The 72,089-nt window shown below is 37.9% G+C and overlaps 3 protein-coding genes across 3 annotated transcripts; 1 reads left to right on the forward strand and 2 right to left on the reverse strand.

Moving 5' to 3' along the window:
• The first annotated feature begins 2,335 nt into the window (after positions 1-2,335).
• On the forward strand, positions 2,336-2,977 carry LOC104100374 (ankyrin repeat-containing protein At5g02620-like). Its single transcript, XM_009607588.1, has one exon. The coding sequence runs from the start codon at positions 2,336-2,338 to the stop codon at positions 2,975-2,977; it is 642 nt and encodes a 213-aa protein (XP_009605883.1).
• Positions 2,978-20,015: 17,038 nt separating this feature from the next.
• LOC104100376 (uncharacterized) lies at positions 20,016-22,330 on the reverse strand. Its single transcript, XM_070190072.1, has 4 exons — positions 21,456-22,330; positions 20,940-21,278; positions 20,459-20,593; positions 20,016-20,403 (listed from the first exon to the last, which is right to left on the reverse strand). Exons 1-4 carry the CDS (start codon positions 22,328-22,330, stop codon positions 20,016-20,018), a joined length of 1,737 nt encoding a protein of 578 aa, XP_070046173.1.
• An 8,094-nt stretch (positions 22,331-30,424) lies between these two features.
• Positions 30,425-31,006, reverse strand: LOC104100377 (uncharacterized). The gene has a single exon (XM_009607590.4). The coding sequence runs from the start codon at positions 31,004-31,006 to the stop codon at positions 30,425-30,427; it is 582 nt and encodes a 193-aa protein (XP_009605885.1).
• Between the last annotated feature and the right edge of the window lie 41,083 nt (positions 31,007-72,089).

Below are 72,089 nucleotides of genomic sequence, written 5' to 3' on the forward strand. Positions count from 1 at the left end.
TCTCAAGCACTCAAATATATAATTTCTATCCAATTCCATAACCATTTTCGTTGTTAAAATCTCATTTTTATAAGAATCTAGATTTTTCATCTAAACCTTTGATTTCTAAGATTTACTAGTTATAATCTACCCATAATCTATGTATTTAACTCAAGGTGTGTAGAATTAACTTACCTCCAAGTTGCTAGTTGAAATCCTCTCTCAAAAGCTCTGAAATCGCCCAACAATGGAAGAAAAACGGACTAAAAATGGACTGTGCTTTGTCCATTTTTAAGGTTCTGTCCAATATTGCTTTTTGCATCCGCGGCTCCATATCTGCGGAAATATCCTTGCAGATGCGGCTTTTCCCTTAGCCGGCATAACTCCCACCTGCAGTCAGCGGCTCGCTTCTGCGAAACCACTTCTGCGGTCTATACGCCGCACCTGCGCCTTATTCCGCACCTACACTTCTTCCTTTCGCACCTGCGCCTTCGCAGGTGCGGCCCTCTTTCCGCTTCTGCGGTTCTGACAGAACTGGTGAGCTTCAACTTTGGCTCTAAATTTCCAACTTAGCCCGAGCCTCGTCCGATTAACGCTCGGGGCCCCCAGGGCCCCTCCCGAACATACCAATAAGTTTGAAATCATAAAACGGACTCGCTCGAACCCTCGGAACGTATAAAACAACATCAGAACTAAGAATCACACCTCAGATCAAATTGAATCAAACTTAAGAACTTCAAGTTCTTCACTTTACTTCCAATGCGCCGAAACATACTTAAACTACTCGGAATGACACGAAATTTTGCGTGCAAGTCTTAAATCACCATACGAAACTATTCCCAAGCTCGAAATTTCAAACGGGCCTCGATTACTCCAAACTAAATTTAAAGAACTTTAAACCTTCAAATAATTGATTTTCACTATTAAGCGCCAAAACGCTCCCGGGTTATCAAAATTCGATTCGAACATACGTCCAAGTCCGAATTCATCATACGAACCTATTGGAACCGTCAAATCCCGATTCCGGGGTTGTTTTCTAAAAATGTTGACCGAAATCAAACTTGGCATTTTAAGGCCAACTTAAGGAACCAAGTGTTCTGATTTCAACCCGAACACTTCCAAATCCCGAACCAACCATCCCCGCAAGTCATAAATTAATAAAAGTACATACGGGAAATTTTATTTAGGGGAACGGGGTTCTAAAAGTCAAAATGACCGGTTGGGTTATTACAGAAGTTGAGTTGCACTGAGGTACCTATTGACGTGTTTGGTGCTGGCACATTAGGCTATGACATACGCTCTGTCTAACTTCCCGTACATTTGATTTGAATTGTGATGCCTGAGTAAAATAAATAGCATACTCTATGACGTCGTTTCTCGGTTGTTTGACTTGTATGCTTCATAGTGCAATATTGCTTAAATTTTCTCAACTATATGTGCTTGCTTGACTTTAGAGTTGAACAGAACCATCTTGATTAATTCATGTGCAATGTGTGTGTGAGTTTTTGTGATCTTCTGTGCTATCCTATGTAGTCCACAACTTGCCCTCTGTGTTAATCAAAGCGAAATTATTAAGTTGTGCTAGTCTAGGAGATGACGTAGGCGTTTCTTGCTTGATCATAGATGTGCTTGTCACTTAAAAATAAAATTTTCCGTTGCTAGCCCCTTTGAGCCTATAGACCTTTTTTTTTTTTGCACTCACATTACAAGCCGTACCCCTATTTTGTTCTTAATTGGAGATTGTTGAACCTTTACCTCCTAAGGCACTTAGTCGCTAAAAGAAATAAGGTGAGAGATTGGGGAGTAGCTTTCAAGTAGAACCATGGAAGGGCACTTAAGGTGCACTAAAGTTGTGAAAATAAATGTCACTAATCGATGAACCTTAATGTATGGAGTACGTGTAGGGAAAAAAATGAGAAAAGGAAAAAAAATTGCAAGAAAGAAAAAAGATTAGTTCAAATAATGTAGAAAAACACACACCTCCTAATCTTACTAATGAGTGCTAGGGAAATATAGAAGTGATTAATTGAAAAAAAAAGAGGAGTATGTTGTATATTGGTTGTGGGGAGTGAATTGATGGAGAAGTCTCGATTTTAATATTCTACCGCAACTAGATAATTAAATAATGTAGTAAACGCTAAAGTTTTATGTCTTTCTTTCCCGACCAGATAAACGTGGGTTTAATTAAGTAACAATTTTAATATTCTCACGTGGGTTTGTTTTTGCTTTTCCTCTCGTACGCAAGCCTCAAAGTTATTCTGCTTATATATATATATATATGTACTCTCTGAGTTGTATGAGAAACAGACTCATCCATATATATCCCTCTTCAAGTAGATTAATTCTGATAAATGAAATGCCGATGGATCGGCGGTTGTACGCAGCTGCTAAAGAAGGTGACATGAAAGTTCTGGAAGAATTCAAGTGCCAGTTCACCACCCAATTAACTCCTTACAACAATACTGTCCTCCATATTGCAGCTCAAAATAAAGGTTTCTATCGGAAAAATAACCCAAGAGATTTTCTTGCTATGGCCGGTCCAGAGTTATTTTCCAGCTTGAATTCTAATGGAGATACTTTTATTCATATGGCTGCTTGGAATGGCAACGCAAATCTCGTCGAGGCCTTTATCAACTACATGAAAAATTGTGGATGGCTCGACGGTGTTATTGATATAGAAGCTGGCATTCGGACAACCATAGAGTTTTTGAGGATTACTAACAACTATGGAAATACGGCCTTGCACGAAGCTGTAATGCAGAGACATGATTGCAGTGTGGTAGAATTGTTAGTCAAAGAAGATCCCGACTTCTCATATCCGCCTAACAATGCTCGGAAAACTCCACTGTATCTAGCTGTGGAGACTGAAAATGAAAAGCTAGTGGAACACATCTTGAACAACTCCACTTCACTATCTTATGGTGGCCCCTATGGCACAACAGCGCTACATGCAGCTGCAATGTATAAAACTACAGGATATATATCCCTTTACTCATGATTTTACATTATTTTTACCAACATTAGTAACTAAATATAGGCAAAAAGACCTTCGGGAATGGCCAGTTGGTTTGGAGGGCGGTCATCCGTACAGATGATCTGGGATCGATTTTCCTCAATGCCTTCTTGGTCGAGTCTGTCGCACAGGGCTTGCCTAGTGCGGTTTACATCCCTGTGTGATTTGTAGGCTAGTACACAACGGGAGGTTTACCTAGTGCGCACAAAGTGCTCACCCGAAGGTCAGAGCAACCGTGGATTTCCCTAGGGTTCCAAAAACAAAGGCTAAAAGACCTCTTTATAACTTTTTTCTAACCTCTCTAGCTCAGATCTACCCGAGTTCACACTAAATCCCCTTATGGATTCCTCCCCCCACTTTCCACTTAAAATCAAGTCTGGATGTCATCACAGAGGATATTGTCTTTGTAGATCTGGAAAATCAAGGAGTATATAAATTATGTGATCCTTATTTGTATGGAATTCATAATTGTTGTTAGCCTTGGCAAAGAGGATGGATGACATTTTTCTTGAGAATTGAAATATATACTTGACTTTCTCTTTTCTGATATTTTATTCTCCCTCTTACTCAAGCTAGTGGAACACATCTTGAACAACTCCACTTCACCATCTTATGCTGGTCCCTATGGCACAACTGTGCTACATGCAGCTGCAATGTATAATACTACAGGTATCTCCCTTTACACATGATTTTACATTATTTTTACCAACATTAGTAACTAACAATAGGCAAAAAGACCTTCGGGATGGCCCATTTTGTTTGGAGAGCGGCCATCCATACCTAGAATCGATCCCCTCAATCAAAGGCGGATTCAGGATTTCAAGAGGATGAGTGCACTATTGTGAAGATGCGGATTTAGAATTTATATTTGACGAGTTTAATTTTAGTATCTACCATGTACCCACTATAATTTTGAAATTATAGGTTCAAAATTACGTACCGGATTAAATGAGAACCTCTATAAATTGGTCATCTCCCCACCCATTAGGGTTACCGTATTTATTTTCTCTCTTCCATCACTAAAGTCGGCGGTAACGAAAGTTAGGACAAGGGGCGAGAAACCAATTTGAATTAACGTTTTCGCTTCGTGATAATGGCTTATGATTCAGGTATATTTTCTATAATGATTATATATAAGATTGTTATGTTCAAGATCTTGGTATGAATTAAAAGATTTATGCCTACATGTGGTATCCGAGCCTGGATTGCTTGAACTTATAATCTTCACTAAAGAAAACGAATGAAATATTCTTTAGTGGTCTACTCTAAGAAGGAATAGTAATGTTGGTATGAAAATTGTCTGTCGCCATGGGCTTAACGATATGATCAGTTAATATTAATTATTCACTGTGTTCTTTTTATTTATTTAATGTGTGCTCAATTTTAAAGTTTATATTTCAACTTAGAAATCTGAAAGCTTTCTTAAGTTCTGGGTAATTACGGTTTTAGCATGACAAATTGGATGTGGGTTTCTAGTGCTTGCAAAACTGTTTTGATCCTTTTGAGTTAAACTGTAATTATCGTTGCTTTCTTGGGCCCTAAGTATGTATTAATTTGATATTAAACACTGAAAGTTAATTATGATGTCTCTTCCATTATTATGTTTTGGAACCTTCTGGACCATTAAAGCAATTAAATTACTTCCTGATACATATAAATTCCCATAGTTGCACGTAAATCACACATAATACATTGATTGTGATATGATTCTTATATTATATTGTGCAATGCGTAATGTTATATGCTTAAAGTTACATATAGTTTGTTAGTCACCAAAGTGATCAAACTATAGTGTTTAAAGTATTCACATGCATATAATCTTTTGATAATTATTTTATGTGTGCACTTATGTTTATATAGTTTGTTCGTCACTAAAGTGGCCAAGCTAGTATGTTTATGAAAAACATGCATACATAAAAGTATAATTTATCCATAAAATTAATGAAATGCCTATAATTGAAAATTAGTGAATAAATTAATTTTCACTATTGATAGAGCTTAAGGATTTACCCAAAGGTGGATCAATTATTCTATGAATAGTGAATATGATGAGGTAAATTAATATTCTTAGTCAAATATGCATTGTATGTCCAAAGATGGCATATATGTTTGGTTAAAAATATTTCATTACCTATTAAAGACTAAATGGCATTTAAATTATGATAGTGTGTCGTAGTATTTACCCAAAGGAGAATTACGATATGCTTTAATTGTTTGTTGAATCCATATTGATTTGTGAGCATGTATTATCTATTTTGCAGTTATTCCTCTTCATTTGCATGCTTCGTCTGTTACTGTGTTCAATGGATTGAACTTTTCTGAATGGCATGAACAAGTCCAGTTCCACTTAGGTGCAATGGATCTTGACTTGGCTCTGCTGAATGATAAGCCCACTGCCATTATTGATACGAGCAGTGCGGATGAGAAGTCTTTCCATAAAGCACGGGAACGCTCTAACATGTTGAGTCTTATGTTTATACGAATGAGTATTGCCAACAACATTAAGAATACTATTCCACAAACAGAAAGTGCCTGGTAATACCTGAAGTTTGTGGAAGAATATTTTCGTTCTGCAAATAAGTCTCTCGCTGGTACACTAATGGCTGAACTCATGACCATGAAGTTTGATGGGTCGCGTAGGATGCAAAATCATATCATCGAGATGACTAACATTGCAACAAGACTTCAGACCTTGGGGATGAAAGTTGATGACTCCTTCTTGATTCAGTTTATTCTGAACTCGTTGCCTCCTGAGTATGGACCTTTTCAAATTAAATATAACATTATTAAGGATAAGTGAAATGTTAGTGAATTGTCCAGTATGCTTACTCAGGAGGAGTCAAGACTTAAGAAACAAGAGAATTATTCAATTAACCTCATGGGTCAAGGAGCTGGTAAAGGACTTAAAGTGAAGCCCAACAAGTTCAAGAAGAAGAAAGCACCTGTTAAAACTCCACAGGATGCTAAGAAGGAACATAAGGTAGATACGTGTCGTTTCTGTAACAAGGAAGGACACTATCAGAAAGATTGCCTGAAACGTAAAGCTTGATTCGAAAAGAAAGGTACAATTAGTGCTTTTGTACGTTTCGAATCAAATTTAATAGAATTTTCTAATAATACTTGGTGGCTTGATTCTGGTGCAACTGCTCATGTATCTACTACGTTGCAGGGATTCCTTACAATCCAAACTACAAATTCAAATAAGGATTTTTTGTTCATGGAAAATTGTATGAAGGATCCAATTGAAGGCATAGGGACTTATCGTTTGATCATGGAGACTGGACGTCACCTTGATCTATTACAGACTCTTTATGTACCTTCAGTTTCTAGGAATTTGATTTCTCTTTCAAGACTTGATGTTTCTGGATTTGATTTAAAGTTTGGAAATAGATGTTTTAATTTATATAAGAATGCTATTTTTTATGGTTCTGGTTTTCTTAGTGATGGTTTATATAAATTGAAACTCGATATTGGTTTTTCTAAATCGCTTCTTAATGTTCAACATAATGTTGGAATTAAACGTAGTTCACTAGATGAAAGTTCTGCTTACTTGTGGCATAGACGTTTGGGTCATATATCCAAAGAAAGGTTAGAAAGATTAGTAAAGAATGAGATTCTTCCGAATCTGAATTTTACTGATCTTACTATATGTTTGGATTGCATTAAGGGAAAGCAAACTAAGCATAGTAAGAAAGGTGCCACAAGAAGCACCCAGCTTCTAGAAATTATATACACCGATATTTGTGGACCCTTTGATGTTCCATCTTTTGGTGGAGAGAAATATTTTATCACTTTTATCGATGATTTTTTACGTTATGGAAACATCTATTTGCTGAAAGAAAAATCTCAAGCAACAGATGCTCTCAAGGTGTTTGTTAATGAGGTTGAAAGGCAATTAGATAAAAAGGTGAAAATTATTAGGTCAGATAGAGGTGGTGAATATTATGGAAAATATAATGAATTGGGACAATGTCCGAGTCCATTTGCAAAGTTCCTCGAGGAACATGGCATATGTACACAGTATACTATACCAGGAACACCTCAACAAAATAGTGTTGCAGAAAGGCGTAATCGAACACTTATGGATATGGTTAGGAGTATGCTGAGTAATTCATCAATACCCAAATTATTGTGGATGTATTCTCTTAAAACCGTTGTATATTTATTAAACAGGGTTCCTAGTAAGGCAATTTCAAAGACCCCTTTTGAACTGTGGACATGAAGGAAACTTAGTTTAAGGCACCTACATGTTTGGGGTTGCCCAGCGGAAGGTAGAGTTTATAATCCACAAGAAAAGAAATTAGATTCTCGAATAGTAAGTGGTTACTTTATTGGTTACCCAGAGAAATCTAAAGGGTATGTGTTTTACTGTCTAAATCATAGTTCGAGAATTATTGAAACCAGTAATACAAGATTTATTGAGAATGGTGAAGTTAGTGGGAGTATTGAAAAGCAAAGTGTGAAAATAAAAGAGGTGAGGGTCAATATTCTATTACCCACGAATGTGCCTACTTTCACACAAATACCAAATATTATTCCAGTTGTTGAAGAACACTTTGACAACACCGAGCAACATTTGGATGAAACACTTCATAAAGAAACTGACTCACAAATATCTGACACAAATGAACCAGAAGAAATGCCATTAAGAAAATCTCAAAGAGTTAGAAAATCGGCTATGTCGGATGATTACGTGGTTTATTTGCAAGAGTCAGATTTTGGCATTGGTCTTAATAAGGATCCGGTTTTATTTTCACAAGCCATAGAAAGTAATGAGTCTAAAAAATGGATTGATTCCATGAAGGAAGAGCTAAAATTCATGGAATACAATAAAGTCTGAGATCTCGTTGAATTACCAAAAAGTTCTAAAAGAATCGGGTGTAGATGGGTCTTTAAGACCAAACGCGATTCAAATGGCAATATTGAACGATACAAAGCCAGACTTGTTGCCAAGGGTTATACTCAGAAAGGAGGCATTGATTATAAAGAGACCTTTTCACCGATCTAAAAAAAACTCGTTAAAAATTATTATGGCTTTGGTGGCTCATTATGATTTAGAGTTATACCAAATGGATGTGAAAACTGCCTTTCTTAATGGAGACCTCGAGAAGGAAGTTTATATGGAACAAACAGAGGGTTTCGAAACTAAAGAAAAAGGTCAAATGGTGTGTAAACCGAAGAAGTCAATATATAGACTTAAACAAGCCTCATAACAATGGTATATAAAGTTTAATGATTCCATAACATCTTTTGGATTTGTGGAAAATACCGTTGATCGGTATATATACCAAAAGATCAGTGGGAGCAAGTTTATATTTTTAGTCCTATATGTTGATGATATTCTACTTGCTGCTAATGATTTAGGCATATTGTGTGAGACTAAAGATTTTCTCTCTAAGAATTTTGAAATGAAAGATATGGGTGAGGCATCCTATGTGATAGGAATAGAAATATTCTGTGATAGATCACAAGGATTATTGGGATTGTCTCAGAAAGGCTATATCGAAAGAATTCTAGAGAGATTTAATATGAACAATTGTTCAGCAGGAATTGTTCCAATTCAAAAAGGGGACAAATTTAGTCTCATTCAATGCCCTAAGAATGATGTAAAACGAAAGAAAATGAAATCAATTCCTTACTCTTCAATTGTTGGTAGTCTGATGTATGCTCAGACTTGCATAAGATCGGATATTAGTTTTGCGATCGGAATGCTAGGAAGATATCAGAGTAACCCAGGAATTGATCACTGAAAAGCTGCAAAGAAAGTTTTGAGGCACCTGAAAGGAACGAAGGATTACATGCTCATGTATAGGAGATCCAAGCATTTGGAAGTTGTTGGATACTCGGATTCAGATTCGCTGGATGTATTGACACTAGAAAATCCACGTTTGGTTATTTGTTCCAATTAGCTGAAGGAGCAATATCGTGGAAGAGTGTCAAATAGTCTGTCATTGCTATATCCACGATGGAAGCAGAATTTGTGGCATGTTTTGAAGCCATAATTCATGCATTATGGCTGCGAAACTTTATTTCAGGACTTGGGGTTGTCGACACCATTACCAAGCCGCTAGAAATTTACTGTGATAATTCTGCAGCAGTATTCTTCTCCAATAATTATAAGTACTCCAAAGGTGCCAAGCATATGGAATTAAAGTACTTTACCGTCAAGGAGGAAGTTCAGAAACAAAGAGTGTCACTTGAGCATATTAGAACTGATCTCATGATTGCAGATCCGTTAACGAAAGGTTTACAACTAAAGACATTTAAGGAATATGTACATAGAATGGGTCTTGGCTATATTTATGATTGATGTATTTATGATTTTTGACATTCTGAGCTCATTTATGTGTTTCTGATATACATTAATGATTTCCTGTTTCTCATAATAGTGTGCATATTATTGTTTTGAGATGTTGCAGGAAAAGTCTCAATGAGACATTATTGTAGACCATAATATTTTACAACTTATGAACCTGATACGATAAATTACTAATGTTGCAGTATATGGAAGGGAGTATGTAGAAAAATTATATATAACCGCCATAACTCACATTTACTAGTTTATCGTATTGTGATTTTTATGGTGGACATTATAGAAGAGATTTGTTTATGCGCAACTAATGTTCCTATATTAAATATTAATATTATGTGATTATTGGACCAAATGGGAGAATGTAAGATTTTCTTACGTTTTGGTTGCCCAATAAATTTAAGGCCCATAATTAATATTTAATTAATGAGTAAATTACATCCATCCGATCGATTATTTGATGGACGTACCGGATTAAATGAGAACCTCTATAAATTGGTCATCTCCCCACCCATTAGGGTTACCGTATTTACGTTCTCTCTTCCATCACTAAAGTCGGCGGTAACGAAAGTTAGGGCAAGGGGCGAGAAACCAATTTGAATTAACGCTTCCGCTTCGTGATAATGGCTTATGATTCATGTATGTTTTCTATAATGATTATATGTAAGATTGTTATGTTCAAGATCCTGGTATGAATTAAAATATCTATGCGTACACGAGCATGTCGCACAGGGCTTGCTTGATATAGTTTGCAGGCTATTACACAGTGGGAGATTTATCCAGTGTGCATAGAGTGCTCACCCGAATGGCAGAGGCTGTAGCGACTGCGAATTTTCCTGAGTTCCAAAAAAAATAGATAGGCAAAAAGATCTCTTTATAACTTTTTTCTGACCACTCTAGCTCAAATCTACCCCAGATCAACTTAAAATCAAGCTCTGGATGTCCTCTCTGTAGATATGGAAGATCAATACATGTTCTCCAACAAGGAGTATATAATTTATGTGATCCTTATTTGTATGGAATTCATAAATTGTTGTTAGCCTTGGCAAAGAGGAGGTATGACATTTTTCTTGAGAATTAAAATATATACTTGGACTTTCTCTTTTCTGATATTTTATACTCCCTCTGTCTCAATTTATTTTGCTGATGTCAAGTCGATATTAAAAACATTGGTGATATCTAAAATAAAAAGGATAAAGAAAGCATAGTAAAAAAATTTCTCTTCTAAATATTCTATAACTATATTTTTTACCCCATTTATTCACATTTGTTAGAGTGATGCCCTTACTAACTAAGATATTTTTCTTGGGTAAAATGCATGGAAATGATACTAAGAAAAAAAATCAAGTCTGACAAAGCAAGTAGATGGTTTTGGGTGGAATCCTCTCCATTTTGCGGCTTATGTAGGGTTTAAACTATCAGTGAGGACATTATTAATGGTGGATAAACATGTGGCTTATGGAACTATTAAAAAAGAAAATAAAACACCTCTGCATTTAGCAGTCATCAATAATAAAATGCAGGCCGTTGAAGAGATTATAGAGCCTTGGACGCGGTCACTAGTCAAGGCCAAAATGTTTTTCACATTGCATGCGCTAAGGAGCATTGGAAAATGATAAGATTCTTCCAAGAACAACGGCTGCACAATAACATCTTTGTGCAAAGAGACGCAGACGGGAACGTGCCCTACAAGGTTACGGGGAAAAGCGTGTCGTTTCAGTCTCACCCTTGCGGGAAGAATTAGATCGCAACAATATCAGATGGGTAAGTATTTGTTTATACGATGCAAGTTTCTTTTTAGTCTTTTCCTTTTAAAAACACTTATCAGTTAGTTTTACAAGACAAAAATTGCATACTCATTCCGTTTCAAATTAGATGAGGTACTTTTTTTTTACTCTGTTCCAAAATAAATAATATATTTCTAAATTTAAAAATAATTCAACTATAAACTTTTTATTTTACGCATTTTACTCTTAATGAGAAACTTTTATAACCACACAAATGTCATGGACCCACAAAGTTTTTACCCCTTAAACTCTTAAGACCACAAGTTTTAAAAGTTTTTTTTTTCTTCTTAAACTCTAATCTATGCCGAGTCAAACTACCTCATCTAAATTGAAAACGGATAGGCAGTTTTTTTCTACACCACAATTGAGATATACACTAACTCATAAAATAATTAGAGATTTTTAACTCTATTTTCAGACAGAAATACTTGAGAAGCGGTTCAAAGGATGCATGGAAGTATGGAAACGTTGGATATTGAGTTTGGATATTGGATCGCTCTATGTGGGCTGACCCGACTCATCTAAAAGAGATAAGGTAAAAGGAAGTTACTCAAAAAAAAATCACCGTACACAATTAAAGAGTGATGGGGTTAATCAGTTTTTGAATATGGATTAACTTCTCTTTTATATATATCACGTAAGTTTCCTTCTTCTAAACAAGATAGAGGAAAACAGAAACTTTCTTCTGCTTCCAAAAAAAATCACACAAGGATAAAAGACACTTAGTTCGTAAAAATTCTAACTTTGTTTCCAAGAGATTCAAAGTTCGACTTGGGCAATTCTTTTGGTGGTGAGTTCAACAATCTCCATTGCGATAAAAAGATACACAACTTGTTGTTCTAACCCCTCATTTTTCCTACAATGGTATCAGGAGCCATTATTGTGTATTCTATGTACATAAATATGGATACACAATGAAATTTTTTTTCTGGGGAAATAGAAAACCTTTTTTGTTTTTCCATTAACAGAGTATGGGAGAAATATTAATAGAGTTGAAATTTCTGTATTGATGTCGCATAAATTTCTTTCATTGAAACTTGTGAATTTCTTTGTGTGTTGATGCCGCATGAATCTCGGGCAATTGCTTTCTGATTTTGGCATCAATCTGATGTCTTCAAGTGATATGATGTATCACTGGATTGATCAAAAAAAAATCAGAAAGGATTTTAGGCATTGATTCAAAAGCATTAGGTACAGGTTTAAATTACTACTAATTTGGCATGCCTATGGACCATGGTAATGTTAAATATTAGTCTAAGTGTTAAAACTTATTTCATATGTGAATGAATGGCAGAGAACAATGGCAAATGGAAATATAACTTAAGTTTCATATTGATCAAAAGATGTCTGCATCCTGCTAGAGAAAGAGATTTCAACGTGTTGTTCTGTTTTTTTTTCTTTCCATTTCTTTCTCTTTTGTCCTTTCTCAATTGGTGAAACAGTGGAAAGACGGTAAAGATAAGAACGGCAAAAGATATTTAGAAAATTCAAATCTTGAAAGTATGGATTGTATACAACAACAGAAACTTGCCTGAAAAGAATTTTCTCTCTGTGTGGACCATGAACTGATATAAACTGGCCCTAATATTTCTTAATATAGAAAATTAGTTTAGCATTAATCCCTTACATTGATGTACTTCTACGAGTTATTGTGACACATGTTATCACATTGGATGGTTATAGCCATTCTTATTGTTTCCTTGGTCCTATTTTAAATATGGCTGAAGAGGGACAAGTTCGAATTACTTCAAGTGGGAGTTCTCGAAGTCAATGAAGGGAACAACGTAGAAGGGTACGTCGTCGCAGGACTTATTTCTATAATGATTCAGACTCGGAACCTGAAGTCATCAGGAATGTCCCAAGGGCGAGACAAAATGAGTTAAAGGATCGAAGGGCTGAACGAAGGGAAAGAGAAAAGAAATTTAGGGAGTTTAAAAAATTTAAAATGGGCCCTGATGTTTCCATTCCTAAATATGTACACCTTTTTCAGTTAAAAAGATCTGAATTGGCTAATTACGTAGAAATTACTGATTGGGAAGCATTAGCTATTTTAGCGGACTCTCTTCGAGAGCCTTGGGGTAAAATTTTAACTGAGATTTATTATGATATTTGGTCCAATGCACCTTTTAGCGTGTATATGCAAGAGTTAGTGTTCGATTGATACATGTATGTCCTAGCAAACATGTAAATTATTATTATGTGTTTTATCTTAATGAAATTTAAATTAGGTTACTTGTCTCACCAGTTACATACATTGTTTATCATATTTTTTTGTAATGGATTGAGACTTAAAATAAAGTACACACTAAGAAGTGATTTTTTAATATTAATTAAAATATTTAGATATAGATGATGAATGAAAACGTAGTGACCGTTCGATTCTATACTAAATGTAGAATTAATATTATAATTAATTTACTTGAGTGTGTAATCACATGCATAAATTGACTGAAGTATATATTGATGAGTTAAACTTGTAATATTGTCTCTAATAACAGACATGGCATCGAAAAGTATCATTGCTGACTTGAACAAGGGTGACAAACTGAATGGTAAAAATTACGACATCTGGAGTCGTAAGATGTGGTATGTACTCAAAGAGCAAGATGCTCTTGAAAGTATTAACCATGCTATGAATCACCCAGAGGAGGGTAACACTGCCCAACACATGAGGGATCTGGAAACTTATAATATTTGGAAGAAGAAAGATTCCACTGCACGTGGAATTATTGTAAGTTCAGTTGCCGATGATCTCATCCACGAATGTGAACAATATCCTACTGCTCAAGCCATGTGGACACATTTAAGAGAGGCATATGGGGGTACAACTGTGACTCACCTTCGACAGCTGACAATCAAGTTTGACACGTACAAAAAGCGTCATGATCACAGTGTCAAACAATATCTAAGGGTGATGTCAAATATGATTGCTCAACTCAAAAGTGTTGCCCATGTTCTCTCTGATGAGCAGTAAGTTCAGGCAGTGATTCGATCTCTTCCCAATAATTGGGAACATCTGAAGGTTAAGCATCAAAACTTTTGCTGATGTTGCCCGTCATGTGGAGCTTGAAGACGAGCGGCTTGGTGCTGCTAAAGCTGTACCTAATGCCTTTATGGCAGAATCAAGTGGTACAAAGAGATTAAGTTTCAAGCGCAAGAGAAACTGAAAAAATGACGGAAAGGGTAAGGAGACCGGAGAAGGATCCTCCAAGAAAAGAAACAAGCCAAATTTCAAGAAAGGAAAACGGTTCTATAAGAAGAAAGACAAGAGTAAGTTGAAGTGCTATAATTGCCAAGTCCCAGGGCATTTTGCTCGTGAGTGCACTGAGCTGAAAAAGATAGCATTTCAAAATGCATCTCTTAGTGCTATATATGTTTCTAGTACTGTTTTACTAACTGAATCTTATCTTCTGTGGATTGTAGACTCAGGGGCCACAGAACATGTGAGCCGTGATAGATAAGCGTTCATAGAGTTTCGTCGAGTTTCACCTGGATCAAAGCATGTATATGTGGGAAATAATGCAAAGCTTGAAGTCAAAGGGATAGGAACTTGCAGAATGTACATGTGTGGTGGCCGATCTTTGATGTTGCATGACATCCTATATGTTCCAGAGATTCGAGGAAACTTAGTCTCTGTGTCTGTTCTTCTAGATTTAGATTTCAATTTGAACTTTAGTCGTAGTGGTCTTAGAATTACTCAAGACAATGTTTTTTATGGTTTTGGACATCGTTATGATGGTTTTACTGTGTTAGATTATAATCCTTCTACGTATAACTATTATGTTGACTGTTGTTTTATGGCATGTTATTCTAGTAACAATGATATTGATGTTATTACATGGCATGCAAGACTAGGTCACATAGGGCAGGATCGAATGAATAGATTGGCTAAGGAATGACATCTAGGTTCTTTCTCTAAAATTGAAATGCCAACTTGTGAAAATTGTCTTGCCAGAAAGATTATACGTAAACCATTTGGAAAGGCTAAGGAGCTGATTTTCCATTGCAATTAATCCATTCTGATATCTGTGGTCCAATGAATGTGAGGGTTAGGTCTGGTGCTTTATATTTTATTATATTCATTGATGATTTCATACGTTTTGGTTATGTCTATTTGATTTCTCATAAATCTGAAGCACTTGATTGCTTCAAGAAATATTTGAATGAAGTTGAGAATCAATTAGACAAAAGGATTAAGACCTTAAGAACCGATAGAGGGCGTGAATATCTATCAAAAGAATTTGAAGAATTATGTAATGAAAAGGGCATCACCAGACAGTTAACTATTCTGTACACACCTCAACAAAATGGTGTAGCAGAAAGGAGGAATAGAACACTACTGGACATGATAAGGTCCATGATGGCGCAGGCAAATTTACCTATCTCCTTTTGGGGAGACGCGTTATTAACTGCAACCTACATATTGAACAAAGTGCCTTCTAAATCAGTTTCTTCCACTCCTTATGAGCTATGGACTGGTCATAAACCAAACTTAAAGGATTTACGACCTTGGGGTTGTGCTGCATATGTAAAAGATTCTTATAGTAAATTTGGTAAATTAGGTCCAAAAGGCAAGAAATGTATCTTTATAAGATATTCAGAACACTCCAAAGGGTATGTGTTCATTGGTGAATTAGAGGATGGAAGAGTTACTGAGATTGAATCGCGAGATGTCACATTTTTGGAAAATGATTTTCCAAAAAAGGACGAGGTAAAGAATGGAGAGCCTCTTTATGAAATGTTGAATTCGGATAGTCAGCAAGTGTCTTCTGACACAGTTAATAATCAAATTGATCAAGATCTTATTCTTGATCCGAGTGAGAGTGGGAACTCTCAATCCCAAAATCCTTCTGATGAACCTAAATTTCAACTACGAAAGAGTGCCAGGAAAAATATACCCAAACATACTTATGACATTGAAGATTATGTTTTCTTGGTATCTCCCACAGAAATGGATGAGCCAAAGTCTATAACTGAGGCTTTATCGAGTCCTGAAAAAGATTAGTGGATGAAAGCAATGAAAGAAGAATTAGAGTCCATGAAAATCAACAAAGTCTGGGATCTAGTTGACCTTCCGCCTGGGCGTAGAGCCATTGGGGAACAAATGGGTTCTCAAAGTTAAATGCAAAGCGAATGGGTCAATAGAAAGATACAAGGCACGATTGGTGGCAAAAGGCTTTACTCAAGAAGCTGGAATAGATTATGAGGAAACATTTTCACCAGTTGTGAAGTTTACCTCAATTCACTTACTTTTGGCTATTGTTGCACGTTTGAATTTGGAATTACATCAAATGGACATAAAGACAGCTTTTCTCAATGGAGAACTAAACGAAGAAATCTACATGGAACAACCTGTAGGCTTCATCGTTAAAGGCCAAGAAAAGGTCTGTAAATTGAAAAGATCAATTTATGGCCTAAAGCAATCTTCAAGGCAATGGTATTTGAGATTTCACAAGGAGGTGATCTCATATGATTTCACCATGATCAATAAAGACCATTGCATTTATGTGAAGAAGTCCAATGGGATGTTTGTAATTCTTTCTCTTTATGTGGATGATATTTTATTGGCCGGAAATAATTTAGAGTATTTGAAAACTATCAAGTCATGGCTTTCAAAGTCATTTGACATGAAAGATATGGGTGAGGCAGACTACATCCTTGGAGTTAAGATCCAAAGAGACCATTCCAAAAAGTTATTGAGTTTATCTCAAGAAACTTATATAAAGAAAATTTTGGAGCATTTTCTCATGAATGGTTGCAAATCCATGGATACTCCTATAGCGAGAGGTGAAACTTTAAGCCTTGAAATGTGTCCCAAGACTGAAAATAAAAAGGAAGACATGACTCAGAGTTCCATATTCAAGTGTTGTCGGGAGCTTGATGTACGCTATGATGTGTACTTGCCCAGACATTTATTATGATGTAGGTCTGGTTAGCAGGTATCAATCCAATCCTGGAAGAGATCATTGGAAAGCTGTGAAGAGAATTTTCAGATACCTGAAGGGAACTGCAGATTATTCACTATGTTATAGTGGAAATGATTTATACTTGAGAGGATATACAGATGTTGATTGGGCTGGTGATCGGAATGATAGAAAATCAACATCCGGTTTTGCCTTCTTACTTAATAGTGGTGCTATATCATAAAAAAGTAAGAAACAAACCTGTACAGCCCTTTCAACAATGGAAGTTGAGTTTGTGGCTTATGCGTCTGCAGTACAAGAAGTTGTTTGGTTGAAGAGATTCTTTGAGCATTTGGATATTACAAAGAACTCTCAGGGTCCCATGACTCTATATTGTGATAGTAAAGCGGCTATTATATATACAAAAGATCCTAAGTATCATAGCAAGACTAAACACATTGACATCAAGTATAACTTTGTAAGAGACATGGTAGCAAGTGGAGAGATAAATTTACAGTATATTCCTACGCGAAGCATGATAGCTGATCCTTTTGAAAAGACGATATCTAGAGACCTGTTTGAGAAACATGTTATGGCTCTAGGTTTGCGAAGGATATATATTGTAAAATGACTTTAGTATTATAATATGTTCATCATTATTTGACTCTTGAATTATGCTTATATCTCATATGTATGTGATGAATGTTTTTGTTGATAAAGTGTATCGAACAAGTTGCGAGATTGGCTCTATCACACGAGCAATCGCCTCTTACGTTAAGAATCGTGAAGAGATGAGACTTTATAGAACATTCGATTATGACTTGTTTTGTAAGCCAGATGCGAGTTTCTCTAAGAAGATGGTTTGAGGATTATTGAAATGAGAAACTCGAGTTAGACACTTGAAGGTGTCTAGACCAAGATCTGTACGATGTTGAATGATTAAAAGAAATAAGAAACACACACCAATATAAGGTGAGAACATCGTAACATGTGTTTCATACCACGTGTGCTAGCGACCAATGGAATAATAGAAGAATGGATCCCTGCTTCTTCATTGTGTGAGATCCCGAAAAGTTATATTAACTTTTATTGAAATACTCTTTGACCTTTTACTGTATCTTGAAGTGCCAATCGATGTTGCTACTTTAGCATAGCACTAATAGCCATGAGCGATTCGGCAATGCAGTGCATGTCTAGGAAAGCATTTGATCTGGAATGAATAGATTCGAGTGAAAAGGGAAGACAACTAAAATTAGCAATAGCTTGTATTTACAAGTCGACCACTACACTTACCATGAGGGTATTGAGTGTAATTGTGGGTACAATGTTATATTTAAACTCTAGTTCACCTCTTCTGAGGATGAGGGATCAAATAACTACTACTGGAGTAGCGAATAACGTCTGGGGTATTGCGAGTAATAAGATCCTCATATTGGTAATGCATCCTTTCCATATGTGATTGGATTTCTACATGGAGCTTTAGTACAACTTTAGTAGTTTGAAATATTATAGCTCTTAATGCTCGCAGGTCGCACGAGCTATTTGTCTGTATAAATTACGTGTGTTATTGACATAAAATTAGTTCGGGTATAGCCCACCATGAGCTACGTGGGAGATGTTGGATATTGAGTTTGGATATTGGGTCGCTCCATGTGGTCTGACCCGACCCATCTAAAAGAGATAAGGTAAAAGGAAGTTACTCAAAAAAAAACCACCATACACAGTTAAATAGTGATGGGGTTAATTAGTTTTTGAATATGGGTTAACTTCTCTTTTATATATATATCACGTAAGTTTCCTTCTTCTAAACAAGATAGAGGAAAACAGAAACTTTCTTCTGCTTCCAAAAAAATTCACACAAGGATAAAAGATACTTAGTTCGTGAAAATTCTAACTTTGTTTCAAAGAGATTCAAAGATCTACTTGGGGCAATTCTTTTGGTGGTGAGTTCAACGATCTCTACTGCGACAAAAAGGTACACAACTTGTTGTTCTCACCCCTCATTTTTCCTACAGGAAAGAAAGAACAAACACACATTTGATAGTTGTTACACTTATATTAACGGTTTCTTTCGAGGCTGGCTTCACCATTCCTGGTGGTTACAGTGGTGATGATGGTCCAAATAAAGGCATGGAAATCATATCCAAGAAAACAGCGTTCAAAGCATTCGCAGTAACAGATACCATTGCCATGATATCTTCCACAGCTGCTGTTTTTCTGAATTACCTTGCAACTTACGATGAAGAGGGCAGAAGGTTGAGTCGTTATGCAATTGCGAGCGTCATTGCCATGGTTTCCATGCTAGCAATGATGATAGCGTTTATGACTGGCTTGTACGTTGTGCTACCTTCTAGAAACCTAGCTATATTTATCTGTGTCATTTGCTCTTTATCGCTTGCCGTCTTTATATTTATTTTGGGTAGGAATTTTTATGACTCAGTTCAAGAGAAAATGAAGAAATATTAATTACTCGAACCTAATGAGTTCTTGTCAAGAAAGTCTGTCTCTTTAGTTTTAAGTTTTTTAGCTGTTTGATTTTTTTGTGAAAGCATTATGTATATCTTCCTTGGTTTATCTAGATTGATTCCCTAAATCCAAACGAAAATTGCTTCTGCCATTTTTTCCTTTCTGGCTTAACTAGTTTGCTAATTGCTTAACATAAGTTTTATTTGACATTATCGGACCACTTCACTACCTATCAAGCTGCTAAGTTTAGTATATTTCATAACACATATATAAGGTCTGTATTATAGTTGTTGGGTTCAACGGAACTTTTTTTATTTTTTTAATTCCAAGTCACAATCTTATTACCACTTGTAAGGCAACAGTTACAATTTGAAGAAGGGGGGAATAGCTTTGCCTTCTTAGAAAGATGTGAATTTGACACAACAAATTCATACAAAAGTTACAATGATTTGAGGCAATCTGACAAAACAAAAAGTAGTTATAAGTTCTAGAATTCATGGTGGCTCATATACTAGATTGCTCGGTCTTATCCTCTTGACTCGGAAAGTTGAAATTTGCTATCTATCTACATTAAGTAACCCTCTAACCTGCCTTGGCAATGTGTCAAAGTAGGTATACATGAATATCTCCTCTAACTGGTGACTTAGAGAGGCCATCTTGTCCGCAACTTGATTTGCTTCTCTAAAGCAATGTTTAATGACAAGATTCTTATCTTGAACCAACTGTTTTATCTCCTTTACAGTATTTTTGATCCTCCATGGTGTGGACCAAGTACCTTGAATGCAGTTAAGCAGCAGCAAGGAATCAGTCTCACCTACAATCAACCCATAACCTTGTTGGATGCACCATTTTAAACCAAAAAGGAGTGCTTCCGCTTCTGCAAAATTACTGGATCCTTGCCCCAAAGGCATCGCGTATGCCATAATCATCCTACCAACACTATCCCTGACCACCCCACCACCCCACAGTTCCCATTAATACAACTCCCATCACTATTTACCTTAACAAACAATAGTGGTGGTCTAAGCCATTTAACCACAGTGAAGGAATTTTCAAGGAGGGAAATGTCAAATAGTTTACAAATGTCCTCCCATTTACAACCAATAACAACTTTTCTGAAATGAGAGTTAACAATCTGGACAATATTAAAGGTAATGAAACAAATAGATCTATTGATTGATGGCCTCTCCATTTCATACCTGTTGCAGCACCTTGATCTCCACAACTCCCACACAACAATATGAGGAAGAACTTTACAAACAAAGGAAGCTACAGAGTTACCGGCTCTATGGTTCCAGAAATTAGAGAAAAGGTTCCTCAAGGAGGTATTTCTATGTTCAATTCCTACCCTTCCAGCAATGTTTCCCCACAATTGTTGCGCAAACTACACGTGACAAAACAAGTGCTCACAATTTTTCACGCCTGGGCTCATATTTTGTGGTGGACAACAGTTACATTTAGAAGGTAAATTATAGTCAAACCTGGTGAGTCTATCATTCGTTGACAGTATTCCATGTACAGCTCTCCAAGCTAAGAAAGACATCTTGAAGGGAATGGCTTTATGCCATAATTTGGAGTCAAAAGGAGCAAAATCCTTTCTCTGCCTCAAAGAATTCCAAGCTGAAGCCACAGAAAAATTTCCAGAAGTAGATATTGTCCATACTGGATCAACCTCTTCTTGATTGATTGTAATCTTCACAGATGTTACAAGGTTCTTCACAACTTCTGGAGGATGAATTTGTAATCGAGACCAGTCCCATTGCCCATTATTATACACTTCATTGACTCTTGTATTATTATAGCCCACACCTTCCGCTAGACTTGTGCATAGAGGACCAAAATTAGTTCAATTATCATACCAGAAGCTGCAATTTACTCTCCCAATTCTCCATAAAATATTTTGCTCCACTTCATACTTCAGTTTGCACATAGCCTGCCAATTATGGGACTGGCCGACTGACCACTGTCTAAACAGTGGATGGTATGTACTGTATTACTTGGCTCTAACAAACAGAGACCACAATGAATTTGTGGTCCTCATTATCCACCATTGTTTAGCAGTAAAAGCTTTGCATATGGCTTCTAACTTCCTGAAGTTAGCTCCTCCCTCATTATATGGTAGGCACAACTTAGACCAAGTAGTCCAATGGTATCTATCACTATCCTCTTGGCCTGACCAAAAGAACCTAGCAAGATACCTCTCAATTGTAACAATAGAAACTTTGGTTGGATGAACTACAACAAGTGTATGTATGTTTAGGGCTAGTAGTACATGTATGATAAGTACTGCTCTACCTCCCGTAGATAAGAATTTCATATGCCACCCTCTTATTTTGTTAATCACCTTGCTAACCATGTTTGAGAAAATTGATACCTTCTTTCTACCAGAGTAGATAGGGCACCCAAGATATTGGATTGGTAGTGGTTCATGTCTCATCCCTGTAATTCTCCTTATCCTAGTGATAGATCTTTGAGTTGCAGATGGAGCCAGAGAAAAGCTACATTTATCCTTATTGATTTGTTGTCCCGAAATCTGCTCATAAGTGGATAAAGAGTCTAGGACCTGCTGAAGGGTAGCCTTCCCACCGTTACAAAACAAAATAGCATCATCAATAAAAGTAAGATGACTCACCTGGGGTCCACTATTGTTCATGTAGAAACCTCTATACCTCCTATTTTTCTGAAGATCAATCAATAATTGGGAAAACAGTTCAGCACTCAAGACAAAGAGAGAGGGGAAAAGAGGATCACCTTGTCTTAGTCCCCTCCCGGATTTAAAAAAATCATGCCTACAACCATTAACAATAAGGGTGTACCAATTATTGCTTATATATCTGTGAATAATCTCAATCCATCTCTCAGAGAAGCCCATCTTCCGAAGCATATAACATAAATAGGTCCACGAAACCCGGTCATATACTTTGGCCGCCATATCCTACTTCAACACTACATTACCCCCATCCACATGTTTCCCAATATCATTCACTATCTCCTAAGCCAACAGAATATTTTCTGTAATGGCACTCTCTTTAACAAAACCACTCTGGTTGTGTGAGATGATTCTGGGAAATACTGAGCTTAGCCTAGCATTCAACAGCTTGGCAATAATTTTGCTAGACACGTTACATAAACTAATTGGCCTAATATCAGAGAAAGTTTGAGGAGATTCCACTTTTGGAAGCATCACTAGGCATGTGTGAGTGAAAAACTTTGGCAGTTGAGCACCATTAAAGAAGGCAACTACAACATTAAGGACATCCGTAGCAATAATAGGCCATGCACTTTGATAGAATCTGTCTGTGAGCCTGTCTGGCCCCGGGGCACTGTCAGGGTCTATCATAAAAACAGAATTCTTAACCTCATCCATAGTCGGAGCAGCTGTGAGGAAATTATTATCTTCAACAGTGACTGTTCTTCTTACTACCTCTAGAACACTAGAGTCTTGTATGGTAGTTCCCGCACTGAATAAGTTTTGAAAAACATCGACTGCTGCTCCTGCTACCTCTTCAGTACCTTCCATAGTGTTGCCGCTCTCATCTCGGATTCTCTGAATATTTAACTTTATTCTTTTATCTTTAATCACGGCATGGAAGAAAACTGTGTTAGCATCACCATCAGTCAACCATTTTACCATAGCCTTTTTCCTCAATATAGAGTCCTGCAACTTCAGGAACCTAGTAAATTATGCTCTTGCCTTAGATAAGGCCATTCTTGCTTCAGGAGATGGATTATTCAGCATAGTTTCCTCCAAGCTGCTAATGAGAACTTTAAGTCTTTTTGGCTCTTCATAGATATCACCAAAAGCCTGGCTAGACTAGGCGCTTAAGGTAGAGATTACCTTTTTTATCTTCTGGTGGAGGACGTATAAGGGGTTGCCTACAAAATCTTTTGACCATGCCTGCTGGACTTTCTCCAAATATTCCTCATGATCCACCCAAATGTTGAGAAATTTAAAATATTTCACATATTCAGAATCAGTTGAAAGAGCCTTGATCAATAATGGAGCATGATCAGAACATGATCCCGATAGATGTGTGACGATTGTGTTCCCAAGAGCATCAAACCATTCAGCATTATACACCAATCTATCTAACCCTCCCAAATAGTATTTGGAGGATCTCTATTGTCACACCACGTGAAATTAGACCCATAAAAGTCGGCATCTTGAAGACCGCAATCAGATAAAGAAGCTAGAAAGTCTAGGCTATCTTCAACTCTGAAAGGTCTTCCTCATCTCTTCTCCTCTTCATATGTAATAATATTAAAATCACCCACCACACCCCAAGGACCAGAAATTCTGTTAGCAGTAGATCGCAGCTCCTCCCAAAGCTCCTTTCTCATGGACTCATCACACTTTGCATAGACAACAGTGCGAAACAGGGGTGTCGTTCTTGAAAGAATGGAAATATGCAAAAGCATCTGTTGTTCTTTGTCTTCAATAACCTCCACAACATATTCACCTGACCAGAAAATCCAAATCTTGTTGGAACAATTTGCATAACAAGATTGGAAGCCCAATACCCTTTTATATTTGTCAATCTTTCTAACATTCACCATTGGTTCTTGTAGGAACACGAGGAATTATGTAATGTTGTTTGAGGATTTTGAGTCTTTCACACGCTCCTTGAGATCCCATCCATCCCCCTAATATTCCATGATATTGTGCTAATCATGGAAAACATTAGAGGTGGTGGCATTTGGTTTGAAATTGTTGTTTCTTTTGCCTCCCTTCAGGAACATAACAGCTCACCCAACATTTGAGCTTATCATCCCTCTAGGAAACAAGTTGTTGAAGTAAGTAACATTTTGATGTATTGGCCTAGCACTGCCATTTTCATCTAGGGGAAACTCCTTACCCCCCCCCCCCAATCTGTTCATCATCGAATTTAGAACACCATTATTCGTCTACAATAAGCTCCATAAAATTGACGGCATTGATTGTAGGAAGAGCTAAATTATGCAATCCCTCTTTTTCCGGTATTTATAAGGCCCTCATTCAAAGTAGCAAGACTTGAGTTACTTCCCACATGAAATACATGATCCACATCAAGGACTTCTAACTCCTTCTCCTTAGCCTTATTTGCAGTAATCCTAGCCGAGAGCTCTGGATCTAATCCAAACATTCTTTCTGGACTTACAATTGGGGAACCAATATTAGGTTCATTCTCCAATCTGACCCCATCAGGAATGCTTATAGTATTGGCAAATCTTTTCTTCCCTATTGAAATGCACCAAGGAGTTTTGCAAAATCTGAAAATGATATTGAACTTCAGAAAACTTAAATTCCTTCCCTTGTTTCACTTTCCCAACATTATTCTTAACTTTCTGAAATTTGGGCGCTATCTTTTTCTTGGTTTGACTCCTTTCTCTATCAAGTCTTGTGAGCTTTTGATGTGATGTTAGTTTGTGGTCAGCAACGAAATTCTCACTTAGCGTTACCTCCATATTTGTGTCTTCCCCACCCCCATTGTGTGTGACAGTTACAACATTCTGCCCGGACCTCATGTTATATGCTTGATTCCCCCCTTTTATCTGTTGTCTTGTATTTGAGCTTGATTCTTTTGCATTGTGTATAGAGCCCACATTTCTTCTGTTATTGTTGGATACTCTGCCATTTCTCTTTGTGACCTTCTGCCACCCTTCTTCCCCATTTAACTGCCCTCTTGAACCAGCACTCAGCTCAACTACCTCCTGGGAGGCCTTAGTAGCTGGCACCTCAAGAGGAGCCACATGATTTTTAGAAATATCAACTTGCATTGGCGCTGGTTCTCTGACATTTCTGCTATGTTGACTAGACCCCGAGCCCTTAAAGAAATTGGATTTCCCTGCCTCATGATTAATAGTTGTAGAATCCCATTTCCTCAACTCTGGATGCTGCACCCTGCATTTAGAATCACTATGCCCCTATACCTTGCAGTGAAAGCAATAAGCAGGGATAGCATCATACTCCACCCTCTGCCTAATTGACTCCACGGTACCATCCTTCGTTCTGATTTCAACAAGAATCTCATTTACTAGAGGCTTAGCCAGGTCAATCTCTACCCTTACCTTAGCAGTAGTAGGTCTTGACTTCGATATTGTAGCTTTATCCATGGACAGAGGCAAGCCTACTGGTTCCACTATCCTGCACAAAGCAGCCCACTCATAGTAGTGCCATGGTAATTCTGGCAGGGTAATCCAAACAGGGGCAAGTGTAGTTTCAGCTTCTGGTTTGAAGGTTTTTGTCCACCTCCGAATTTTCATAGCAACATCACCGAATTGCATGTATTTCCCGGAGGCTGGAGTAAACCTTTAAATGATCTTCTCTATTGTCAAAATCAATAAAGATGTGCTTCATATCATATGCTCCAATACGAATTTTCCCTCGTCCTGGTATGGTCCTTCTAAATTCATCTCTAATAAATTCAATTGTTGGTCTAGTTTTGAGGAACCTACCGACAATAGTCCATTTGCAGGTGGTGGCGAGCAAATCATCCTCTTCTTCAGTGAAAACAACAACGGGTTTACCCTGACAAATCTCGAATGGCCTCGGAAGTAAGTGGATTCGATTTTGGCTGGAGGAGGTTGGCTCGTTATCAAGCGCCCCCGCGTATGAATCCTGTTGTGGACATTGAGGCTTGGTCGGCCGTATCTAGCGTGGATGAAGAGAGATTAGCGGGTTTATCTTGCCGGCGCGTGAGGCGCGTTCATTCTGGGGTTTTGCCTCGACTGGAATTTGAATTTGAAATCGTATACAGATTATACCATACATCAGCCTCTGAGATTCAAGGGTATGTCGAGGGCAGTCGGAATCCTTAACTCTTAATTAAAGATTGCATATTGTAATTATTTTATAAGTGATTTAATTATGTACATAATTTTTGTTCTGTCAATACAAAAAACCTAATGCTTCCTAAAGTTATTAGTTGTAATATTTCCGTCCTATAATCCAATTTTCATATCAAGGCATACACTTACATTTGTGCATAATTTTTGTGTTCTGAAAAAAGTTAAATGAAGACTTAACATGAATTCAACAACTACAAAAAATATAGGACAGTTAGAAAGAAAATAGGAGAGTGGAATTAAACAATTTAATTACAATATCTTTTTATGTTCTTGCTAGTCAGCAGACTCCTGATGGGTATTTTTAAAAGAAGATATTGATCATAGTTTAATAATTCAATTTTAGATTTTTTCATACAATAATTGGCTTTCTCTAAGTTCCCTGGCCATAACTTAATTCCAATGGTTCTTCAAGATTCATGGCTCATATTTTATCCCTACCATCTCTTCAGTCGTTTTCTTAGAATAAATAATTAATTTGGAGAATAGAAGATACATAAAAAGAAAGAAAAAGAAACCTTTGTTTTAACGTTCCTGTTGATCCAAAGGCAAGACAAAGCTTTTTAAATATTATGGTGATAATCAACTTTTAGTATATTTCTTGACACAAGTAAAGATCAACCTTTGGGACGTTGAGAAAGTAATAATCTCTTCATCTCATTTTATATGATAGTGTATGATCTCGCATAAAGTTTAAGCAACAAATAAATATTTTTATCACGTATCAAAATTACTTTTAGAATTATTATTTTAAATATGTTGTAACGTTTTTATGATATTTAAGCATATTATAAAGAGTACATATAATAAAATGTATAGAATTAAAGAGTTTCAAAATTTAAAAATATATACTCTGGACTAACTAAAAAGAATGGGGTATCACTTAAAATAATAGAGAGATTAATTTTTTTTGCATGCGTTATATATCTTGTAGGATATTCTATAAACAAGGATCGAAAATGGAAACAAATTTCTGTGTAGGAAAATCATTTCTAACTTCTCTTCTCTTTTGTAAATAAAACTTATAAATACTGCTTTAAAGGTTTGAGTATATCTTTGTTCTTCTACTTTTTCAAAGGATAAAACAAATATTTTTGTTAAATAGTAGAGCACTATTTTTAACGCATTTAATTTAGGAAACCACATAAGAAATTCTCAGGATAACATTAAATTTTGAGACGAATTTCCATTATTTGATTTGAAATAATACCAAGTATTTTACTGTGAATCTTCATTGGAAACAAAAGTTACACCAAATCTAAAAGGGAAAAAATGTGGGTGGGGTTGGAACGTGGGACCAGAAACAAAATTGGGCAGCATAAAGTTGTCGGGTAAAATAAGTGTGCTGTAATGGTTAATGACATAAGCGTAAGGTTAGTTTAGTCAAGAAGTTCAAAATGTTACATATAAGCTACAGTAAGATTCGTTTTTAAGCAATCATATTCTTCCATTTTAACTAAAATGATCAGTTTACCTTTCCAATCCCAAGCAAAGGCTTAAAAAAATAAGGAGTAAGTGTTTGTACTTTTTTTTCGAAACTACCAGTTTACCACTTTCTCCAAGGAATGAGCAAGCTAAAAAGAAAAGATGATATAGTATATTTTAACTTTTTTTTGCCTAAATTTTTTATATCACATTACTTATTATTTAGTTATGTTATGGGGGCCTCAATCATCTCAAGATAGAACTAATCTTATAGCATGTTTGACCGAGCATCTTCCGAGTCAAAAGCGTTTTTTTTCGTCAAATGTATTTTTTTCTAAAATTAAGGTGTTTGGTCAAACTTTTAAAAGAAAAAAAAGTGTTTTTGAGGAAAAGTTAAAACAGTTTTGGAAAACAGAAAAAGGTAGCTTATCTCTAAAAATACTTTATTAAAAAGTACTTTTGAAAAAAATACACTTAAAAATATTTTTTTAAAGTTTGGTCAAACATTAATTGATTGCTCAGAAATATTTTTCAAATTAATTAGTCAAATATAAATTATTTCTGAACAAAAGTACTTTTGAAAAAAATACTTCTCAAAATAAGCGAATTTAAATAAGCGAATTTTTGTAGCTGGGCCAAATGGACTATTAGGCTTTAGACCAAAGCAAGGACAGAACGGCAAATTCTTTTAATCATCCCATATTCAAAATTCATTGTCCAACTAATCAAAATCGATGTAGGCCTATTAAAAGAGAAAGTGTTCCCTACTAGGGATAGATGTAGAGTGTACTATATGGGTTTGACCAAATTCAGTAGCTTTGACTCAGAAGTTGTGCATATGTTAAAAATTTCACAAAATTTTAAAATTACTAGCAATTAAAATCGTTGTCCTAGGTTTCGAAAAGTTTAATTTCTAAATTCGCCTTTGTTCATAAGGGTTTCTCTGTTTTTAAAGGTCGAATCCAAAAACTCTGATTAAGGTTGGAGGGATATCATCAATCATACCACATCCTTAATTAAATAGGACCGTAATATTGAACACGATATAATACCTAATATAGGAACTGATATGTGCAGATTTCTTCATTGAAAAGAGACAACAGCTTGCATGTGCTATGGCTAGATTTGATTTGCTTTATCTCTCAAGTTATTATCAATCTATAATTGACCACATTTTTTTCTTTAACTATCTAGTAAGTAATTAATGTTAGTACACCTCCAAAAGGTGGTCTCAATCATAAGTCTGTATTAGCTAAATACCAATTATATGTACATCAAGTAATCAACAATTTGATCATTATCTAGTTCTCAAGAATCAGTATCATCCTCAGTGCTAGATCATATCATTTCTGATATAGTAGCACCAACTTGTGCACCAATGAGAAAAATCATCATACTAAAATAATAGTCTGTTTGGCCAAATTTCTCAAGGGATCAAAAGTAATTTTTTTTTTTAAAAGTACTTTTTTTTCTAACTTGATGTGTTTGGCCAAGTTTATTTTGGGGGAAAATGTGCTTTTGGAAAGAAGCGGAAACAGTTTCTGAAAAGCAGAAAAAAATAGTTTTTTTCCAAAAGCAGAAGCAGTTTTGGCTTTTCTTATTACCAAAAATACCCTTAATAAAATATAGTATATACCAAAATAACCGTTAAACCTAATACTTAAGATATTAATGTATAAATATTTTTTATTATTTTTAGGATAACTTTCTAATAAATAGTGACTTTATGGGTGAATGCTTTTATTTTGTTGAATGATTTTAAATATATTTAACTTATATTAAAAGAATTAAGTACTTTTAAATTTTATTTTCATATTTTACTTAAATAAAATAAAAAGATTTAATTATTGCATGTAATAACAAAATTTTAAGATTATTTATTTACTTATAATATTAACTATTAAGTAAATATATTCATGTCATTATTCGTAATTTGATACTTAAAAGCACTTTCTTAAAAGCTTAGTTAAACACAAATTATTCACTTTTAAAAAAAGTATTTCTCAAAATAAGTTGATTTCTCCAGCTTGGCCAAACAGGCTATAAATATGATTCTTTTACCTTTTAACCGGAAGTTTCAGTTTCGAGTCTAGAGATATCAAAAATTTTGGTACGAATTATTTTTTCTTTAATAAATCTTACGTGATACAAATTCGGATTAATCGGAACTCTTTTACGGATAGAACACCGGGCTAAAAATCAAAAAAGAAGAAGAGAAAACCCATCTTATTTTAAACATAACCCATCTAGATTCTTATTTAGGTATAACGTTTTAGGAGTACTATTTATAAATTGCTTAGTTCTATTTACTTTCTCCCACTGTTTTCTTTTAAGAAAATTATGATCCCCATTTTCATCAATTCGATGTTTTGCTTAAATAAAATCATCAAAGTCAGATTAATAAGCATTTACTATGATATATATTCATGCAAGTATCTGCATCAATTATGCTATTGAATTGTGTGCACATTATATTTCATAACGGTAAACACCTCAAACCAATATGTATAAATAAGTTCATTGGAACTCAATAAATTTGGCAAAAAACACTATATATATATATATATAAAGAATTTCACTAAATAATTCAAATTTTCTTCGCCGAAAAATTATAATATATGAAATTGTAAATAAATAATAAAATATATATATATATAGCATATTTTGAATTTACTCGGCTTCTTTACATATTTACTTTTTTTATATCTCCTTGCTTTTAAACCAATTTTAAAGCACTCGATTGCCGGAAAACCTTAATCGGACTTAACAAATGCCGTTTCAATTTCTCCGGCGACATGACATCACTTCCACCGGAGACTGACGTCCTATCTACATTCGCCGATCTTGATCTCGATCTCACCATCATCATCCTCGATAATTCCTTAATCCTCGTAGTATTGTAGTAGTACTTATTTTCAGCAGTGCTTTTCTCTTTCAATTCTAATCCGTTCACTTTCCCCTCCGCTTCTGCAGTTCTCTTGCTGGACTTAAAGATCCACCAAAACGACGCCGTTTTATTACTCTTCTCGCTCACCAGCGGGTTTCTTCGGTTGCCGGAGTTGATATCTCGCGATTTAATCAATGGAATTCCGACGGATTTTGACCGACAGAACACCGGCTCGCTGTCGCATCCTCCGCCGCCAGCGCCAATTAAGCAAGAACAAGGGCGCATGTTAGCGCAGTGAGGGCAAAGTTTGGAAAGTCGATTGCGGAGGCAAATTGAACATACGCCGGGTCTGCGTTTCTTTGACGGGTGTTTCGGACATTTCCAGATCTCTTCTTCAATGTAGTACGCCATTAATTTTGTTGTCTCTTCTCTTGTTGTACGTTGGCCTGTATATATATAATATTCTGAATTTGTGATATATATATATATATTTATAGTCAAATTAAGGTGTGCTTAAAAAGGAAGTTACGAACTTAAAAGGGAATGTTGTTGAGCTGTTAAACTAAACGTGGATAAGAGTTAAGAAAACGACGCCTTTTTACTTTCTAAACTTGCAATGCCTAATGCATGCTTAGCCGTCTCATCTTTCTGTAAAGACTTGTGCTACAATTATAATTTAAACAGGTTCAAATATATTCCAGCTAAGGTAAGAAATTTAGGTGACTTTTTCTCATTTGGGCTAAGTTTTGACGAATGAAGCTAATTGGCAATTGTATTTGTGGGATGAGGCTATAGGCCATTTTAGAATTTAAGTTTTATGAGTTCAATTTGTAAAGTTTTTAACATTGAACTTGTATATAGTCAAAATCGAGTTTGCTCTTCGTATGACTAATCGGGATTGGAACATAATAGGACAAGGTTCGAACTCGTGTAATATCAAACCGTGATGCGAGGTCTGAGTGTCGAGCTCGTAACCTAGAGACCGATCGAGATAGGGACTGTCCAAGATCGAGACCGAACAAGATAGAGATCGAGGGAGACCGAGGGAAGCTTATCGAGCCAAAAAACAGAAAGCAGAAATATCCGCAATTGGGCGAGAATCACGGCGGAAATCCCGACTCATATCAAGGAAAGACCAATTAATTAACCTATCATGAGATTCCTTACTGTATTTAGAATTAAATCAAGTGTATGACTTCCCTACTATATAAAGGGGGCCTCATCATTTGTAGAGGAAAGGACACTTTACGCAATAAAAAGCAATACACTGCCTTCTTTCAGCTTTCAATATTTTGTTACTATGTTCATATACTAGCGGAACCTTCACTGGGTTCGAGGGTGACCTAACTCGAGGGCCAAAGTTATACGATTCGTTTGGTTTGCATTTATTTATTTCTACAATCAATTTCAAAATCAATTTATATGTTTTCTTAGTTTGTGCCAAATTATATCACGTATCCTTAGAACCACGTATAAATTCAATTGTTATCCGTTTTTAGGGTAAACAGTTTGGCTCCCACCGTGGGGCTAAGGATAATAGTGATTGTCTGGTACTAACCCTCGTAACACACTATTCTATACTTGTTCTTGTGAGTATCTTTGATTCCAGGATAAACATGTCGAACTCTCAATCAGCATCCGTACATGTGGACAATGACTTTGGTCACCATGATGAAAATGACAACATAGCAACAGGGGACGGCATACCTCCAATTGGCCTTGATGGAGTTCCGATAGTAGATCCGATCGACGTCAGCTCGCATGTAGCCATTATTGCAAATTTGGCCATCGATCCCGAGAATAGCGTCTGCGGGTATGTTCGATCGACCGCTCAGAGCACACATGGCGGCGAAGAAGGTGGAATCATCCTTCGAGTGATCTTCGAGATGTTGCAGGCTCAACAAGCCGCGATAGCATATCTTCGAAACCAGAACCATGCACCTAGCAGAATCGAGCCCAAGCCGTCCCAAGAAGTTGTTCACAGGGTCGAATCAATGTCAAGGAAATGAAACGGAAATGAACCGGGGACCAATCCCACAATCATGAAGATACTCGAGGAACTAACGAAGCGAGTTGAATCGGGGGAAAAGAAGATCGAAGTAAACGACAAAAAGGTGGAAACTTATAACTCCAGGGTTGATCAGATCCCGGGGGCACCACCAATATTAAAGGGTTTGGATTCTAAAAAGTTCGTACAAAAGCCCTTCCCCCCGAGCGCGGCTCCCAAACCGATCCCAACAAGTTTCGCATGCCCAAAATTCAAGTATAATGGAACGACCGACCCTAACGAGCATGTCACCTCTTGCACGTGTGCGATTAAAGGGAATGATCTAGAGGATGACGAGATCGAATCCGTGTTACTAAAGAAATTCGGGGAAACCCTGTCAAAGGGAGCAATGATATGGTACCATAATTTACCACCTAACTCTATCGATTCTTTTACCATGCTTGCATATTCTTTTGTAAAAGCACATGCCAGAGCCATAAAGGTCGAGACTAGTAAGGCGGACCTTTTCAAGGTATAGCATAAAGATAACGAGATGCTCAGAGCGTTTGTGTCTCGGTTCCAAATAGAACGAATAGATCTACCACCGATCACCGATGATTGGGTCATTCAAGCTTTCACTCAAGGACTAAATGAATGAAGCTCAGTGGATTCACAACAGTTGAAGCGGAACTTGATTGAGTATCCGGCTGTTACTTGGGCCGATGTACATAATCGATATCAATCGAAGATTAGAGTCAAAGACGACCAGCTGGGGGCTCCTTCCGAGTCTGTTACCAAAAGGGACGTTGATCGAGAACCAAGCTCGAACATGGATTGATACCATCCGTATAATAGAGATCGTAGGGGCAACAGACCTGGTCACAACTCCGTACGAGGTGAAAGGAGAAATAATCGAGGTCAAATCTCTCGAAGACTCATGAGCAATAATGGTTTCGACAGGCATACCGGACCTAAGGAAGCACCGCGATTGTCAGAATATAACTTCAATGTTTATGCATCCGCCATCGTATCAGCTATCGAACGCATCAAGGATACGAAATGGCCTCGACCTCTACAAACCGACCCAGCCCAGAGAAATCCCAATCAAGTATGCAAGTATCATGGCACCCATGGCCACAGAACGGAAGATTTCAGACAGTTAAGAGAAGAAGTAGCCCGGTTATTCAATGAAGGGCACCTTCGGGATTTTCTAAGTGATCGGGCCAAGAATCATTTCAAAATAGAGAGTTCAACAGACAAAATGGGCAAGAAGAACCGCAACACGCTATTCACATGATTGTCGGAGGGATCGATGTTCCCCAAGGGCCAGTGTTAAAAAGTACTAAGGTGTCGATCACAAGGGAGAAGTGATCTTGGGCTCAGGATTACATACCGAAAGGAACCTTATACTTCAACATAGAAGACGCAGAAGGAATCATACAGCCCCATAACGATGCACTCGTAATATATATACTCATGAATAAGACTCAAGTTAAACGTGTGTTAATTGATCCAAGTAGTTCGGCCAACATCATTTGATCGAGGGTCGTAGAACAACTCGGTCTACAAGACCAAGTCGTGCCCGCGGCCCGAGTGCTAAACGGATTCAACATGGCATGTGAAACAACTAAGGGCGAGATAACTTTGCCAGTAAACGTGGTCGGGACCATCCAAGAGATGAAGTTCCATGTGATCGAGGGCAACATGATGTATAACTCCCTGTTCGGGGAGACCATGGATCCACAACATGAGAGCAGTGCCCTCGACCCTTCACCAGGTTCTAAAATTCCCAACACCAGAGGGAATCAAAACAGTCTATGGGGAGCAACCTGTCACAAAGGAAATATTTGCCGTTGACGAAGTGATTCCGATATCGACACTCTCATCGACGAAGGGGTCAAATTCGAAGGGAAACAGGAGACCAAATAGCAACCACAAGCGCCGACCTTGACCCAACTAGAGAAATAGGGGACTGACGAAGATGATGATTATGGAGTCCCTTGATCCTTCATAGTCCCCCATAACTACGACACTACCAAATCAACGGTCAAAGAGCTGGAGCAAATCATACTAATCGAACGTCTGCCCAAATGAAAGGTATACATGGGCATTGGGTTAAATCCCGAGCTCAGGAAAAGCCTTATTCAATTTCTTATAGCTAGCATGGATTGTTTCTCTTGGTACCATCTCGACATGACAGGGATCCCACCGGAAATCACCACCCAAAAACTAAGCTTGGACTCGAAGTTCCATTCGGTGAAGCAGAAAAGAAGACCCCAGACCGAGATCAAGCACACCTTCATCAAAAATGAGGTAACCAAGTTCCTTAAAATAGGGTCCATCTAGGAAGTAAAATACCCCAAATGGTTAGCAGACATAGTGGTAATTCCTAAAAAAGGAAATAAACTTAGAATGTGTGTAGATTACAAATACCTAAATAAAGCATGCCCCAAAAGAAGGCCACGTAGAGATAAACTCTATCAGCTTGACCTGGGATTGGAGAAATAAATACATAGAGTATTTGAAAACCAGAAAGCTTCCCTCATATCCAAAAGAATCGAGGGCCATGCGCACGAAGGCAACACGATTAACCTTGTTCGAAGACGGAACCTTGTTCAGAAGAATGTTTGATGGTCCACTAGCGATATGTCTGGGACCAGGAGACACCGAGTATGTTCTGAGGGAAATTCACGAGGGCACTTGTGGAAATCACTCTGGTGCCAAATCATTGGTTCAAAAGATAATCAGAGTCGGCTATTACTGGATCGACATGGAAAAAGAAGCGAAAGAGTTTGTTCGAAAATGTGACAAATGCCAAAGGCATGCACCAATGATTCACCAACCTGGGGAACTGCTCCATTCGGTCTTGTCACCATGGCCATTCATGAAGTGGGGAATGGACATCGATGTCCCTCTTCCATGGGCACCAGGTAAAGCTCAATTTATTTTATTTATGACTGGTTATTTTTCTATGTGGGTTGAAGCACAGGCCTTCGAGAAAATTAGGGAGACGGAAGTCATTGACTTCATTTGGGATCACATCATATGTTGATTCGGGATGTCATCCGAAAATGTGTGTGATAACGAAAAACAGTTCTTCGGCATCAAAGTAACCAAATTTCTCGAGGATCACAAGATCAAACGAAACCTATCAACAACTTATCATCCCAGTGGGAACAGAAAAACCGAATCGACCAATAAAACCATCATCCAAAATCTTAATAAGAGTCTAACTGATGCCAAAGAAAAGTGGAAGGAAATTCTACCCGAAGTTCTTTGGGCATACCACACAACCTCGAAGTCCAGTACCGGGGTTACCTCATTCTCATTAATTTATGGCGCTGAAGCTCTAATACCGGTCGAAGTCGGAGAGCCGAGTATCCGGTTACTATGTGCAACAAAGGAATCAAATGGCGAGGCCAAGAATACGAGCCTAGAACTATTGTATGAAAGGCGTGAAGCCACCCTTGTTCGATTGGCCTCCCAAAAGCAATGGATCGAGAGATACTACAATTGAAGAGCCTATCTTTGATATTTTAACGTCGAGGACTTAGTGCTAAGGAAAGTCACCCTCAATACCCGAAATCGTAATGAAGGGAAATTGAGTCTGAATTGGGAAGGACCGTACCAAATTCTTGAGGTCACCGGAAAAGGGTCTTACAAGCTCGAAACAATGAATGGGGAACAACTACCAAGCAATTGGAACATATCTCACCTAAAACGGTACTATTGCTAATGTAAGACCCTTTGCCATTCCTTTTCTATTTCAGATTAACACTTGCAGATTGTCGACAAGAAACAGTGATGGATTTTTCAGCGAACGGCACGAAGTCTTTAGGTCTGAAATCACGTGTTGCACTCTTTTTCTCTCAGACCGATTTTGTCCCAAATGGATTTTTTTTGGCAAGGTTTTTAACGAGGCAACAATGAACTCAAGATCTTTGGTCTTTATCCGGACCCGATGAAAAAAATGGGATCACTTCTTATGGACTCGTTGAATTGTGCTAACTTAGAATCAATCCCGATTACGAATCAGCACCGAAGAGCAATTGAACAATATTCGAGGTTCCTTTACAATCAACCTCGAATACTGGGGGGCTACCTTCGGATATGCACTATCTTCGAACATTAACTTTAGCAAGGAAACTACTTCATAAAGGGAGGGTCTCGATAGATATGATTTATTGTAAGGGCCAAACAGTCAAAACAAGTCGTTCCCACGTAGATCGCTCAAACCCTAACATAAAATATGTACGCATGTATGATTGTTTCGATCGAGAATAAAGAGAAGTATTTTTCTTGCAATCATCTTATGTTTTAAAAACATTTCCTCTTTACACCTCCTTAAAGAGCTTCGTACTTCCGAAAATAACAAGCCCAAGAGAAATACATAACTGGAATGTGAATGACCACCCCCTCACTCGGTGTCTTCCATCCGACTCAAACAGCCCAAGTCATCGGGACTCAGGAGCAAAAGACCTAATAGGCAACTCCCCTGATTTCTAAAGGTCACGGCCACCCCACTCGGGGACTATTATCTCGGGCAAGCCCGGATAAAATGGGAAAACAAGCCTAATGGGTAGCTCCCGAACTAAAAGTCTACGACCAATTTAACACGACTCGAAGACGTCCGAAATCCGTAACAAATATAGGCCTTCGAAAAAGAGAAAATTCTTTCACAGCCGGTTCTAAAGGCTACCCTCGGCAAAGTCTCAAACTTAAGATGTTTTTGGGAAAAAACTTTGGTAACATCGAACCCCAATAACGCCTTAACCCAGAAAGGCAGTAAAGGAAAGGTTTGTTCGAACCCTCGAACACAACCTTATTGTTTCATGTTAAGGGATTATATGAAAAATACAAATATGATAGCCGAAAGGGAAAGAAAAGCCTTATATTTATATACAATAGTTTTTTTTTACAAAGGCCAAATCGGCCTAATATGAAAATTTACAACGGCCAAAAATGGCCTCAGAAAAAATGCAAAAGAAAAACAAAAAATATATAAAGTCCTAAGTGGCGTGGTCTTCATCGGAGGTTGCATCTCCATCCTCGGGATTTTCTTCGTCTTCGGATGCACTTGAGCTCTCGGAGTCTTCTTCAGGGAAGGCCTGCCTCCAGACCCTGACTTCCTCTGCTTTGGCATTTTCGATCTCATCCATAATATCGAAGCCCTAGGCATGAACTCCCTCGAGGGCTTCCCTTCGAGCTTGCCATTTTGCATGATCCACCATGCCCTTGGCCTTGATGGCCTTGACCATAAATTGGACCACTTTAGCATCAACTTTTGTGTTGGCCACGGTCACCTCCGATCTGGCCACGACCACCTTCGATCTGGCCACTTTGAGTTCGTTGGCCAAGGTTGCTGATAACGACTAGGTCGGGAATCCAAACTAGAGTAAGAGTTTGAAAAGTAAATGCAGAATCAATAACAATAAGGAATTGAACAACTAGAACTAAAGGGCAGAAAATAAAGGATATGGGAAAATTCAAGGAAAGAATTCCAAGAACTTCCAAGAACGCAAGTTCTATAGCCTTGACAAGATCAAAGCAACAACATCTTGATTTATTGAAGAAATAAAATTCCTTTACTTAAAAGCAAATCAAAAGAATAGATTCGAATCTTGACCACTTTACGAGTAACTTGAAACAACAATTAATAACTAGTATTAATCACCTTCTAACAATACCACAAAGGAATCGAAGATATCACAATAAAGAAGTAATCTTACTACCTTGAACTATGAACTAGTAAAGGTTGAAAGATAAATCTCAAAGCACAAGTAACAAAGATTCAAAAGAACTCTCAAAGTATGATATACTTAATCAATAATGAAGTCTCTCAATGAATGAGAAGAACTCCTTGTTTATAGGAGTACTAAGGCATAACAAGTCTTTAAAATTAGGTAGGGTGGCTGCTAAGGCATAAATGTCATTACAATTAGGTAGGGTGGTTGCTAAAGAGTAAGAAAAGTCATTAAAATTAGGTGGGGGACGATCAAATCCCTTTGGGGAAGATTTGGACCTTAAAACTACTAGCTTGGCCATTGGTTTGGACTCCAATTGGGCTCCTTTTGAAACACCCCCATTTGGACCTCTTTTAAGCTCATTTTGAGCCTCTTTGGTAGACTTCAAGGATGGATTTGGTGGCCCAATCTTCCTCCTCTTGGACTTCAATTCGAATCACCAAATAATTGTAAAACATGGATAATTCATCTACTTTGGGCTTGAGCTCTTCCTCTACAATTAAAAGCTTCTTTATTTTTCATTAAAGTCCAGCAAACCTTAGTCTGCAACTCTTTAGCTTGAGATCTTGTAAATGGCCTTGGAGCTTCCAAAACTCTATCATTATCCTTGATGCTATCATTCCCCTCTTCTTGAAAAGAATTCATCCCCGAATTCGATCCTACATCAAACAAAGACAAGTCAGCAACATTAAATGTAGCACTTACTTGGAACTCACCAGGAAGGTCCAGCTTGTAAGCATTGTCTCCAATCCTTTCAAGGACATGAAATGGGCCATCTCCTCTACGATGAAACTTTGACTTCCTTTTGGAGTAAAATCTCTCCTTTTTAAAGTGAACCCAAGTTAAATCTCCAGGTTTAAAAATAACTTGTTTTTGACCCTTATTCTTTCTCAAGGCAATTTGCTCATTTTTCTTCTCAATTGCAAGCCTTGTTTGTTCATGAATATTTTTCATCATCTCAGCCTTTGTCCTACCATCAAGATTAACAATATCATTAGTAGGTAATGGTAATAAATCAAGGGGAGTGAAGGGATTAAAACCATAAACAACCTCAAAAGGAGACATACCTGTAGAAGAATGGATTGTTCTATTGTAAGCAAATTCAATCATAGGTAAGTGAGCTTGCTAAAAGTTAATTTACCTTTCAAAACGGTCCTCAACATGTTTCCAAAGGTTCTATTAACTACTTCAGTTTGTCCATCAGTCTGTGGGTGACAAGAAGTGGAAAACAATAATTTAGTGCCTAACTTCCCCCAAAATACACGCCAAAGTGGCTCAAAAACTTAGCATCCCTATCACTAACAATAGTTCTAGGTATACCATGCAATTTGACAACTTCTTTTACAAAAATATCAGCAACATGGGAAGCATCATTAGTCTTTAAACAAGGAATAAAACGAGCCATTTTGGAGAACCTATCTACCACAACATATATAATATCCTTACTATACCTTGTTCTAGGCAAACCTAACATAAAATTCATAGAAATATCAATCCAAGGTGAAGTAGGAACAGGTAATGGCGTATAAACACCATGTGGTAATACTTTAGACTTAGCTTGTTTACATTCCAAACACTGTGCACACATTCTTTCAACATTGTTTCTCATTCCAGACCAAAATAAATTTTCAGCAAGTATGTCTAGTGTCTTTGGGACTCCAAAGTGACCCATAAGCCCTCCACAATGTGCTTCCCTTACAAATACTTCACGTAAATAGCAATTAGGGATACACAACTTATTTTCCTTAAAGAGAAACCCATCTTGGAGGTTAAACCTCTCAAAAGGACCCAACTTATAATCTACAAAAATCTTGCCAAAATCAACATCATTAGCATAAAGTCCCTTGATTTGATCAAAACCCATTAATTTAGAAGCCAGGTTAGAAACTAAGACATACCTTCTTGAAAGTGCATCCGCAAAAACATTACATAAGGAAAAGTTTCAATGAATTCAACCCACTTAGCATACCTTCTACTAATCTTACCTTGACTCTTCAAGTATTTCAAGGATTCATGGTCAGTTTTAATGACAAACTCTCTTGGCCACAAGTAATGTTGACATGTGGCTAAAGCCTTTACCAAAGCATATAGCTCTTTGTCATAAGTGGAATAGTTCAATGTGGCTCCACTCAACTTCTCACTAAAGTAGTCAATGGGTTTAGAATCTTGCATCAAAACAACACTTATTCCTTTGCCAGAAGCATCACATTCAATTTCAAAAGATTTATAAACATCAGGCAATTGTAACAATGTAGCATAATATAACTTTTCTTTCAACAAGTTAAAAGCATCATCTTGTTCTTTTCCCCATGTAAAAATATTATCCTTTTTAATAACTTCAGTTAAAGGAGAAGCAATGTTGCTAAAGTCTCTCACAAACCTCCTATAAAAACTAGCAAGTCCATGAAAACTTCTAACTTCAGTTACACTCTTAGGTTTAGGCCATTCTTTTATTGCTTTAATTTTCTCCTCATCAACCTCAACTCCTTTAGAACTAACCACAAAACCCAAAAAAATCACACGATCCACACAAAAAGTACACTTTTTAAGATTAGCAAATAAGAGTTTCTTTCCAAGAACTTCAAAAACTTGTTTTAGGTGTTCTACATGCTTTTCTAAAGTGTTAAAAAAGATCAAGATATCATCGAAGTACACCACAACAAATTTTCCATGAAAATCCTTAAAGATATGATTCATTAATCTCGTGAAAGTGCTAGGTGCATTAGTCAAGCCAAAAGGCATAACTAACCACTCAAAAGCCCATATTTGATATTAAAAGCAGTTTTTTGCTCATTTCTAGGATTCATTCGAATCTGATGGTTACCACTTTTCAGATCAATTTTAGAAAAGATTTTGGATCCATGTAATTGATATAACATGTCATCAAGGCGAGGAATATGATGGTGATACTTTACCGTTATCTTGTTGATTGCTCTACAATCCACGCACATCCTCCAAGTTCCATCTTTTTTTGGTACCAATAGGATGGGATCAGAGCAAGGGCTCATGCTCTCTCACACAAAGCCTTTCTCAAGCAACTCATCAACTTGTCTTTGAAGCTCTTTCGTCTCTTCAGGATTACTCCTATAAGTAGGCCTATTTGGAATTTGTGATTCAGGCACAAAATCAATTTGATTCTCAATTCCACGCAAAGATGGCAATCCATTAAGAATATCTTCAGGAAAGACATCTTCAAAATCATGCAAAAGAGAAGAAATACTACTTGGCAAAGAAGAAGTTAGTAACTCAGAATTAATCAAAGCATCTTTGTAAGTAAGTAGTATTATGGGCAACCCCTCTTTTCTTGCATTTAAACACTCCTTGGCTTTTATATAGAAACTCTCTTTTTTTCCTTTCCTTAGCATCTTTCCTCTCACCGAGACTTTCTGTTTTTTCATTCAAACCCCTTTTTATCTCTTCACTCAAATTTTTGCCATCTCTCTCTTTCTCTCGGCCATCTCTCTTTTTTTCTAACTCTTGACCTCCTTTCTTTTCTTTTTCCTCAAGCTAACTTTCTATCCCTCCCCTTGATTTTCCTATTGTTTCCCTTAATCTCTTTTGATCTTCAAACACTTGAGAAGGAGACAAAGGTGCAAGAGTAAATTTTCTGTCATTTAGCTCAAGAGAACATCTATTCTTCTTTCCATCATGAAAAATATTCCGATCATACTGCCAGACACAACCCAGTAAGATATGACAAGCTTGCATAGGGATTATGTCATAAAGAATATCATCCTCATATCTACCAACATTGAATGAAATCATACATTGTTTGTTTACCTTTGGTTCACCACTATCATTTAACCATTGGATCCTATAGGGAGTAGGGTGTTTTATGCATGCAAGTCCCAATTTTACCACAAAGTATGAACTCACCACATTAGCACAACTACTACTATCAATGATCATAGAACAGGTTTTTCCCTTTATCCCACACCTAGTATGGAATATATTCTCCCTTTGTTCTTCACTATTGCTTCCAAAATTGATAGTCATAATCCTCCTAACTACCCCAATAATGCCATCATTAGGTAGTTCTATATCATCATCATTACTCACATATCCATCTTCTTCTCCCTCACTTTTTTCACTCTCATATCCTCCATCTTCTCTAAGAATAATATTTCTTCTACTTGGACATTCATGCATCATATGTCCCATTCCTTTACATTTATGATATTGAATAGAACTAGAAGGTGCAAAAGGTTTAGGGTTAAAAGTTTTACCTCCCTCTTTGTTCTCAAATTTACCTTTATCCTTGTCTTCTTGAGGTCTAAAAGAACTCTTCATCTCTTGATTCTTGGAGATGGTGTTTGACCGACCTTTCCACGAGCTAGTTTGCTTTCTTTTATTTTGATTTTTTACCTTTACAGACAAATCAACTAACTCGTCTATTGTTACATATTGTTGTAATTCTACTATATCAGCGATTTCCTTATTTAAACCATTTAAAAACCTAGCCATTGTAGCCTCTTCTTCCTCCATACAATTAGCTTGGATCATAGCCATATCCATAGTCTTAAAGTACTCATCCACAGATATGGACCCTTGCCTCAATGTTTGAAAACGTTGTTGTAGCTCCCTTTGAAAGTGTGATGGTACGAATCTCTTCCTCATCACCCTCTTCATCTCAGCCCAAGTAGCAATCGGTGTTTGTCCTTCTTGCAATCTTTCCCTAGTAAGCTTTTTCCACCAAATAGCAGCATAGTCAGAAAACTCAACAATAGCAAGTTTAACCTTCTTACCTTGAGAGTAGTTGTGACAGTCAAAGATGGCTTCAACCTTTCTCTCCCAATCAAGGTACAAGTTTGGATACCTTGTTCCCTTGAAATATGGCATCTTCATCTTTATACTACTTATATTATCATCGTCTACTCTACCTCTTTGTCCCATCTTATCTCTTCTCACCCTATCAAAATCAATATCATTAAAATAATCTATAGGTTTTTCTTGATTTGCAATGGGATCAAGGGGTACATTTCTCCTAGCTTGGGGTCTAACATTATTTTCCCTTCGAAGTTCAGCTATTGTATCATTTTGCTCAGCAATGGTGTCTCTCATCTCTTGGAGTTACAAATTCCACATTTCGAATTGTTGATGCATAACTTGCAAGGTAAAATCATTCTTTCTTTGATTTCGGCTTCTTAAAAAACCCTTCGTTCATCATCACTACATGTACGTGACATCTTAAATAATTAACTATATCATACAAATTGACTTTTTCCTCAATTGTACTCACACACACTTTTTCTTTTCTCTCTCTAGAAATAACCTTTGAACAAAATACTTTGTAGATTTATAGTTAAACCCAACTCGTATAAAGTTATTAGTAGTAAAATACAGATTTTTGGGGAACAAATGAAAGAAAAACCAAATCCTAGAACTATTAGGCTCGGTTGAAACAAGACATGAATAAAAAGGAAAGGAATATATATTTAGATTAGAAAGAGTAAGAAAAAATTGAATTTTTGTCTTATCTTTGAAATCCGGGATCCCCTCTTCTTGTTTCCTTTGATAGTTTTTGGAAACAAATTAGATACAAAAGAAAGTTCCTCGAGAGCAAGCAATATATTTTTTAAACTGATTTTCGTTTTTTTTTTTCGCTCTTAGTATTCAAGAAATCCCCAGAATTATCAAGAACGAAACCTTGATAGAACCACTCTGATACCACTTGATAACGACTAGGTCGGGAATCCAAACTAGAGTAAGAGTTTGAAAAGTAAATGCGGAATCAATAACAATAAGGAATTGAATAACTACAACTAAAGGGCAGAAAATAAAGGATATGGAAAAATTCAAGGAAAGAATTCGAAAAACTTCCAAGAATGCTAGTTCTATAGCCTTGACAAGATCAAAGCAACAATGCCTTGATTTATTGAAGAAATCAAACGCCTTTACCTAAAAGCAAATCAAAATAATAGTTTCGGATCTTGACAGCTTTATGAGTAACTTGAGACAACAATTAATAAATAGTATTAATCGTTTTCTAAGAATATCACAAAAGGAATCAAAGATATCACAATAGAGAAGTAATCTTACTACCTTGAACTATGAACTAGTAAAAGTTGAAAGATAAATCTCAAAGAACAAGTAACAAAGGTTCAAAAGAACTCTCAAAGTATGATATACTTAATCAATAATGAAGTCGATCAATGAATGATAAGAACTCCTTATTTATAGAAGTACTAAGGCATAAAAAGTCCTTAAAATTAGGTAGAGTGACTGCTAAGGTATAAAAAGTAATTACAATTAGGTAGGGTGGTTGCTAAGGAGTAAGAAAAGTCATTAAAATTAGGTGGGGGACGATCAAATCCCTTTGGGGCAGATTTGGACCTTAAAACTACTAGTTTTGGCCATTGGTTTGGACTCCAATTGGGCTTCTTTTAAAACACCCCCCTTTGGACCTCTTTTAAGCTCATTTTGAGCCCCTTTGGTGGACTTCAAAGGCTGATTTGGTGGCCTAATCTTCCTCCTCTTGGACTTTAATTTGGATCACAAAATAATTGTAAAACTTGGATAATTCATCTACTTTGGGCTTGAACTCTTCCTCTACAATTAAAAGCTTCTTTATTTGCCATTGAAGTCCAGCAACCTTAGTCTGCAACTCTTTAGCTTGAGATCTTGTAAATGGCCTTAGAGCTTCCAAAACTCTATCCTTGTCCTTGATGCTATCACTTGCCTCATCAAAAACGGCCAAATCCAACTGAGACTGAAGCTCCGATCTTCTCATCCTACACCAAGGCCTTCTCTTTTACAGCTTGGAGCTGGGTCTCGGCCGACTCCAATTGCGCTTGGACGGTTTCCTTCTTCAAGGCTAGGATGTCCATGTTCTTTTTGAATTCTTCCGCATCGACATGTATCGCATCTGCCTACATCGGAGCCGTCCGATTTGTTCGAGCCTCTGCCGGACCTGCAAAATCGGATCATTAGTAGTTATCTCTAATTCGTCTTCACTATCGTGAAGCACTCGGAATACCTGCTCGGCCATCTCGGCATTCATATCCTGAGTCATTACTAAATCAGCCTAAAGCTTCTCACTAAGAAGCTTGTAGGTGTCACTTTTCTCATTAAGGCCCCGAACCTCAGCCTCGTGCTCCTTCCATATTCGGAGGAAAGCCTCGTAATGCAACACCTAAGCCTGCAAATAAGGAAGAAGATGTTATAATTATCTATAACTCCAAGGTTTAAAAAACTAATAATGGAGAGACCCTCCAAGTTACCCGATTCAGAGCATGTTGGGACTCATTAAATAGGCAAGCGGCTCCTACCGCATTCATCACGACTTGGTCTTCCCCGGTCACCAAGGATCTAAGGTAGCTAGCAATCCCCACAGGGGGAGAGAAAACCCGGGCATCCTCTGGGACTGAAAGCACTATATTCCGTCTGCAGCCGGGTTAATACTTGGGGCCGGGAATCGGTCCACCAGTTTTGGGGTCGATAAAGACCCGGTAGCGCCCGATGATGGTACTTTCTTCGGTACTGGTAAACCACCAAACCCGATGATATACTCTGAGGCAGTGGACTCAAACCCATCCAAGAATCCATAGATATCAATCTCCCCTTGGATTCCCTCGTAAGATCGACCTTACAACATATTGGCTTCACGAATCGTAGCGTCCGAAATCTGAGGAGATCCAAAAATATCAATCATTCCGAGATCGTCCCTCGAGATATCTTCCACTGCTCAGGACAGAGTGGCCTCAACTCTTCCTGGTTCAGGAACTTCGGCCAAAGCTCCCTCATCAACCTCTACCAATTCAGAGGACTTTTGTATCGAAGAACCAGCCCGCACACGGGCCACTAGTTTGGAGTTATCTTTCTCTTCTCCTTCTTCGGACTCGTCCCTTAATCGGTGGATTAAGTCCGAAGGCATAGCACCAGTGTCCCCCTTGGGCTTGCGAGACTTACTTGCCGGTTTTTTCTTTTTCGAGCCCGGGGAACTCGGAGCCCCTTTTCTCCTCTTCTCTTTGGCCTACTTCGGAGCAGGTGGAAGGACTTTTTCGTCACCTGATGGGGGCCTCATTGCAACATCCTTCCCGAGGCCTACAAAGGAAAAAAGGGAGTAAGCAAGAGAAGAAGCCCGAACGATAATCGTTCTAAGAGAGAAACCTACCATGATTACGGACCTCCCATTGACCCTTTGATAACTCCATCCAAGCACGCTCGGAGTATGTTTTCTGCGACACTAGGCCCTTGACCCATTGCTTGAGTTCCGGAATCGGGTCCGGCATCTGGGCCACAGCTGCAACACCAAAAACATAGATGAGGAAAGAAGATAAGAAGTAAAACAACAAAATTAAACATTCAAGGCGACATATTACTCAAGATTCATATTCCATTTCTCAGGAAACGGCATGTCTTCGGCAGGGATCAGGTCCGAAGTCCTTATTCGGACAAATAGGCCCATCAAACCTCGGTCACGAGCCTCATCTATGCTCGAAAATGGGGATTTGTTGGCCCGGTGAACAAGCTTGATCAGACCTGCCCGATAGAGTTGGGGACTGTAAAAGCACATAAGGTGATCGAGGGTGAAAAGACATCCCTCAATTTTGCTTGTGAAAAATCGGAGGAGAATCACTATTCTCCAAAAGGAAGGATGGATCTGGCAAAGGGTCATGGTGTATCTCTTGCAGAAGGCGATGATGACAGGATCTAAGGGACCTAACGTGAAGGGGTAAGTGTAAACACTTAGAAACCCCTCCACGTGGGTAGTAATGGATTCCTCAGGCAATGGGACTACTACACGTTTTTTGTCCCAGTTGTATTCCTCTTTAACTTTGTCAAGGTTCTTTTCGGTGATTGAGCATATCTACCTCGAGACCGGCTCACATCGGCCCAGTACCGAGGAGGCCTTTACGACCTTAAAGTCAGTGACGGTTGGGCACCCTACCGGAATAAATTCCTCAGGGTGGGGTTCCGCTGCAACCTCACCACCGCCGGATCGTGATGTAGAAGGGCCTCATTTTGCGGCACGGTTTTGGAAGTTTTCTCTCATTGATAAACAAGGGAAAAGAGAATTAGGATGGTATGCAATTGTGTAAAAATTGTGAAGCAAAGGGATTTTCTGAAGAAGCAAGAGTAGAAAGAGCTTTGAGTGTAAAAGCTTGAATGACAAAAGCTAGGGTTCTTATAGGTTGCTAGCGATGGTTCAGAACCGGTAATGGCCGATCAGCGACTGACATACATTTAATGCCTTGATAACTGAACCGATGGGATGTTTCATCGCATACGTCATAATCGGGCTCCTCGCTGACGTTATTACCCATCTAGTCGGAGTTTGGAAATTCATATCGTTTCTCGCTATCGTGTTTTCGAGAAACGAGGAGACTATCTGTATACGGTCAAAATCAAGTTTGCCATTCGTATGACTAATCGAGATTGGAACATAATAGGACAAGGTTCGAACTCGTGTAATATCGAACCGTGATGCGAGGTTTGAGTGACGAACTCGTGACCTAGAGACCGATCGAGATCGGGACCGTCCAAGATTGAGACCGAACAAGATAGAGATCGAGCGAGACCGAGGAAAGCTTATTGAAATATCCGCAATAAGGCGAGAATCATGGCGGAAATCTCGGCGCATATCAAGGAAAGGCCAATTAATTAACCTATCATGAGATTCCTTACTGTATTTAAAATTATATCAAGAGTAGGACTTCCCTACTATATAAAGTGGGTGTGATCATTTGTAGAGGACAAGACACTATACGCAATAAAAAGCAATACACTGCCTTCTTTTAGCTTTCAATATTTTGTTACTCTGTTCATATACTAGCGGAACCTTCACTGGGTTCGAGGGTGACCTAACTCGAGGGCCAAAGCTATACGATTTGTTTGGTTTGCATTTATTTCTTTCTACAGTCAATTTCAAAATCAATTTATATGTTTTCTTAGTTTGTGCCAAATTATATCACGTATCCTTAGAGCGACGTATAAATTCAATTGTTATCTGTTTTTAGAGTAAACAGAACTCATTGTATTTTTAAAGTTATGGATTCATATTGCTATATATTGCAATATTAATAAATTTTTACACATATATTTATGTTCCGCACCAAAAGTATAATGTTCAGTTGAACCCGGTACCGATACTCCTCTGGGTATCCGGCAAAATGTTTGAGATACACGCAAACTGACGAAGACACCATTGTCGCAAGAAAAATTAAATAAAATGGTAGTGTCCGAGAACACTCGCGAGTGTTTAGATAATACTCACTTCGTGTTTGACCGAACAAAAAGCTTTTAAAAAGTTATATTTGAAGATTGTGGTTTAAAACATAATGATATACGCACTCTTGTGGTTGTAAAATCTTATTATTAAGAATTAATTGTCCTTTAAAATTAAATTATTTCCTAATATATAAACGTATTATTTTTTTTAGGCAAATAAAAAAAAGTGTATCGCATAAAATAGGAGAGAAAATATAATTTTTTGAATATGAATATAACTCTTTTCATTAAGGTTTCTCCAATTAAACGAAATCGTCTAGTTTATTTTGTCTCATTTTAGGATTGATCTTCCATAAGTTTTGTTCGAATTAACATTATTGTCACGATCCAATGTCACCTACAGGCCGTGATGGCACCCAACACTACCACTAGGCAAGCCAACAAATAAATTTAGGCATATATCAATTATCTTCAGAAAACTTTTCTAAGTAATTTTATTATTTTACTAGCAATATTAAAGAAATTAAAAAAGATATCGATTAACTTAAATCCAAGAATGTGTTACAATTCTAAATTCCACCAATGTGTGTGCTAAGATCCGGTGTCACAAGTGTATGAGTATCTAGTAGATTATACAAAACCTCAAATACTGTCTGAAATAAAAATAGACAGAAAAAAAAATACAAGGAGAGGCACTGGTAGTTACAGAACGACTCAGCAAGGCAGCTCACCACTACACCTCTGGATAACTTGGATGTACGATGACAGGTCCTCCACTAGTACCTGTCTCAGATCCTGCACAAAAAATGCAGCAAGTATAGCATGAGTATGTAAACAACAAGTACCCAGTAAGTATCACGCATAACCTCGAAGTGGTAGAGACGAGATAGTCGACTTTGACACTCACTAAGGGTCAACAATATTAAATAGAAAAAAACAGAATTTATTTAACTCAGCATGATTCACGAAGTCAATAATAATTTTATTTAATCAGCAGAAATAATTAAATTCCCTCAAATGCAACAATTTTTAATATATTAATTAAATTCCTTCAATTCCAATAAATTTTTAATTTATCAATTATCTTTACAAGCTGCAATAAACTATCCAAGTATCGTATAATTATTATTATTAGGCACGATTTCTGCCGAGGAACGTGCGGTGCGATCCATAGATGCATATATCCTACCGAGGCGTTCGGTCCGCTCTACAAGAAATGAGGACATTTTCTTATATACCTCCGAAAGGACAGTATATTCATTATAAGATAAATTTCGGGAGAATGAACAATTTCTTTTAACAATTAATGATTTAAACAAAAAATTTAAGCATATGAGATTTCCATCCTTTAATATTTTTTTCTAACAATTCACAATATATATATATATATATATATATATATATATATATATATATATATATATATATATATATATATATATATCATACAATATTAATTAAACAAAGAATACAAGTTACAAAAGTAATTCATGCTTTGAGTCCTAAACTACCAGGACTTTAGCATTTATAGTAGCTACGCACGGACTCTCGTCACCTCGTGCGTACGTAGCCCCCCACAATTGGCAACAATTATTACTTTAATTATCTATGGGGTAATTTCCCTCTCACAAGATTAGACACGAGACTTACCTCAATTTGCTCCTATTTAATTCAATAGTAGGCCTTTTCCTTAATTATCCAACTCTGAATGGCTTGAATCTAGCCAAAATAATTTTATACAATCACTAAAAATTATAGAAATCAATTTCTTAAGACAATACTACATTTTTAAATAAAAATCCGAAATTAGCTCAAAAATCGCCGTCTCGGAGTCCGGCAAAAGTTACGAAATATGAACGCTCATTCAAACACGAGTCTACCCATACCAAAATTACTAAATTCCGGTAGTAATTCGGCCCTCAAATCGTCAAATCTATCCAAGAAAGTTTTCAAACTTTTTCAACTTAATTCACCGATTACATGATAAAAACGGTGTTGAATTCGGGTAAATTAACCAATATATAGTTAAGAACACTTACCCCGTTGTTTCTCTAAAAATATCTCAAATATCGCCTAAATTCGAGCTCCAAATCATTAAAAATGGAAAATGGGACGAAGTCCCATTTTCTGAACTTAACATTCTGTCCAGACCCTCTCTTCTTTGCGAACGCGACCCTTGTCTCGTGTTCGCGAAGCACAAAACTGTGCTGTCTAAATTTACTCTTCACGAACGCGAGGCTCTTCACACGAACACGATGCACTGCCAAACTTGGCCTTCGTGAACGCGATGCCTCCTTCGCGAACGCGAGACCTCGCCCTTCTACGCGAACGCGAAAGGCTTCACGTGTTCATGATGCACACTGCCATCACCCTTCACGAACACGAAGAGAAAATATTGCCTGCTCCAGTTTTCCCTTCACGAACGCGAGACCTCTCTCGCGAACGCGAAGAAGAAAACTATAACTAGAAAATCTGGTTTCTCAGATTTAGCTCCGGGCAGTTCGAAACACACCCGAGCCACCTCGGGACCCCATCCAAGGGCACCAACAAGTATGTAATCATAATACGGACCTACTCGAACTCTCAAAATGAGTAAAACAACAACAAATCCAAGAATCACACCCCAAAACCAAAATGGGATCAAACTTTGAACTTCAAGTTTTCCAAATTCTCCGAATGCGCCGAATCATACTTAGACCGCTCAGAATGACATGAACTTTTGCGTGCAAGTCTTAAATCACTATACGGAACTATTCCCAAACTCGGAATTCCAAACGGACTTCAATTACTCAAAAACCTACTCCAAACCAAATTTAAAGAACTTTAAACCTTCAAATAGTTGATTGTTTTCACTATTTAGCGCCAAAACGCTCCCGGGTTTATCCAAAACCCGATCTGAACATGCACCCACGTCCAAAATCATCATACGAATCTATTGGAACCATCAAGTCCCGATTCCTTGGTCGTTTTCTCAAAATATTGACCGAAGTCAAACTTGGCCTTTTAAGGCTAACTTAAGGAACTAAGTGTTACGATTTCAACCCAAACACTTCCAAATCCCGAACCAACCATTCTCGCAAGTCATAAATCATTAAAAGTACGTACGGGGAGTTTTATTTTAGGGAACAGGGTTCTAAAAGTTAAAAACCGGTTGGATCATTACATTCTCCACCTCTTAAATAAACGTTCGTCCTCGAACGGGTTTAGAATAATACCTGGAGTGCTAAATAAGTGTGGATATTTGCTCTGCATGTCCTCCTCGGCCTCCCAAGTCGCTTCCTCGACTGGTTGGCCCTTCCACTGGACTTTTACTGTAGAAATTCTCTTGGACCTCAACTGGCAAACCTGTTTATCAACAATGGCAATTGGTTCTTCTTCATAGCCCAAACTATTATCTAGCTGAATTGTGCTGAAGTCTAACACATGTGATAGGTCTGCATGATACTTCCGGAGCATAGATACATAGAAAACCGGATGAACTCCCGATAGACTGGGAGGCAATGCAAGATCATAAGCAACTTCCCCAACTCGTTTCAACACCTCAAATGGGCCTATAAACCTTGGGCTCAACTTTCCCTTTTTCCCAAATCTCATGATTCCCTTCATCGGCGAAACCTTCAAGAGAAATTTTGCACCCACCATAAATGATAAATCACGCGCTTTCTGATATGTGTAACTCTTCTGTCTGGACTGTGTTGTACGAAGTCGCTCCTGAATCAGCTTTACCTTTTCCAAGGCATCTTTCACCAAATCAGTACCATATAACCTAGCCTCACCGGGCTCAAACCATCCGATGGGCGAACGACATCGCCGACCATATAAAGCCTCAAACGGAACCATCTTGATGCTGGATTGGTAAGTGTTATTATTAGCAAACTCGGCCAAAGGCAAAAAACGATCCCACTGACCTCCAAAGTCAATCATACATGCCCTGATCATATCCTCCAAAATCTGAATTGTCCGCTCTGACTGCCCGTCGGTCTACGGATAAAAGGTTGTGCTGAGTTCTACACGGAGCCCCAACTCATTCTGTACTGCTCTCCAGAAATGTGAAGTAAACTGAGGACCTCTATCTAATATGATGAAAACTGGCACACCGTGCAACCGAACTGTCTCTTGAATATAAATTTGTGCCAACCTCTCTGAAGTATACGTAGTCACAACAGGAATAAAGTGTGCCGACTTGGTCAACCTATCAACAATCACCCAAACTGCATCAAACTTTCGCAAGGTTCGCGACAACCCAACTACAAAGTCTATAGTAATGCATTCCCATTTCCACTTTGGTATAATCATCTGCTGAAGTAGGCCACCTGGCCTCTGGTGCTCATATTTAACTTGCTGGCAATTTAGACACCTAGCTACATACTCAACTATGTCCTTTTTCATTCGTCGCCACCAATAATGTTGCCTCTAGTCACGATACATCTTCGTAGCACCTGGATGAGTAGAATACAGAGAACTGTGTGCTTCCTCTAGGATCTTTTTCCTCAGTCCATCCACATTAGGAATACATAGACGATCCCGGAGTCGCAGAACACCATCCGCTCCAATAGTAACTTCCTTGGAACTACCCCGTAGTACCGTTTCTCGAAGAACCATTAAGTGTGGATCATCATATTGGCAAGCCTTGATATGCTCAAATAGTGAAGACTGAGCTACAACACATGCAAGAACTCGGCTGGGCTCTGAAATATCCAGTCGCACAAGTATGTTGGCCAAGGACTGAATATCTGAAGCTAATGGCCTCTCCTCTGCTGAAATGAAAGCCAAACTACCAATACTCCCTGCCTTTCTACTTAAGGCGTCTACAACCACATTTGCTTTGCCCGTATGATATAGGATAGTAATATCATAATCTTTCAGTAACTCCAGCCATCTGCGCTGCCTCAAATTTAGGTCCCTCTGCTTGAACAAATGCTGCAAACAGCGATGATTAGTGTAAACTTCACAAGACACCCCATAAAGATAATGCCTCCAAATCTTAAGAGCGTTAACAATCGCAACTAACTCCAAATCATGTATCGAATAATTCTTCTCATGGGGCTTCAGCTGACGTGAAGCATATGCAATAACTCGCCCGTCCTGCATCAATACACAACCCAAGCCAACGCGTGAAGCATCGCAATACACTCTAGACAATCCCAAATCAAAAGGCAACACTAATACTGGTATTGTACTCAATGTTGTCTTGAGCTGCTGAAAGTTCACCTCACAATCATCGGACCATCGGAATGGAGCACCCTTTTGGGTTAATTTGGTCAAAGGTGCTGCAATAGATGAAAAACCTTCTACGAACCGACGATAATAACCTGCTAAACCTAGAAAACTCCTGATCTCAGTCACCGAAGTGGGACGATGCCAATTCTGAACTGCCTCAATCTTTTTGGGATCAACCTTAATACCCTCGCCCGATACAATATGTTCCAAAAATGCTATAAAGTCTAGCCAGAACTCACATTTAGAGAACTTAGCATATAGCTTTTGTTCCCGCAATGTCTGAAGCACTACTCTCGTATGTTTCTCATGCTCCTCCTTACTGCGCGAGTAGATCAAAATATCATCAATGAAGACAATGACAAAATAATCAATATATGGCCTGAATACCATGTTCATCAGATCCATAAACGTTGTCAGGGCATTAGCTAAATCGAAGGACATCACCAGAAACTCATAATGACCATATCTAGTTTGGAAAGCAGTCTTCGGAACATCGGAATCCCGAATCTTAAACTGATGGTACCCCCGACCTCAAGTCGATCTTAGAGAACACCCTAGCACCCTGCAACTGGTCAAATAGATCATCAATACGCGGCAACGGGTACTTGTTCTTAATAGTGACTTTGTTTAATTGGCAATAATCAATACATATCCGCATTGTTCCATCCTTCTTCTTCACAAATAATACCGGTGCACCCCAAGGAGATACACTCGGCATGACGAACCCTTTGGCTAATAACTCCTCAAGTTGTTCTTTCAATTCTTTCAGAGCCATATGATACGGTGGGATAGATATAGGCTGGGTATCTGAAGCCAAATCAATACAGAAATCAATATCACAATCAGGTGGCATACCTGGAATATTTGAAGGAAATACATCGGAGAACTCCCGAACTACAGGCACTGAATCAATAGCCGGAGTCTCTACAGTAGTATCCTGAACATAGGCTAGATAAGCCAAACAACCCTTCCCAACCATGTGTTGAGCCTTTATAAAAGAAATAACTCAATTAAATGAACTAACAGACGAACCCTTCCACTCCAGCTTAGGAAATGCTGGAATAGCCAAGGTAACAGTCTTGGCATGACAATCTAGAATAGCATGATATGGAGATAACCAGTCCATGCCCAGAATAATTTCAAAATCGATCATCTCAAGCAATAAGAGATCTGCTCTAGTTTCATAACCACGGAATGTAATAATACAAGACCGGTAGATCCAGTTCACAACAACAGAATCGCCCACAAGAGTGGACACATAAACAAGAGTATTCAAGGACTCACGAGAAACACCTAGAAAATATGCAAATAGAGATGACACATATGAATACGTAGATCCTGGATCAAATAATACTAAGGCATTTTTGCCACAAACAGAAATAATACTTGTAATCACGGCATCTGAGGCCTCTGCACCTGGTCTAACCGAAAAATCATAGAACCGAGCTGGAGCGCCAACTGGCTGGCCTCCGCCTGGATGACTTCCACCTCTAGGACGACCCCTACCCACCTGTCCTCCACCTCTTGGTGGTCGGACAACTGGTGTAGCAACTGGTCCGGTAATCATAGGTTGATGACCCTGTTGCACTAGTTTACCCTGAAGCCTGGGGCATAATCTCCATATGTGACCGGGGTCCCCGCACTTGTAACAACTCTTCAGTACGATGGGATGCTAACTAAGAGTCTGGCCCTGGGGAACTGAATACCCACTGGGAGGACCCTAAATAGCTGGTGGGAAATAAGAACTCTCTAGTATAGCACTAAGATAGGGTAGCACTGGAGCACCTCGAGGAGGCGGTGGTGCTGGATATGGGGGCATGCTGGACTGCCCTCCCACGAACTGACCTCTGCCCCCAGACGGAGCACCTTTGAACTCTCCAGAATACCTAAACTTCTTATCTCTCATAACCTGCTCTCGGCTCCGCTGACGTACACCCTCAATCCTGCGGGCTATCTCTATGACCAACTCATAAGAAGTACCCATCTCAACCTCTCGAGCCATAGTAGCCTAAATGCCAGTATGTAAACCCGCAACAAACCTTCGCACTCTCTCCGCCTCAGTAGGGAGTATCATAAGTGCATGGCGAGATAACTCAGCGAACCTCGCCTCATAATCGGTCACTGACATCTGACCCTGCTGAAGCAACTCAAACTAAAACTGCAACTCTTCCCTTTGAGAGGGTGGAATATACATGTCCAAGAAAATATGGGTGAACCTGTACCAAGTCATGGAGGGAGAATCTGCTGGTCTGCCAAGAACATAAGACTGCCACCATCTACGGGCTCTGCCCTCTAGCTGAAAAGTAGCAAAGTCTACCCCATGAGACTCCAATATCCTCATGTTGTACACTCTATCCTTGCATCGATCAATGAAATCTTGGGGATCTTCATGTCGCTCACCCCCAAAGACAGGAGGATGTAATCTAGTCCATCTGTCCAATAGTTTCTGAGGATCAGCGGCTGCAGCTGGCTTGGGCTCAAGTGTAGCTGCTGCCACTGGCTGGGCCCCACCCACAGGTAGTGCACCCTGGGTCTGATATACAACAGCTTTCTGCCCATGAGCCTGCGCGGTCGGAGTCTGTGCTCCCTCGCCCGCATGAGATGCGGCTGGGTCTGCCAGAAATAAACCGACCTGAGTCATATTGTCCATGAACCGCAGCATACGACCCATAACACTCTGGAATCCTGGTGTAGATGTGAAATCCACCAGAGCAGGCACTGTCACATACACTTCACCGTGCTCCTCAATAATGGGATTCTCTGCTGGACCCACTGGTGGCATAACTGGAATAGTCCTGGAACGTCCTATACCTCTACCACGGGCTGGAGCCCTCCCTCGGCCTCTAGCAACTGAGGGAGTAGCTCTTCCCTGGTCTGGAACCTCATTAGAGTGCGTTCTCACCATCTGTGAGAGAATAAGAGAAGGATATTTAGTACTACATTAATTGCACGATGGAATATGAAGAAAGATAGTTTCCTAACACCCTATAGCCTCTCGAAGATAAGTACAGACGTCTTCGTACCGATTCGCAAGACTCTATTAGGTCTGCTCATAACTTGTGAGACCTACGTGAACCTAGTTCTCTGATACCATGCTGTCACGACCCAATTTTACCTACAAGCCGTGATGGCGCCCAACACTACCACTAGGCAAGCCAACAAATAAATTTAAGCATATATCAATTATCTTCTAGAAAAATTTTCTAAGAAATTTTATTATTTTACTAGCAATATTAAAGAAATTAGAAAAGATATCGATTAACTTAAATCCAAGAAAATATTAGAATTCTAAATTCCACCAATGTGTATGCTAAGACCCGGTGTCATAAGTGTATGAGCATCTAGTAGATTATACAAAACCCCAAATACTGTCTGAAATAAAAATAGACAGAATAAAAATATAAAGAGAGGCACTGGTAGCTACAGAACGACTCAGCAAGGCAGCTCACCACTACACCTCTGGATAACGTGGATGTACGATGATAGGTCCTCCACTAGTACCTGCCTCAGATCCTGCACAAAAGAGTGCAGCAAGTGTAGCATGAGTACGGAAATAACGTGTACCCAGTAAGTATCAAGCCTAATCTCGAAGTGATAGAGACGAGATGGTCGACTTTGACACTCACTGAGGATCAACAATATTAAATAGACAACAACAACAACCCAGTATAATCCCACTAGTGGGGTCTGGGGAGGGTAGTGTGTACGCAGACCTTACCCCTACCCTGGGGTAGAGAGGCTGTTTCCGATAGACCCTCGGCTCCCTCCCTCCAAGAACTCCCCACCTTGCTCTTGGGGTGACTCGAACTCACAACCTCTTGGTTGTAAGTGGAGGGTGCTTACCACTAGAGCAACCCACTCTTGTCAACAATATTAAATAGAAAAAAACATAATTTATTTAACTCAGCATGATTCACGAAGTCAATAATAATTTTATTTAATCAGCAAAAATAATTAAATTCCCTCAAATGCAACAATTCTCAATATATTAATTAAATTCCTTCAATTCCAATAAATTTTGAATTTATCAATTAGCTTTACAAGCTACAATAAACTATCCAAGTATCGTGTAATTATTATTATTAGGCACGATTTCTGCCGAGGTCGTACGACCCGATCCAGAGTGTCGTGTACACTGCCGGGGGACGTGCGACGCGATCCATATCCTGTCGAGGCGTTCGGCTTGCTCCACAAGAAAGGAGGACATTTTCTTATGTACATCCGGAAGGAGAGTATATTCATTATAAGATAAATTTCGGGAGGATGAACAATTTCTTTTAACAATTAATAATTTAAACAGAAAATTTAAGCATATGAGATTTCCATCCATTAATATTTTTTTCTAACAATTCACAATATGTATGTATGTATGTATATATATATATATATATATATATATCAAATAATATTAATTAAACAAGGAATATAAGTTACACAAGTAATTCATACTTTGAGCCCTAAACTACTTGGACTTTAGCATTTATAGTAGCTACGCACGGACTCTCGTCATCTCGTCTGTACGTAGCCCCCCCACAATTGGCAACAATTATTACTTTAATTACCTATGGGGTAATTTTTCCCTCATGGGATTAGACAAGAGACTTACCTCAATTTGCTCCGATTTAATCCAATAGTAGGCCTTTTCTCGATTATCCAACTCTGAATGGCTTGAATCTAGCCAAAATCATTCGATACAATCACTAAAAATTATAGAAATCAATTTCTTAATAAAATACTACATTTTTAAATAAAAATTCGAAATTAGCTCAAACCTCGCATGTGGAGTCCATGTCTCAGAATCCAGTGAAAGTTACGAAATATGAATGCCCATTCCACCACGAGTCTACCCATATCAAAATTACTAAATTTTGGTAGTAATTCGGCCCTCAAATCGTTAAATCTATCCAAGAAGGTTTTCAAACCTTTCCAACTTAATTCACCGATTACATGATAAAAATGGTGTTGGATTCGGGTAAATTATCAATATACAGTTAAGAACACTTACCTCATTATTTTCTATGAAAATCTCTCAAAATTTGCCTAAACCCAAGCTCCAAATTTCCCATTTTCTGAACTTAACATTCTGACCAGACCCTCTCTTCTTCGCTAACCTGACCCTTGTCTCGCGTTCGCGAAGCACAAAAATGTCCTGCCTAACTTTACTTTTTGCGGACGCGAGGCTCTTCATGCGAACACGATGCAATGCCAAACTTGGCCTTCGCGAACGCGATGGCTCCTTCGCGAACGTGAAGCTTTAGTGTCCAATACCCCGCCTGACTTCGCCCTTCTACGGGAACGCGAAAGGCTTCACGCGTTCGTGATGCACACTGCCATCACCCTTCGCGAAAGCGGTCCATTCTTCGCGAACGCGAAGGGAAAATCTCGCATGCTCTAGTTTTCCCTTCGCGGACACGAGACCTCTCTCGTGAACGAGAAGAAGGAAACTGTCATGACCCAAAATCCCACCACAGGAGTCGTGAAGGCACCTAGTCTCTTAGACTAGGTAAGTCGATTTCCATTGCATTTTTGAAATCATTTTTTTTTAATTAAATAAGTAACCAAAACTAACAGCAAAAATAATTACATTATACAACCTCCCAAGACTGGTAGTATTGAGTCACGAACTCTAACTGAATACATAGAATGATCATGAGGACCGAATATACAATACTGTTTGATTACAAGTTAACAGTACAATGAAATGAAAAGACTCCAAAGAACTGCGATGACCAAGCAGCTCTACCTTGAATCCTTACGATCCTGCTTTAACTCTGCTCAAGTCCGTTATCTTCAATACCTAGCTCTGCACAAAAATGTGCAGAAGTGTAGAATGAGCACACCATAGCGGTGCCCAGTAAGTATCAAGACTAACCTCAATGGAGTAGAGACGAGGTACAGTCAAGACACTCACTAGTCTAATACCCTGTGCAATATAACAGTATACAATAGTATTGGAAAATAACTAGCAATGATAACAACAACTCAACCAGTGATATCACAACAAGGCAACATACAACAACCAATTATATGCACAGTAAGGCAATAAGATCACCATTTAATATCGCTCACAATTAATTAATAAAATTACACCCGGTTAAATCAAGTTCTTCAATTAAATATCCTTTACATATAATTCTACCAATTAACTCTCTTTCAAATATAATTTTCCTCAAATAATTATCTTTCAAATACAATTCTTTCATATAATACTTTCTAAATAAAAATCCTTCCAAATAAATATTTTGAATATAATTCTTCAATTAAAAAGTCACCATGTGACACCTCATTTCATAATCATAAAAATACGGGTCTCAGCCCATTTTTCATATCTCCATGGCACTTCATCCCCATAATTAAATCATTATATTTTTCCGGCACATCGTGCCCTCATTTCATATCTCAACTGCACGGACAACTCACGTGCCAAATATCATTATCATTTAATCACAGCACCTCGTGCCCACATTTCATATCACAACCACAATTCACATGCCAATATCTTCAATGTATATAAGATCCACATGATCAATTTATTTCCACTAAAGTGAGTTTAAAAGTTTTTAAATCTATTAAGAAATTAACAAAGAATTGAATTTATTTTTATAAATCATTTGGGTGAAGAAAATAATTATGCACTTATATCAAAGTATCAGATAAACTACTGATTTAGTTGTAAAACTATTTAATTTAAAAATATAATAATAATTTATTTTATTTAAATCAACTCAATCATCGAAAATTAGTAAGAAAAAAACCAAAAATATACTTCTTCAGAGTCTCGTGCTAAAAGCCAAAGTCAACACAATACAATTAGGAGCATAAAACACATAATAATAAAGTTAACTAGTACATCACGGAAGAAGACAAGAATTTACATATTAAATGAAACAAAATCACCCCAAGGCAAGAACATGAATAAAGAAATATCAACAGGGCACTCCCGAGGTACTACCTCGTAGTCCCAAATCATAAATAAATTCATAATATCTCATTTATTTATATCACCGCGGGAGCCTTCACATTTAATTTTAAAGAAATTATTTTCCCGAAATAGCATCCCGTGTTTTAGTCGCCCTTATCACATCACATGACTTCTAGTAGTTCCCCTACTAGCCACGCGTTTCAAGCCACCCTTATCTCACCGCATGCGTTTCATCACCCTCACCTTATATCACCGCAATGATTTCTAGTAGTTCCCCTACTAGCCATGCGTTTCAAGCCACCCTTATCTCACCGCATGCGTATCAGTATTTCACAAATCGCACCTCAAGTGCCCAAATATCACATCATAATATAACTTGCACTTCAAGTGCCCAAATATTACATCATTTCACAAATTGCACATCAAGTGCTCAAATCTTACAACATATCACAGATTACACATCAGGTGCTCAAATCTTACAACATATCACAAATTGCACATCATGTGCTCAAATCTTACAACATATCACAAATTGCACATCAAGTGCCCAAATATTACAACTTGCAACAGAAATCAACAATACATTATTTTCTACAATAAGGAGCCCACGACTCGAATATTGTGCACAAAAATATTAAGAAAATATCTGAAAGTGAACAACTCGACAAAATAATGTTTCACATAAAAATCAAGGTGGCAATCATACCAAATCATCATGTAAAAACAATTTCAACAAACAAGTATCTAGGCATGACAAATAAAGGATTTAATAATTGCCAATAATTTCTAATTTGATACATAATGGCGTCTAAGGATTTTTAATCCATGAAATTTGCACATATAAACCAAGTACGTACACGTCACCTCGCGTACATGGTTTTCAATTACACAATTTGGCACATAAGACTTGATACCTAAGGGGTAATTCCCCCACTCGAGGTTAAGCAAGACACTTACCTCTTTGAAGTTATGCCGATATTCCAAAATCGCCTTCTTGCTTGAATTGTCCTCCGGGCCGTCCATATCTATCCAAATTAATTATATAACTTCATTAAAATTCATCGGAAATAATTCCGGCTAATAATACGTCGACTTAAAAATTTATTCCAAAACATCAACAAAAGTCAACGCGGGACTCGTCCCTCGGAACCCGACATAATTTTCCTGAAATCCGAACACCCATTCCGATACGAGTTCAACCATACCAATTTTATCGAATTCCAATAATAACTCGACTTCCAAATCGTAAATTTTCGATTTTTGGAAGATTTTACAAAAATCTAGATTTTCCTCCATTAAATCTGAATTAAATGATGGATTCAAAGATATAATCATGGAAATTAATCAAAACTGGATGAGAATCACTTAATCCAAACACCCACGCAAGAATCTCTCCAAAAATCGCCTTCTACCGAGCTCCAAATTTAGATTTTGAGTTATGAACTCAAACCCCCGTTTTGGGACTTTTAATTCTGCCCAAAAGTGCCTTCATCGCGTTCGCGAAGCACAAAAAATGTGCTGCCCAGATTCCTTCTTCGCGTTCGCGATATACTCATCGCGTTCGCGATGCCTTACGACCTCTGCCCTTCGCATTCGCGAGCCACGAGTCGCATTCGCGACGGCTTAACGCCAGGCATGCCCCCAACTCCCTTTCCTTTTCGCGTTCGCGTAGGCTTTCCTCATCTATTTATTCACATTCACGGCTTCTTCATCGCGTTCGCGATGGACAAATCCCAGTCGTCCTAATTCCTTCTTCACGAACACGTGAGACCCTTCGCGTTCGCGAAGAACAATACCAGATATAAGTTCCAGCAGTTGCAAAACAAGTAGAAATTATCTGAAACCATTCCGGAACTCACCCGAGCCCCCCGGGACCTCAACCAATCTTACCAACCTGTCCCATAACATAACACGGACCTGCTCGAAGCCTCAAATCACATCAAACAACATCGAAATCATGAATCGCACCCTAATTCAAACTTAATGAACTTTGAAACTTCAACTTCTACCATCGATGCCGAAACCTATCAAATCATGTCCGATTGACCTCAAATTTTGCACACAAGTCACATTCGACATTTATGGACCTACTCCCACTTCCGGAATCGGATTCCGACCCCGATATTAAAAAGTCAACCCCCCGGTCAAACTTTTCAAAAATTTAATTTTCGGCATTTCAAGCTTTATTCCACTACGGACCTCCAAATAATTTTCCGGACACGCTCCTAAGTCCAAAATCACCATACAGAGCTATTGACATTATCAAAATTCCATTCCGCAGTCGTTTGCTTAGAATTCAACTCTCCGGCCAACTCTTTCTATTTAAGCTTCAAATTAAGGATTATTCTTTTAACTTAATTCTGAATCTTTAGTAAATCAAACTCGACCATATCCGCGGGTCATAATACATATTGCGAAGCTGCTCGAGACCTTAAGTCACTGAACGGGGCATTAATTCTTAAAACAACAAATCGGGTCGTTACATTCTTCACCTCTTAAACAAACATTCGTCCTCGAACGTGCTAAGAATCTTTCTGAGGACTTTGAATTAGTGAGTGTATTCTTACACATACTTGTGGGTAGTTCTACGTTCCCGCAATTTAACATGGGCCCGACAACACCATCTCGATTGAGATTATTTCTTTTCTCCATTGTTATATGCTTAGGAGCAAAATTCCCTATTTCTCCAATCATTTCCAAAAATGCCTGAATTCTCACAACAACGCACATCATTAGTCTCAACTGGCTATAGCAACTCGTGCCTATGCACATATAAATTTCTTCAATAGTGTTGAAGTAACTCAAAACTTTCTGTGGTGTTATTTTATTCCCCGCTTAGGATCATTCGCCCTCAAACACATAACATATTTATCTCTTCTTTTGCAAATTCTCAATTCTCCAAATTTTACTAACTCCCAAATTTTTCAGAAATTTCGGCAGAGTCTCCCCTATAATTGGGCCTATCTACCTGCCAGAGTAACACCCAAATAACTCCTAACAACATATCTACAACCCAATAAAATAACACAGGGTATATATCAATAACATTAATCTCAGCATTTCCTGATCATAATGATATCGGGACATTAAGCACATCATATGTATGCTCATCACCACATCTCTGGTCTTAAAAGCTGTTCATAATTAATTCCAGCATCATCAATTAATCTCATATTAACCATAACCTCGTTTCGAATTTTCACAATACTGACAACAGAACGTGAGGCATCAAGACCTCATGATTACTTACTCGAATTAATGAGTCACATTTAACGCCACCTGGGCACTCACCTCATAGGCTAAAACTCAATATTTACAGCACGAAAATGGCTGAATATAAACAGAAAAATACATAAGGATTATCAAATAAGCCTAACAGGATGACTCCTTATTAATATTATTGTACAAATTAATTTCACAAAGGGATAATTTTAAACTCATAAATATTTCACCAGAAGGACCTCATCCTTACATAACTTCCATCGCGGCTTGCAGCCCGGTTTAAATATTTCATATCGTATAAAAATGCGGGGATCTCGTCCTCAAATCCGAATCACAATTTTGTTGCACATTGTGCCAACTGAAATTTTAATTTCCTTTCTTTCTTCTTTTCAATATATTTCATAAAAAATTTCACAACATATAATGAACCCTCATACCGGTAGGGCGTATGATTCATACAAATTGGAATCAATTATTTCTAAACACATTAAACCCATTATATTGAGTAATAAAATTTTGCTTTTGGACTTATAGTCCTCAATGGTGCACAAAAATAAAATGACAGACACGGGCTCACATCTCCAAATCTCCTAACATGGATAAACATATAAGTGGGTCACAAATTTACAAAGCTCACCCATAAGCGGAGCATAATAGGAGGACTCACCTCAATATTTAGAACCAAACCAAATTAAAGGAAAATATCCTTTTATAACAAAATCAGGATCGTACCTGTAACGACACCATCTGGTGTATCGGCCTCAACCAAATCATAGTGATTATATCAACGGGTCGGGCCTCCACCTCTTAGGCGCCTACTACTCGCCTGTCCTCCACCTCTTGCTGACGATGCATGTGGAGTATTAACTGGAATAAAGCCTATAACTAGAGTGTTCTGATGAAATCCACCCCTCCCAAGTCTGGGATAATCTCTCATGATATGCCTAGTATCACCACACTCATAACAACCCCTTTGAGGTCGTGGCTGCTCGTCTTGAGTCTGTGCCGGATAACTGGAATAACCACTGTAAGAATCTCGTGTCGGTGGTGTACTATAAACTAGAGCACCCCGAGTAATCTGATGTGCGGACTGAGCTGACCGATTGCTCGAGCCTTTGTTATAATGGGTTCTAGCTGAAGAGTAAAATCCGATGAACCCTCCAGATCTTCGAGACCTTTTGGCCTCCTTAGACCCCCTTTCCTTGCCTAAAATACCCTCAACCTTCCTTGCAATCTCCAATACTTGCTAAAATGAAGCATCAGTTTGCAATTCTCGAGCCATGCATATTTTAATATCATAATCTAGTCCCCCAATGAATGTGCGGACCCGTTCTCTGATTGTAAGAACTAAGATAGGTGCATGACGTGCTAACTCACTGAACCTGATAGCATATTTTGACACTGTCATAGTGCCCTGATGTAACCATTCAAATTCTGTGCACCACACATCTCGGAGGGTCTAGGGAACAAATTCTTTCAAGAACATTTCCGAAAATTGAGCCCAAGTTGGTGGTGTGGCATCGACTCGTCTACCTTCTTCGTAGATTTTCCACCACCGATACGCTACGCCTGACAGTTGAAATGTAGTAAAGGCAACTCCGCTCACCTCCACAATACCCATGGCGCGTAGAATACGGTGACAATTTTCTAGAAATTATTGTGCATCTTCTGTAGTTGTGCCACTGAAAGTTGGTGGATCGTATTTCTTAAACCTTTCAAGTCTCTTTGTTCTTTTTCTGATGCCTCGGGCCTGACCTCAGGCCAAACCGGAATAACAGGTTATACCGGTTCTACACCCAGAACTTGACCAACGTGAACCTGCTGCTCTGGAGTTGTGATAGGAGTCTGAGCTACTCACCCAATCAGCTGAATGTTTGGTGCAACAGAGATGAATCCCGCCTGAGTTAATATACAAAACATACTCAGGAACTGTGCCAAATTCTCTTGAAGTCTGGGGGTAACAACAAGTGCTTTTGGTACCTGTCCCCCAACTGGAGCTACTAGTGGCTCCTCAACTTGTTGTTCTGATATGTGCTCTAATCGTAGCACGTGCCCTTCCTCGGCCTCTACCTCGGCCCCGGCCTCCTACAGAGTTAGCAGTATTGTGCAGATGCCTGCTCAGCTAACCCAGTAGCACGTGTCCTCACCATCTATGAGACAATGGAGATACAGAGGTTCAAATTCAAAATTTAACAAATTTCGCACGACAAGAATGAAAGAAATGGAAATTTCCTAACAATTCTGTAACCTCTCGAAGATAAGTACAGACATCTCTGTACCGATCCGCAAAACTCTACTAGACTCGTTCGTGACTCGTAGAACCTATGAACCTAGAGCTCTGATACCAACTTATCACAACCCAAAATCCCACCACAGGAGTCGTGATGGCAACTAGTCTCTAAGACTAGGTAAGCCGATTTCCATTGCATTTTGAAATTATTTTTTTGAATTAAATAAGTAACCAAAACTAACAGCGAAAATAATTACAATATACAACCTCCCAAGACTGGTAGTACTGAGTCACGAACTCTAACTGAATACATAGAATGATCACGATAACCGAATATACAATACTGTTTGATTACAAGTTAACAATATAATGAAATAAAAAGACTCCAAAGAACTGCGACGACCAAGAAGCTCTACCTTGAATCCTTACGATCCCGCTTTAACTCTGCTCAAGTCCGTTATCTTCAATACCTAGCTCTGCACAAAAAATGTGCAGAAGTGTAGAATGAGCACACCACAGCAGTGCCCAGTAAGTATCAAGACTAACCTCAATGGAGTAGAGACGAGGTACAGTCAAGACACTCACTAGTCTAATATCCTGTGCAATATAGCAGTATACAATAGTACTGGAAAATAACTAGCAATGATAACAACAACTCAACCAGTGATATCACAACAAGGCAACATACAACAACCAATGATATGCACAGTAAGACAATAAGATCACCATTTAATATCGCTCACAATTAATTAATAAAATTACACCCAGTTAAATCAAGTTCTTCAATTAAATATCCTTCACATATAATTCTACAAATTAACTCTCTTTCAAATATAAGTTTTCTAAAATAATTATCTTTCAAATACAATTCTTTCATATAATACTTTCTAAATAAAACTCCTTCCAAATAAATATTTTGAATATAATTCTTCAATTAAAAAGTCACCATGTGACACCTCATTTCATAATCATAAAAATACGGGCCTCAGCCCATTTTTATATTTTTCATAAATACGGGTCTCAGCCCATTTTTCATATCTCCACGGCACTTCATCCCCATAATTAAATCATTATATTTCCCCGGCACATCGTTCCCTCATTTCATATCTCAACTGCACGGACAACTCACGTGCCAAATATCATTATCATTTAATCACAGTACCTTGTGCCCACATTTCATGTCACAACCACAATTCATATGCCAATATCCTCAATGTATATAAGATCCACATGATCAATTTATTTTCACTAAAGTGAGTTTAAAAGTTTTTAAATCAATTAAGAAATCAACAAAGAATTGAATTTATTTTTATAAATCATTTGGGTGAAGAAAATAACTGTGCACTTATATCAAAGTATCAGATAAACTACTGATTTGGTTGTAAAACTATTTAATTTAAAAACATAATAATAATTCATTTTATTTAAATCAACTCAATCATCGAAAATCAGTAAGAAAAGAACCAGAAATATACTTCCTCAGAGTCTCGTGCTAAAAGCCAAAGTCAACACAATATAATTAGGAGCATAAAACACATAATAATAAAGTCAACTAGTACATCACGGAAGAAGATAAGAATTTACATATTAAATGAAACAAAATCACCCAAGGCGAGAACATGAATAAAGAAATATCAACAGGGCACTCCCGAGGTACTACCTCGTAGTCCCAAATCATAAATAAATTCATAATATCTCATTTACTTATATCACCGCGGGAGCCTTCACATTTAATTTTAAAGAAATTATTTTCCCGAAATAGCATCCCGCGTTTTAGCCACCCTTATCATACCGCATGACTTCTAGTAGTTCCCCTACTAGCCACGCGTTTCAAGCCACCCTTATCTCACCGCATGCGTTTCATCACCCTGACCTTATATCACCGCAATGACTTCTAGTAGTTCCCCTACTAGCCACGCATTTCAAGCCACCCTTATCTCACCGCATGCGTATCAATTTCACAATATTTCACAAATTGCACCTCAAGTGCCCAAATATCACACCATAATATAACTTGCACTTCAAGTTCCCAAATATTACAGCATTTCACAAATTGCACATCAAGTGCTCAAATATTACAACATATCACAGATTGCACATCAGGTGCTCAAATCTTACAACATATCACAAATTGCACATCAGGTGCTCAAATCTTACAACATATCACAAATTGCACATCGAGTGCCCAAATATTACAACTTGTCGCAGAAATCAACAATATATTATTTTCTACAATAAGGAGCCCACGGCTCGACCATAGTGTGCACAAAAATCTTAACAAAATATCCGGAAGTGAACAACTCGACAAAATAATATTTCACATAAAAATCAAAGTGGCAATCATACCAAATCATCATGTAAAAATAATTTCAACAAACAAGGATCTAGGCATGACAAATAGAGAATTTAATAATTGTCAATAATTTTCAATTTGATACATAAGGGCGTCTAAGGATTTTTAATCCATGAAATTTGCACATATAAACCAAGTACGTACTCGTCACCTCATGTACATGGTTTTCAATTATATAATTTGGCACATAAGACTTGATACCTAAGGGGTAATTCCCCCACTCGAGGTTAAGAAAGACATTTACCTCTTTGAAGTTATGCCGATATATCAAAATCGCCTTCTTGCTTGAATTGTCCTCCGGGCCGTTCAAATCTATCCAAATTAATTATATAACTTCATTAAAATTCATCGGAAACAATTCCAGATAATAATACGTCGACTTAAAAATTTATTTCAAAACGTCAACAAAAGTCAACGCGGGACTCGCCCCTCGGAACCCGACATGATTTTAATGAAATCCGAACACCCATTCCGATACGAGTTCAACCATATCAATTTTATCAAATTCCAATAACAACTCGACTTCCAAATCTTAAATTTTCGATTTTGGAAGATTTTACAAAAATCTTGATTTTCCTCCATTAAATCCGAATTAAATGATGGATTCAAAGATATAATCATGGAAATTAATCAAAACTGGATGAGAATCACTTACCCCAAACACCCACGCAAGAATGTTTCCAAAAATTGCCTTCAACCGAGCTCCAAATTTAGATTTTGAGTTATGAACTCAAACCCCCATTTTGGGACTTGTAATTCTGCCCAGAAGTGCCTTCATCGCGTTCGCGACCATAGCTTCGCGTTCGTGAAGCGCAAAAAATGTGCAGCCCAGATTCCTTCTTCGCGTTCGCGATATACTCATCGCGTTCGCGATGCCTTCCGACCTCTGCCATTCGCGTTCGCGTTCGCGTATGCGCACTCGTGTTCGCGTAGGCTTTCCTCATCTCTTTCATCGCGTTCGCAGCTTCTTCATCGCGTTCATGATGGAAAAATCCCAGCCGTCCAAATTCCTTCTTCGCGAACGTGTGAGACCCTTCGCGAACGTATGAGACCCTTCGCGTTCGCAAAGAACAATACCATATATCAATTCCAACAGTTGCAAAACAAGGAGAAATGATCTAAAATCATCCTGGAACCCACCTGATCCCCCGGGACCTCAACCAATCATACCAACCTGTCCCATAACATAACACGGACCTGCTCGAAACCTTAAATCACATAAAACAACATCGAAATCATGAATCGCACCCTAATTCAAACTTAATGAACTTTGAAACTTCAACTTCTACCATCGATGCCGAAATCTATCAAATCGTGTCCGATTGACCTCAAATTTTTCACACAAGTCACATTCGACATTACGGACCTACTCCCACTTCCGGAATCGGATTCGGACCCCGATTTTAAAAAGTTACCCCCGGGTCAAACTTCCCAAAAATTCAACTTTCGTCATTTTAAGCTTAATTCCACTACGGACCTCCAAATAATTTTTCGGACATGCTCCTAAGTTCAAACTTACCATACAGAGCTATTGACATCATCAAAATTCCATTCCGGAGTCGTTTTCTTAGAAGTCAACTCTCCGGTCAACTCTTTCTATTTAAGCTTCAAACTAAGGATTGTTCTTTTAACTTAATTCTGAATCTTTAGTAAATCAAACTCGGTCACACCCGCGGGTCATAATACATATTGTGAAGCTGCTCGAGATCTTAAGTCACTGAACGAGGCGTTAATTCTTAAAACGACAAATCGGGTCATTACAGAAACTAGAACTAGAAAATCTGGTTTCTCAGATTTAGCTCCGGGCGGTCCGAAACACACCCGAGCCCCTCGGGACCCCGTCCAAAGGCACCAACAAGTCTGTAATCATAATACGAACCTACTCGAACTCTCAAAATAAGTAAAACAACAACAAATCCAAGAATCACACCCCAAAACCAAAATGGGATCAAACTTTGAACTTCAAGTTTTCCAAATTCTCTGAATGCGTCGAATCATACTTTGACTACTCGGAATGACACGAAATTTTGCGTGCATGTCCTAAATCACTATACGGAACTATTTCCAATCTCGGAATTCCAAACGGACTCCAATTACTCAAAAACCTACTCCAAACTAAATTTAAAGAACTTTAAACCTTCAAATAGTTGATTTCTTTTACTATTAAGCGCCAAAATACTCCCGGGTTATCCAAAACCCGATCTGAACATGCGCCCAAGTCCGAAATCATCATACGAACCTATTGGAACCATCAAAACCCGATTCCTTGATCGTTTTCTCAAAATATTGACCGAAGCCAAACTTGACCTTTTAAGGCTAACTTAAGGAACTAAGTGTTCCGATTTCAACTCAAACTCTTCTAAATCTCGAACCAACCATCCCCACAAGTCATAAATCATTAAAAGCACGTACGGGAAGTTTTATTTTAGGGAACGGGGTTTTAAAAGTTAAAATAATCGGTTGGGTCATTACAATTATGGCCTTCTAGAGAGCACACCCTCGAGTGCTCTCTCTTCGTATTAACTTTTTGGAAAAGGAGTTTAAGTTTTATATAATAACGGAATAAATAGAATTAATTTAAATACTAGTAAATTACAAGAAAAAATCTACACTAAAAAGTGAATTGATAACTTGAGGAAAAGTGCGTAATTTACAGTCAAATTCTTACACTGAAGTTTTATACATATTTTATATTGGTAAGTGCATAAAATTGAAAATTCAAAATAATATGGATACATTGCCCACAAGTAAAATTCAAATTAATGTCTGGAACAGTACAGTCATGCTTCGTAACCCACAAGAATTGATTTGTGGAAAGTGATAACAAAGTCTGGGGCCTCCAAATAAATCTATTCTAGATTTTGTGGTACTAATTGGAAAAAGGAAGGAGGGGCGTCGTCTACATTCTTGACCTTACAAATTTTAGTTAAGATGTTTACATAATCTTTATTAAAACCCAAGGCTTCAGTCTTCACTGCGTAATTTTTTTATGTTTGTTTGGAAAACAATCTGTTGTAAAAATTGTTATGGAAAATAGGAGTTAACTTGAGGCGTGTCAAGGACACTGTCCTTAAGGATATTTCGCTCACATAATAATGAATAAAATTAGGCGTATCCCCTAGGATTCAACAAGCTCGTCCAGTTATAAAGCTGGGAACAGATCTAGCAGAAAATTCAAGAAAGAAATACAACATATAGAAGGAAGAAGATGATTCAGAAAGTTATGTTAGAAAGTGTGTCTTTAGCTCTTCAAATACCATGTTTATATAGGTGTTTCTCCAACGGCTAGTTTGACTCTATTAAATATAAAATAATTTACTAACTAATAAGTAAATGTAAATAATATTTCAAAGAGAAAAAGGTTTTCAAACCAAGATGGATATTACCTTTTGAGATATCACGACCCCCAATTCCTTTTGTAGGATGTCGTGATGACACATAATCTCTAAGACTAGGTAAGTCTATCAATTCAGAATAACTAAATATAGATCTGAAATTAAATCCTTAACAGTTAAATAAAAAAGAACTGCAAATTAAACCAATACAACTCCCAAAACTAGGTAAAAATAAGTCACAAGCTTGTAAGAATTTATTCTAAGTGTTTCTATACACTAGAGTCTAAAGAGAATGAGGAAAACAATATAAT

Source organism: Nicotiana tomentosiformis, chromosome 12 (assembly GCF_000390325.3).
Source record: "Nicotiana tomentosiformis chromosome 12, ASM39032v3, whole genome shotgun sequence".
In the NCBI taxonomy this organism is placed as follows: Eukaryota; Viridiplantae; Streptophyta; class Magnoliopsida; order Solanales; family Solanaceae; genus Nicotiana; species Nicotiana tomentosiformis.

What these genes read in the sequence shown, in the direction of transcription:
- LOC104100374 (XM_009607588.1), top strand. Translation starts at nt 2,336, where the DNA reads ATGCCGATGGATCGGCGGTTGTACGCAGCTGCTAAAGAAGGTGACATG.
- LOC104100376 (XM_070190072.1), bottom strand. Translation starts at nt 22,330, where the DNA reads ATGGGCTTCTCTGAGAGATGGATTGAGATTATTCACAGATATATAAGC. An exon ending in ACGAATGATAGACTCACCAG is followed by an intron (nt 20,594 to 20,939) that starts GTTTGACTATAA and finishes AATATTGTCCAG; the next exon opens with ATTGTTAACTCTCATTTCAG. An exon ending in CACCACTATTGTTTGTTAAG is followed by an intron (nt 20,404 to 20,458) that starts GTAAATAGTGAT and finishes TGGGGTGGTCAG; the next exon opens with GGATAGTGTTGGTAGGATGA.
- LOC104100377 (XM_009607590.4), bottom strand. Translation starts at nt 31,006, where the DNA reads ATGGCGTACTACATTGAAGAAGAGATCTGGAAATGTCCGAAACACCCG.